General features: G+C 39.8%; 1 protein-coding gene across 1 annotated transcript; it reads left to right on the top strand.

Annotated features, from left to right (window-relative positions):
• Window positions 1-19,687: 19,687 nt before the first annotated feature.
• LOC120790329 (desmoglein-2-like) lies at window positions 19,688-50,428 on the top strand. The gene is made up of 15 exons (XM_040127723.1): window positions 19,688-19,776; window positions 23,333-23,458; window positions 24,329-24,487; window positions 24,716-24,857; window positions 26,231-26,388; window positions 31,069-31,203; window positions 31,421-31,606; window positions 43,491-43,674; window positions 43,735-43,951; window positions 44,065-44,207; window positions 45,044-45,265; window positions 46,631-46,873; window positions 48,192-48,322; window positions 48,512-48,811; window positions 49,419-50,428. Exons 1-15 carry the CDS (start codon window positions 19,732-19,734, stop codon window positions 50,331-50,333), a joined length of 3,306 nt encoding a protein of 1,101 aa, XP_039983657.1. The 5' UTR covers window positions 19,688-19,731; the 3' UTR covers window positions 50,334-50,428.
• The last annotated feature ends 21,661 nt before the right edge of the window (window positions 50,429-72,089 follow it).

The following is a 72,089-nucleotide window of genomic DNA, read 5'->3' on the forward strand; positions in this document are numbered from 1 at the left end:
CTTTGAGAATCTGAGGATAAACCTCTGGTTATATCCCTCAAACCTAGAAATTGTAACATCTGTTTAGAGATGCTAGGAACAAGCTGCTCACTAACAGAATAGGTCTACTTGGCATTGAAGGAACGGGCACTTCATGGGTTGTAGTTTGAGTCCATATTCTTGGAGACATTGAAACATTTGTTTCAGATGCTGTTGGTGGGTATTTAAGTCTGCTGAATATTAGCTCATCAAAATAAATGAGCAAATACTAATTTACCTTGTTATTCAGGTCCCGTATTGACAGGGCATTGACAGTGTAGAGGCTTCACAGGGCTCCACGAGAAAAGGCAGAAACAATATCCTTTCCTAACCACTTTTCCTTGACCCCTACAGAAAATGTCATGAGGTTAAGGAAAGATGTGAAGGAAAATTCATGAGGACTTAAGAAAAGACAAGCACGGTACTAAGAGAATCAGACTGCCCTAAGCTATGTAATTATGTGACAGCGGATATTATTGACATGGGTCTGCCATGGTGAAACTACAATGTTCTGAAGATGGACTACAAAACGCCTCATCGATACTTTGCCCTGTATGTGCTAACCTTGTTGTTCAGGCTATATGAACATGGACAACCCAGTGAAAAATATTACTTTGTTACCAAGGTTGGAATTGTAATAGAAAAGGAATATAGGCTACCAGTCACAAAGGAGAATTGAAATGGTTATCACATTGAGAATGGTTGCTCATGCCCAACCTCCTGTCCACTCATATTTCTTGTCATGAATCCCATTTAGTATGACTGTATGAAAATAGGTGTTAAATTTATGAAAATTAGTTATGAGAACAATAAGAACAAATAGTACTGGCTGTATGGTTGATGCTTTAACAGTGTAATAAAACCTTTTATATTTTAATAATTGGACATGATTGTTCATAGGCATTATAAATTTTGTTGTAATAAAATCATAACTAAATTTAAACACTGATAATTCTGTGGTTGAATTAAAATGCCAAAATTTTAAACAAGTACAGTCTATGCTGGCTGCAACTGTCATGAGAGTCAATATGAGTTATAGTTGCCGGGCCTGCCTTAGGGGTAAGGAGATTGGGTGAATGTTATAATTACATACCCTAAAAGGAACCTTACTACCTTGAACATGGGTCAGTGTCTAGGCAGTGTGCCCGTCAGTGTCCTCAATGCTAGACTCGACAGAAGGGTTCTCCAAAAGGACAGAACAGGTCACGGTTTGTAATGATGGACACACAAGCCCTCACAATTATTTATGATGTAGTAGGTACCTACGCAGGACTTTGACAGGGAAGCTTTATGGTGTCCTGGGGTGGATCTTCAGGATGTTGTTGCAAAAGCTTCTGCAGACTGAAAAAGCTTTAGCCCATGTTTTCTTAGTGGCTCTATGCCAGACAGAAATTATGGATGCAACTCCTTGGTGACTCCTACTGGAAAAAGAGCCCAGCTGTGGCTCATACAGTCATCTTTATCTATCAACCACCCCTTCCCAGTTACTTCAATACTTCCAGTCTGACAATCCAGGACTACAGTACCCTACACATGAGAATTTAAGTTTACTGGCTGCTTTAATCATGAGCCAAAAAGGTCTTGGTTCTGTCTCGCATCTGGGTATCTTTGAAACATTGTTGAAAGAGAGAGTGGATAAGAAGTTATTTGTGAACCTGTTTCCAAAATAAATGGGACTTCAACCATCATTTTCAGATGGGTGGAACAAAGAAGGGCTTGTGAGGGACATCCCACACAGCACTGGTCACTCACCCTGCAGTGGCAGTGGACATCAGAAACCCATCGTGTTGGTATGCTGTCATGGACAATAGTGCAGAATATGTCCACCCTCGGCATAGTCCAGACAAATGAGCGCCTTTGCCCATTTCATTTATACAGCTTTGCATAAAGGCTCAGCAGGTGTTTACAGCTGTAAAAAGACTGGTAAATTGGTACAAATTACCTATACAATTGTCTTACCTGGTAGAGCAACCTCGTCTCTAACCTCGTCTTAGCTGTCCCAAGAGTCTCTTCATGTTGTTGCCAGTCATGGAGAGTGGTCATCTCTGAAGTAGGTTGAAAAGCAAGATGTGCCACATAGGACCTACAGATCTGTGATTTCTTGCAGTTTAACTCATATCATACGGGCTTAGCCTCTGAACATACAGCATCAAAGGAGGACCCTGATGCGACGCAAGCAGTGCTCTAGCTCCAAGCCTTTAGAGAACTGTGCTTTCAGAACTTCACCCTAGGGACCTGCATTTCCAGTTTGTTTTCATTCCCAGTTGGTCAAATACTGACATTTAGTCAAATCCGCTGGTGTATCAAACATACGCGCAAAGGTATGCTTTTGCATCTGTAAACTGATGCACAGTGGTTTCTATTAACTCTAATCTTAACCCCCTCGAAGCAATATTAGATGCCCAGAGCAACTGCCATCTATTCACGCCAATTTAAACCTACCCGTGGCAATACTTGATACTTTGACCTTTGACATTCCCAGTGGGAAAGTATGACGGAGATTATCTGCCCAAACAAGATATTCAGTGGGAGGACGCACCATCAGGAAGTATTTTGTCCCCACTGTAAATTCAGTGTTCAGTGTTTTTTCTTTTAATATCCCCAATATTCCTCAACAGAAAAATACGGGAGCCAATATTCTTCAACAGAAAAATACGGGAGCCTTTTTGATAATTTAACTATACAATAGGCTTATGCAATGGCCATCACTTTTAATTATTTCAACTTCATTTCTGAGAAAACTGTGTTTTTCCATCAGCTCTGCATAGCAGAGGCTCTGTATGTTACAATACGTGATGTCACCAGCATTACAACGGCAATGAAGTCAAAGACCACTTTTTCAAATAGATTTTAAGTTAATATTCACACCTGTGCCTATTGAGCTTGGATATGTAATTAGTGAATTTACATTCAAATAACACTGAAAAATATAGTTACTGCGATTGTATCTGTGTACAGTGCATTTGCCATCTACACAGCTGGACCAGAGCACAGAAGCATCGCCACGATTTTCAAAGTTAACAGGGAATGTGCCTTTTGCTTCAGGAGGTGCACCAAGTCTGCCTGGAGACACTTAATTAAGTTAGACTTTTTTGTGTTTGTTTACTTCTACATTAACATGACGAATGTTGTTTCTTTGCCAGTTTGCTTGCCTAACAGTCAAAGTCAGCCTGCATTATGGCTAATGTGTGGCTTTATTAAGCCATACATATTTGGACAGTGACATTTTTAATCACTTTTGCTCTATCATCCAGCACACTGGACTTGCCTGAGATTAAAGTGCTGACTCTAGAAAGAGGTTTGATAACCAGGATATCAAGTGACAGCAGATGTCTATATGTCACAGACTTCACCCAGTCAAGGATTTTACATTAAATATTAAACACCATGACTGTATTAAAGTTAATTTTAATTTGTCACATTAATTTTTGTCTTCTAAAATTGCAGGACTATTTCTGAATAGGGCTATGATTCCTATACTGTAGTGATCAAATGGAAATACTCAAATAAATATGAAAGTCAGCACTTAAACACGATTGTTATTATTTCATTACAAAGTTAATGTCCTAAATTATACAACCAATGCAAGATTTAAAAAAGTGTCACTGTTAAAACCCATAACAACAGAATAAAAAGAGCTTTCAGAATTGACGTTTTTTTTTCACACAACAGTTTTAGTAGGATCCATTAAAGTTCCGCTACTTAACCTTTGATGGTGTAAAGACAGTATTACATATATGGCCTTACTTGAGTAAACAATGTGTTGGGGTTTTTTCAAAGACTTTTGCCTATGTTTTCCGGGTCTGCTTGTTTGCACCACCACATAACAGCCCCTCTACGCCTTGTTCACCCCTCTCAGTTGGTGACATATAACATCATTCAGGCCTTACATGCCCTAGAGATACATATGTGAAGGACTGAAACCATGGGAATTGGAATGGGCTGTTGGCCTCACTGGCCATGTACACATTTCCTAACTAACTTTATATAACAGAAATGGAGATGAAGTCTTTACACTCCATGTTGTCATTGAAAAATTAATATTATGTTTTGTGGAATTGTTTTAAAGGATTTCTATTTGCCAGTTGTAGCATAAATACTCTCCAGCTGATCCAGAATGCTGCAGCGTGAATACTGACAGGAACTAGGGAAAGAGACTACATTTCTCCTGTGTCAGCTTCACCGCATTCGCTCCCTGTAAAATTCAGAATAGAATTTAAAATCCTCTTCCTCACCTACAAAGCGTTTAATGGTAAGGCACCATCCTATCTGAAAGAGCTCATAGTACCCTACTACCCCAGTAGAACACTGCGCTCCCAGAATGCAGACTTGCTTGTGGTTCCTAGAGTCTACAAAAGTAGAATGGGAGACAGAGCCTTCAGTTACCAGGTGAGGTCAAATGCTGACCATATAAGCAACTGAACACTGTGGTACTGATATGGTCTTGAAAACACCACAGCCTGATCAGTGTGATGTGAATCAAAGAGGTTGGGCAGTTACAGTGATCCTCCATTCACTGAACAGATGCAACCAGCTCAGCTGTGGTTTTCAACACAAGGTCAATGGGGTTTGGACTGACAGGGCGATTAAAATGTTTAAAGATGTTTCCATTGGGCCAGTGGAGAGGGAGCAGAGGGATGGGGCTGAGGATCTCGGGGGAACAACAGAGGGACTGAACAGGGGCGGAGCAGGGCTAAACGAAGCTAACTGCCTAGGAAGCTGGCTAGAGGCTAGCAGGCCAATGGCTAGCCAACTGGGAAGCTGGCTGGGAAACAGGCTGGGGGCTAGCAAGCCAGGACAGGTGATTGAGGAGACAGGCTCAGGAAACACAGGACATAGAGCAGGGCTGAAGCGCAATTTCCACTTGAAAAAGGCTGTCTGCTTGGTGAACTTTTTGTTTCAAAAGGACACTCAGTAACTTCGGGAAGACAGGTTCTAGACTCAGAAGAGTGTCTTTAGAAATGTCAAAGTCCTCCCAGGTAAATGGCAGGCAGTGAAGCACATGAAACGGATAAGAGATAAAGCCAAGCGCATCATACACATGTCTAGGAGAAGGGAACAAACACACAGAGGGAGAGACAGACAAAGAGGAAGGCTGTGACTCCTGGAGGATAAAGATCGAGATCCAAAACATCTGGAATGAGGGACCAACAACCAGGAGAGAGAGCAGGGTCCCGGGACAGCTAATGGTCCAACACAGAGAGCCTGAGTGAAAAGAGAAGTCAGGGGGGAGAAAATTGGGAGAGAGAGAGGGAGCGAGATAGGCACACAGCCTGGATGCTCATGTGCTTGAAGGACTAAACAGAGAGTTGGTGAGATGCCGTGGTTTTCAGAAAGTTCACAGTAATCTCATTGACTCTACTGTAGATACTATATTTAATAGATTCATTGAGAAAGAGACTGACTTGCCAGTCGGGGAATGGTAACAGATACCGTGGCTGAAGTAATCACAGAATAAGCCACATACAGAAAGTTAAAGAATAAGTATGGATTTAAATGCATCAATTGAGTCAGAAGAGTATGATGTCAGCAGGGAGGTTGTTCCATGGGAAGGGGGCACAATAGGAAAAGGCTCTACAACCTGCTGACTTCTTTTTAATTCTCAGGACAGACAAGAGCCCTGTATTCTGACAGGTAGGAGCAGAAGATGGAATATAAGGTGTAAGGAGATCAGACAGGTACAACGGGCCTGCCCATTTAAGATTTTGTCATGTCATTAGAGGAACCTTAATGTCTGATCTGACATGGAAAGGGGGCCAGTGAAGGGAAGCTAAAATTGGTGTAATTTTCCGGACTTAGCAAAAATTCTAGCTGCAGTATTCTGAACCATCTGAAGACTTTTAGTACTACCACGTGGCAGGTCTGAAAAAAGAATGTTACAGTAATTAAGTCTGGATGACAGAAAGGTGAATATGGGTCTCAGCATCTGCCATGGGCAGAAAGATTGGATTTTTGCTATGTAAATTAGGTAAAAAAAAAAAAAAAAAAAAAAAGGCGGTCTTGGTGATGTCTTTAACATGCTGATCAAATAAGAAGGTAACACCAAATGTAAAACTAAGATTCTTGGCTGTCAGATTTTGAGAAATCATACAGCTGTGAAGGGTCACTGTTCATTGATGAAACTTGTGCCTATGTCAGGCCAGGCCAGTGACTAGCATATCAGTTTTATCTGAATTTAGGAGCAGGAAATTTTATGACATCCAGCTTTTTACACCAGACAAGTAGGCCTCCAATTTGACAATTTGAGAAGCATCATCAGCTTTTACAGGAAGATACAGCTGAGTATCATCAGCGTAGCACTGAAATTAATTCCATGACTGCATATAATTTGGCCAAGAGATGGAAAGACAAAAAAAAGAGGGCCAAGAATAGAGCTCTGAGATACACAATATTTCAAATAGGCTGAATATTGATGTGGTATTATCATTGTCGGAAACACTATGTTTTCTATCAGGTAAGTAAGACTTTAACGTGAGAATCGGGCCAGAAACGAAGAAAGGGTTTTCCAGTTGGGCTAGGAGTATGCGATGATCTATGGTATCAACAGCTGCACTGAGATGACTTAAGAGAAGCACAGAGGTGGAATCAACTTCGACAATGATTCCAGAGGTATAGTCTCAAAATGTGTTAAAATAGGGACTACCTGGGATTCAACATAATGCTCAACTCGTTTTGTAGAAAACATTGGAGATGAGGAACTAATTTTCTTATCTAATCTCATCCATTATACTGAGGAAAAAGTCTAAAAAAGGGGGAGCAGCTAAGAGATGGCTGCTTTGGGTACGTTTGGCTACAGTGTGAAATAGAAATCAAGGATACTGTTTATTCTTACTGATAAAGTGAGAGAAGTATGCTGCTCTAGCAGTGGTCAGAGCAACCTTGTAATTCAGTAAACACTTGTGCAACTGGACGTAGAAGACTTCCAGTTTAGATTTTCGCCATTTATGCTCCAGTCTCTTGCAGGCCTGCTTAAGGACATGTGTTTCCTCATTAAACCAGGGTGTAGACTTCTTTGATAGTCTAGTATAGACAGTAGGAGGTACAACTGAAACAAGGAGAGTAGACAGAGCTGTGTTTAAGGCACTGGTACAGTTTTCAACAGGGCCTGAAATGAGCCAATATATCAGCCCTAACCTTCCAAGGACAGGCTTGTATCACTTTAAATTTAATGAGGTTTTGATCTGATACAACACATCTGATCAGATCACAAACCACTATAACGCAGGATAGAATAAGGTCAAGGGTGTTACCACTGTAGTGAGTGGGTTCACGAAAAAACTGGGTGAAATTAAAAGTATCAGTAAGTGCCAGAGAGGCTTTACTTAGAGGATCTCATCAGACTGAGTAACAAGGCCTAAGATTATTTATCGAAATTTCTCAAAATTCTTCTAAAAATTGTGAATAAAGGCCAGGTGATCAATAGAGTAGCAAAAGGTGGAGTGGAGTATGTTGTCCCAGACAAAAAAATATATAACTGATGGAGATTTTAATACAAGGGCCTCATAAGAGTTAAAAGTAGAATCAAGTTTGGAGGTTAAATTGAAAATAGACTTGTAGATTAATCCAACGTCCCACCTTCATTAGTAGCCTAAGCAACATATGTAATCAGGTCAGTAAGAGATGACAAAACGGGTAAGAAAAGGTAAGAAAAGATTTGGTTCAAGTCATGTTTCACATAAACCAATTACCAGATTATGCTGTAGAAACAATTCATTTATTAGTAAGGCTTTAGCAGATATTGCTCTGATATTCATAAAACCAAATTTGAGGGTCTTGTTTGGGCTGGAATTGTCAGTAATTGACCAATCTGTAAAACTTCTGGTAGATATATTAATTGGAATGAGACATTTTGTATTTGTTGTAGAAAATTTTGGTGGCTTTCACACGAGCCAGTGTTGAGATACAATTGTGATTACCTTAGGATTTAATACCTTACCTTAGAAAATAGTTTTGAGTGATTTTCGAGTGTGTTTTTGGTACACTTCACCACCACCAGTGGTTCTTTGTGGAACCTGTAATGTGGTGAGGGATGTTATAGATGTAATAATGTTATAGACCTGGCTATCAGTCTGATAGTGTGCACTTATTGACTAACATATTAACTAATTTACTGGATTCCAAAACCACACTAGATGTAAACCTAGAAGGTTGATTAGAGACAACAGTTGATTAGAGATAATCAACTGTGAGCTGTGTAGCGTTAAAATTAGCCCGACTATCATTAAGTTTGACACTCAGAAGTTATGGATGAAGCAGAGCTTGCCCTTTTTGCCCCTTCATCATTGGAATACAAGTCTAAAATAATGGAAACTAAATGTCCAACTATTCTTCAACTTGCTTAATGTTATTCTTCAAATATTTACAGTTTTTTGATGCAACTCTCACGTTTCTAGGTCTCAGGACAGCTGAAATGTGTGTTGCAAGAACATACCCAATTTCCACCATGTAACCATACTGCCACCTAATGACTATGTCTAACTAAGCATCTTCCATGTAACTGAGGTTTCAGACAATGTTTTCTCATTTTATTGTGTGATTATTATAATTAATCTACTCATTTATTGATAATGCTGGAAATTGTTAATACTTTGTGTTTAGTCAGTTAGCTACTTGGATTGTATAACAGGTTTGTGAACAATGTACTGAAGTGGAAATTATATGGTTCCCTTCCCATCACCAATAACACCGTTAGTTTGTATATCATTTACTTAATATGTGCATGGGCCATGATGGTAGACGGATGTGCTACTTTTGCACCTAAACTCCAAATTAAACAATTTGAAAATATTAAAAAAATCGTTCTCTTCAGTTGAAACAAAGAAAGAATAGCCCAATGAATGGACGAATGGCACCATGCCCACGATAGGTCTCGCATCCCCGTGGAGAGATAAAAAAAAGCCGGTACCTCGTCTTCAGTAGTTTTTGGCAGTTATGTGTTAGTTCTGTTTAGAGTTTTTGTTTTAGTTTGTTCGTTGTCTTGTACGTCTCGTTTTGCAGTGCAGTTCTTTTGGCATTTTTGTCCTTGTGTACTTTGTTCTTAAGTTAGCCATTTGTTTTTCAAATTAAGTTTTTATCAATAAGCACAACTTGTGCTCCTCTATTTAGTAGGCAAAGTCAACAGTAGTAAAAATCAGGGAAGCGAAAGTTTTTCTAATATTTTTCCACGTTGAAGATTTCGAGGTTTTTTGGCCAACACCAATTCCTTATGAGTCATCCAGTGAAAGTTAGGTACAGTAATTAGAAGCATTAATTTTTCTGCATCAACTTGCAAGAACCATGGGCAGACAACCGGTCTGCCTGACTACCTACAGAGAAATCATCAGCGGTGCCAAGGAAGAGTCTGCTGGCAGACTTCCAAACGTTGAAAACTTTGGCAGAGCCTGTTGCCAAGGCAACCCATAACGCCTAGGGAGGAACCTCCTGGAGTCCACCTAATAGGTTACCAACTGCAGAACCTTAACTAAAGTAGGCAAAGCCATCTATTATTATGCTTATGACTGGGTTGATGTTGAAATACTGGTAATTTCCAATCCTCAAATCTTCATTTATAGACGCCCTAGGATCTGTATAGTGATATAGCAATATCACCCATAGTCTAAACATATTCTCTCCCAAAATTGCCCAATCATATCACATTACCCACTTAATAGCTATTGGTTACTACTGTTCCTTTGTTCCACCTTGCATCGTAATAATTAGTAATTGCATTTATTCGGTGTTAGTGAACAATAGTTGATAACTTTTCTCGATTTTTAGCCCAGTCATTGCTGTGTGTTCCTTTGAATTAGAGATCAGAGATTCATTGAATTGGGAGGTCACAGCTTCTGATATAAGACTGATGAACTTAACAAGTTAATAAATTTGAGTAATCAATTTCCTTCAAAAAGCAGGTGGTGCCCAATGAGTGCTTATTTAATAATTCTGATCGAAATGCTGAACCTGCACAATGCTAAGTCCCTAATGTCAAACCTGACTTAAATCACTGTCTAAATTCCTAGATAAAACAGCAGTGCGTATTTCAGTAGGATAAAGGCTGTCTGCTAGCAGTAGGTCGGGGTGGCCTCAGAGGAAAGATAGTTATGTACAGCTCATCTTTACCTTGCACATGTGAAGGACCAGAGACAATTAATCCCAATTAATCAATACTCCATGCATTCCAGGAAAGAGGTGTTCTTAGTGTAATAACACAGAATTTGTGGTTACACTTAACATGACAATTCACATTCTTCAACTACATGAATCCCAACAGGCATATGAGCAAAGTGATCAAAGGTATATAGTAGTAACAGAGTGAATAAACTATAAACCTGAGGATTCATGCTAGTATACTTCCATATTTCCCCTTTTATTGTTTATCAATATTATCCACAATAACTCAGCTACCTTCATACTTACGGCTAGAGATCTTCAATATGGTTACAGAAATGGGTAAGAGATTTGTAGTGGCCAAGTACATCCCACGTACAGCCCAAGAAGTGAAAAACATTGAGATAACAATATGAGGGAAAAAACCAAAATGCACATAATGATCATTTAATTCATACAAGGACGCATCACTTCAAAATGAGTAAAAATGAGATAATAGCAAATAGTAAAAACAAAACAAAAACAAAAACAAAACATACTATCAAGCAAAAATAAAAGATGAATAAACATAAATGCAAAATGAAATAAAACCTCACCAATTCAATGTAATAAAAGGTGTATAGGCATCACACTTAACATTAATCAGTGTATAACCCTTAATCTTTACAGAATAACTAACAAATACACGCAAAAACATTTTAATGATTGGTTTCATCTCATGTCCTCATTACCTTAGGTAAGCTTTATTATGGTTTATCTCATGGCTGGGTGCTTCTTCCTCAATTGCATGCAAGTCAAAAGTACTTAGCATCTTGACATTGCTTACATACTTGCAAAATTGTCATCCAGATAGAGTTGCAATTGTTGGAGGTAGTTTTCATCATCAGTGTCCTCACATTTACCATCCGATAGAGTATTAAGTAAAGGAACTTTCAAGTCAGGCTGGATCGCCACAGCAGTCAGTGAGGTAGTAACAAACCTATGGATCATATATTTGACACAATTTTAAAACAACTTAAGAAATCCATAAACAGCAGTATTTCCCCAATGACAGGCAAAACTGACTATAATATACCTGCATCCTACGATCTGAAATTATTAGTCAACTAGCTCTGATAGGGATCAGTAGAACAGGACCTAAGATGCAGTGCAGATTTGAAATGCAGAAATCAAAGTAGAAATGACGTCTTTCAAATGATCTGTCGCATCTGAGATTTAAATCATACTTGAGCCACTGGTCAAATTTGCACAAAGTTGCACATAAACCACTTCCAAAAAATGCAAAGCTTGCTAGTGCTTCAACAAGGTCAATCTGTGAGACTTTAAGTATCTTTAATGAGCTAAAAATCTTTCATGGTTGCATTTGTAATTGCATAGTATAAGATAAACTATCTAAATGAAAAGCTAAAGTAGTAACTCCTATTTGTGGATAGAAAGTTAATCACTGTCTTATTACAGGGGATTTGATGATCAAAAGATGCTGCAGCTATGAAATCTGTAGAAAGAGACCTAGGCTTCTTAGCATGAGTATCATTCAAGAGTTAAAGAAGTGTTTTCCAAATGATCTGTCATTCTGATTAAATTTACTGGGAGTTATAAGTAAGCATAATAACAGCATCCTGACCAATACCTAGGAAAATATTAATAGTAATTTGAACCCCCACGAATAAAAACAAGATCTATCAAAGCACTTGTGGCGTGATATCCTATAGGAACGATGTCCCATGTTGTCACAGTCATCCCATTTCCATGAAATAAAAGAGTGGAGGCGGGGGTTAAGTGAGCCATTTTGGCCTGTAGGAAAATAGCTGCTACAGCATGCGGAACCAAAACAGTCAGACGTCTGTAAACTACCAAATAAAAGCTGTCACTGTTGCTGAAGCCGGAGCCCCTGCTTTGGAATAAAGAGGAAGACCTCTGGCAACAGGCGAAAGTCTCTGAGAATAGTAGTCAACTGGTTTAAGTTTGTCACCATGCTGAAGCAAAACATCACTATAGAACCCATTGTTTTCATCTGCAGCAAGAGTGAAATCTTTAGACATCTGGAATTCCTAGTGTATTTGGTGCTCTGGTTGTGGAGAAGGGAGACGCATGGACAACATGATTGGTTCTTCAATGGCTAGTGATGATGATGCCAGAAAACTACTTCCAGTTCCATTTCCTCTGATAATAGGACAGACCAGTATTTTCAGAATTTTTTTATTATACTCTGTCCTCGGAATTCACTGGTTCAATTTCCTGCCTTTAACTTCATTTCTGCTGTTGTTACATAGGTGATGTTAGTAACAATTTTTAAAAGCAGAATTTCAAAAATATTAAACCTTAATTCAGCGATGGGTCAACTCTACCACAGTCACCACTTTTAGAGGTGAAAGTATTTCACAATTTGAAATCAAAAGGATCTTCAATAGAATACAGCCTGGCCAACCAAAAGTGCGAAATGTGACTCCTGTAAAAGATGTGTACTGCTATAACCACTTTAGAAGTATGTTTTAGGCATACAAACTCTTCTGTGTGTACTGAAGATTTGATTTGAAGATTCCGAAGTAGTTACGTTAAGTAATTGACATGTCCTTGTATGGTTTCCATTTGATGGAGACTTCCAAAATGTCAGTGTAGTACAGCTCATGTACATTAGTATTGGTCATAACTACATTTATTGTAATTGAAAAATGTGTTTAATGTGCTTTTGCAATTTGTTATCATAGCTCTCTGTTATACAAAATATTAAATAAATCTACAATGATTTAACGGCACTGAGTGCATCCATTAGGTGCAGAACACTTGTCTGTTTTTTACAAATTTACCATATTTGTTGAATTAGTGTTTTCAGTGTCATTAAAATTACTACTGTTGATTTAGGCTAAAAGTAAGAGTCTACTTTTGCCCATCACATATGTAATGGAAAACATTATGCATTTGCTACTAACCATTTTTTCCTGTTAAAAAAACTCAGACATGCTGGCCAGTCAGAGGAATTGAGATTTGTACAAGATCTGCAAGCATTAAATACAGCAGTTCATGCTCAAGTACCAAATGTTAGTAATCCACAGTTTTTTCACATGTACATGTACCCCAAAACAGTCAGTGATTTTCAGTTGATTTGGCAAATGCTTTTTAAAGTATACCTGTGCACAAATATCCCATGTACTTCCAAGTACTGGTTTGCATTGTCCTTTAAAGGGAAAAATTATACATTCACTTGGTTGTGTCAAGGCTTCTGCGAGAGTCCAGCAATTTACAAAGCAGCTTTCAAGGAAAACCTGGTGCAGTTAACACTGCCAGGGGGGAGTGCACTCCTGCAACATGTTGATGACCTCATGATCGTTCTCCCAGAGAGGAAGCCTGCAAAAAAGACAAAATAGCACTGTTGCAACATTTGTCTAATAATGTTCTCAAAGCTAGTCTTAGCAAATTGCAATAAGTGCAGAAGCAAGTGACCTTTTTGGGGAATGTGATCACGAGAAGAAAATCCTTATCCCCAGAAAGCATAGAAGCCACCCAAAAGGTTCCTAAACTAATAACCAATAAACAGGTAATGTCTTTTTTGGGGTGGCATCCTACTGTAGACAGAGGATCCCCAACCTTGCTAAAAAAGAGACACTGATGAGTAGTATGATCCATGGTAAAGGCCTGACTGCTCACCAACGTGTGACTTGGACTAAAGACACTGAAAATGCTTTCAGTGACTTGAATACTGATCAACAATCCGCACCTACACTAGGACTACCTGACATGATAAAACCATTTGCGCAGACTGTAGATGAAAATAATGGTTACATAACTTCTGTTGTACTACAGGAACACGTGGGTAAGATGAGACCAGTTAATTATTTCTCCTCTAAGTTGGATGCAGTAGCTGCAGACCTTCAAACCTTTCTCAGGCCTGTAGCAGTCACTGAGAAAGTTGTGTTGCCCACACATGTTGGTTCCTCATACTGTCTCAGTGATATTGCTTGAACAAAAAACTGCACATTTGTCTGCAGAACATTGGTTAAGATACAGTACAATTCTGCTTGAAATGCCTAACATCACAATGAAACGTTGTACTGTTTTTAATCTTGCAACTCTTCCTCCCACACCAGATGATGGAGAACCTCATGACTGTGTAGCAGTCATTTGTCGCTACTGGTGCAAGCAGAGTAACAAAACAAAGGGGAAGGACCCAAATGTGGACGCCCAGGCAGAGCTTGTTCAGTTCAGTGATTTGTTGAAAAAAAAAAATAATGAAAAGCCTTATGGGGTGGTCAGGCAAGCAAGAGTCAAGAACCAGGTAGTGTGTCAGGGGGAACTGTTGACAGGAGTTCTGGGACTCGTGTTAGCTGGCCCTCCGACAGAATATTTGGGGCTGGTGCCAGTCTGCCAGCTGACTCAGGAACAGGATGTCCGAGCATCAGTGGGGATGGCCAACTCCAAGTCTGGGTAGGGGCCGGGCTGGGTGTGAATCATGAAACTGAGCAGCAGAGGCTCAGGGTCGCCAGGCAACTCAAGGGATCAACATCTCCGTGACCCATTTTTCTTTCTTGGGGCTCTGATGCCTAGGTGTCTCGGGACATAGCCAGACGAGTCCCAAAGGAAGGCGACTGCTCCAGGTTTTGGGGTCATGATCTGGTCGTATCTAGTATCTGGTTGACTTAGGAGCAAGAACCTGCAGGTGGCTAGCTGGCTCAGGAGCAGGACCAGGCAAGATGCTAGCAGACTTGGGTGCAGACAGGAGGCTAGCCAACTAGGAGGTTGGTTGGAGACTAGCAGGCAGGGGGATATCCAATTGAGAGGCTGGCAGGAGACTAACATGCTGGTGGCTAGCATGCTGGAGGCTAGCAAGCTAGGGTGCAGGCTGAAGGCTAGCATGCTCGTCGTTAGCATACTGGAGGCTAGCAGGGCCGAGGCTAGCCGTCTGAGAGGACGGAGACTAAAGGAGGCTGTGGCTGATGGAGCTGATGGCAGGCGGGTGATCCCCAGACTCACTGTCTGGGCTGTAGGCCAGGAGTTAGCCAGCTGACAGACTCAGAGCTAGCAGACTTGAATGCAGGTTTGAGGCTGGCAAGTTGGGAGCTCACCAACTTGGAAGCAGGCTTGGAAACAGGATGGAGGCTTGTGGGCCTGGAACTTGTCAACTGGAATGCAGGCTGAAGTCTAGCTGACTGGAGTACTGGTTGGAGGTTAGCTGACTCAGGAGCATGCTGGTGGCGAGTTAGCTGGGAGACAGACTGGTTGCTAGTAGACTGGAGGCTGGCATGCTGAAGGTTAGCTAACTGGGAGATTGGCTGGGAATCAGGGGTGTTAATAAAGGCGTTAAGCCCCTCAGGCAACAAACTTTTAAGCCATGGCTATTTGGATACTTCCTTAAACAAAGTGCCTGCTGGGTCCATGGTGGCCGGAACGTACTATCATAACTGGCACAAGCACAGTAACAAACACGAGGAAGGACCTAAATGCAGTTGCCCATGCTTATTCAGTTCAATGATTAATTGAAAGCGAAATAAAAGAACAAAGGCTTACGGAGTGGTCAGGCATACGAGAGTCAAAAACCAGGAAGGGCAGTCCAAAAAGGAAACAAATCCAATATCCAGTTGCAAAAATCCAAAATCCTAGGAAGCAGGCCACAGGGGGCCAACATACATGCAATACACTTAAACACGAGGAAGTAGGCGAAAAAGCATGCAGTAACTAAACAACATCCTGGCAAGCGAAGAGGTGAAACACAAAGCTATAAATACACTGGGAAGTAATTAAGTAAAGAAAAATGGAGGGAAAAAACAACAAGACAAGAAGTAAAACCACAACAGATATAAAAGGAAAGAAATTTCAAAATAAAAACAGGAAACAGTAACAGTAACCGGCTAAGAAGTTCACAGGGAGGGCCAGATCTTGACACCATTAACCATTTTTGCAGCCCCAGACCAGATTTCAGAGACACACTGTTGCCTAATGCTGACCTTGTGCCATTTGTGGACGGCTCCTGCTCCAAGGATCCAGCCAGGTTAGCATAAAGTAAGCTATGCTGTTGTTACACAGCATGAAACTTAAACTCTGCAACCCCCCCATTACATTTTTCTGCTCAAGCTGCAGAACTGATGGCCTTAACTGAGGCCTGTAAATTGGCAGAGGGTAAAACCACAACAATTTACACTGATAGTCGCTATTCCTTTTGGATAGTCCATGATTTTGGCCCACTGTGGAAACACAGAATTTTTATGACATATACATAAGCAAAGCAATTACCCATCACAGATTAGTGGTGGAATTCCTGGAGGCAGTGCAGCTTCCCAAGCAGCTGGCTGTCTATAAGTGTGAAGCTTATTCTGACATCAAAGACTGTTTCAATGGGAAATACCAGGGTTTATGCAGCTACTGAGAGCACAGCAAAACTAGCCCCAACTCTCTCTAAATAGCTATTATTAGACTTTACACAGCACACTACTCTTACAGCGTAGGTAAACAAAGGAATGCATAAAGCAGGAGCTTTGAGTTTCCTCTCAGTGCACCAATTCCTGTAGGATAAAGGTGCCAGGTTAAAAGAGAGGTTAGTTGGTTACATGTAAAACCAAAATCAAACCTAACCAAATCAATACAAATACATTTACAAAAGTTAAACAGTCCTGTGCTTACCATACTATGCTATGCTATGCTAGGCCCAGTTGATGTTACCAAGTCCATTGAGGCAGAGAGGCCTTCTGGCGTGCTGCTTTAGTAAGTCCAGCGAGCTGCAGGCTTGTGCGATATTGTTCTGGCTGTGCAGCTCCTGTCGCTGAAGAAATCACTGGTCAATCCTTTGTTGTCCTTACAGAGTTAGCCTGCTTGACACTAACTCTACTTCGTGGCTCCTGTTGCTTGTAAAATCAGACCGGCAGACATTGTGTTGTAGCCGCTGGCACTAAATTAAACTTGTTCACTATGGGTTAATCTAAGGCAGGCTCTTGAATTGCTGCCATTGAGGAAAGGGTTCAGTACAGCGGTCAGCTCTGAGAAGGCCACACAGAGGTCAGAGAGCGGCAGCTCATGCGGTAGAGAAGAGATGGAGAGCCTGCTGTGCCTGCAGCAGTGGTGAAGAGAAGAGAGAGAGAGAGACAATGGAGCACTAGAGTTTTGTTGACCTGAGATGTCATGGGTCATAGGCCACACAGACACCAATGGTAGCTGGTTGTTGGGTCCATAGGCGTAGTTCAGGTATATGTCTGAGAGTTGAGGGATTCTGGGAAATTGAGTTCGGTTTAGATCACATGATAAACAAATTAATCTTTGGACTCCCAGGTAGCCCTACAGCTGTAAAATATAGTTTTACACAAACAAATCATTTTCAATAATGTAACTATTACGTCATCTGAATGCATTTGTGTTATAGCCAGATCAGGGAGGAACTTGAACACAAATAAAGGTGAGTAGACAATCAGGAATTGCACAGGAATGTGAATGTGTGGTGAAAATAAGGTAGAACTAGCAAGTGTGCACCCCTGGGAACCTACCAAAATGTTAGAGGAATGACACAATGAATTATGATTGGGTTTTTTTCCCCATGCTACCATTGTGGCTCAAGAGAGCAATGTCTGTACATCAGTTGGTCAGTCAACCAACGTGGTTCAGATTAAATTATCTTGACATAATTAAATGGATTGCCAAGCCACTTAGTTTAGACATTCATGATCATGGCAATCCTTTGACTTTTCTTCTAGCACCATCATCCTGTCAAAGCTTTTTTTCGCCACATATTTTTGGATGAATTGGCATAAAATTTGTCACAGGCACTAATGGTTCAGACAGTATAGCTTGATAACTTTGGTGATCCTTTGACTTTCTCTCTAATGCACCTAACTACTATTCGATGGAATGTGATGACATTCATGTTGTATCAACTTTGCTGATCCTATGACTTTCATCAAGTGTGATAATCAGGTCAACATATTAATTTTTCATATTGACTAAACCTCATGACATTCCAGCCTTAGCTCTACCTTATGTTTACCTCAAATTAGCTAATGTTAACATGCTAACAAGCCTGCTAAACATTAGCATGTAAGCATTTAGCTCAACGCACTAGGGTGTATAAGCACAGCCTCACAGAGCTGCTGGAGGTGCACTAGACTGTTCGTGTTGTTGGATTTTTCTTGTGCCATGTTGTGAAATTACTTAATTTTCAAAATCAGGTGGAGGTTGATGTCAACAGCTGTTTATCATCCTTTGTGGTACATTGTGTACTTAAGTTAGCAAACAGCAGCCACATTCAGGCAATCCAACAATAGAAGTAACATAGAATGTAACTACTGGGAGTGGTAAGTACTTGGAATTAACATTAAACTGAGATACAGGGACTTCAGCAAAGGGGCCACAACAGTCAGTTTGGGTTAACTGCCATTACTAACTATTTATTAGGAACATAAACTAAAATTCTTAAAGAAAGAAAAAGGTGAGGACAGACAGTCATCCCATGGCCAGGAAAACAACCACCCTTGTTGGAGCACTGAGAGTATTCTACCTGTGAAAAAGGTAATGCAAACCAAAATCCAAACCTCAGACAAAAACATCCTACCAATAAAATGTACCAACACAAATTATATCACTATCAAAAGTGAGTGGACTCCCAGCACACACACCAAAGCTCTGACTGGAAACCACCACTAGCATCAGTACTAGAAAAAAAAAAAAAATTAAAATCCTATTCTATTTAAAATCAAATCTAAAATGAACAACAGTAAAAACAATAATAAGATAAATAAAACCAAATTAAGTCTAAAATGACCAGCACTAAAACAAACCCTAAAATATTATCAGTCACCAATCTTTAGTGCACAGTAAACATGTATTACTAAATTAATACCTTTCAAACCTTCCACCAGCTCACAGTCTCTTTGTTTTCAGCTTTTCAGCCTATGATAAAAGGCAAAGCTAAGCCACTTTTTAAAAGGATTAAAAAGAACAATAGCTCAGATTGTTTGCACTGTTATGTCATGTTATGTTACCCAAACAATAAAATACTGAAATTGACATAAAACATAATGATATAGCTTACCAGCAATTGTGGAACTCACTCATATCTACCTTTTCTAGTTTCACAATGATGGGAACAATTTTCACAGAGTCTCCAGGGGTGTAGAGGAGGCTTGAGGAGTTGTGAGCGTGACAAGATGTGAAATGTTCGAATCTGCCAAATCCTCAGGTGAACTGGTAGCTATTCTAACAAATCCAGAACTTGATTTACATTTACATACTGTATCCTGTATCCTGTATACAGTATATCTTAACATCTAACTGGGTATAAGACAAGAAAAAGGAAACTATAAAGCATTTTATCTGGTACAGACTGATTTATGTGGTTTTCTTTTCTGTCCTCCTTTCTTATAACACATTTCCTCAGTACCAACTTAGTCTACTGTACAGTTCAAATATTTTAGTGTAGCGATAGGCCATCACTCTCTCTCTTTCTCTCTCTCTCTCTCTCTCTCTGTGTGTGTGTGTGTGTGTGTGTGTGTGTGTGTGTGTGTGTGTGTGTGTGTGTGTGTGTGTGTGTGTGTTGGTTGGGTGGGGCATTCCTCCTCTTTCATAAGCCTCCTCCTCGCCTCTATCAGCTCACAATCAGCCAGGCACTCTTATCATTTCACTTGATACAGACAGCAGGACTTTTCTCCAGTCATGATTCAGGTTACTTCACCTGTGTTTGTGCTTCTACTGTTTGTGGTGAGTACTGGAGGAGTTTCCTGTCATTTTACCTGCTGAGCTTACCACTATTAGAGTCTGAACTGCATTTTTAGAACCTTTCTAATTTAGTTAATGTTGTCTGGTAGTCTGTGAGGTTTCTGTGGAGGTGTGAGATATAAGCATGTAAATGTCATTCTTTATTTTAAAAGTGTTAATGTTTCTAAATGGACAAATTAGCTCAGAAATTAACTACTTAGATGAATTTTTATCCAGGTTACCTGTACGCATATAGGCTTTTTCAAGCCTTTATTAGCCAAGAATCAATTACTTTTCTGAAATTCTTTACAAATTCTCACTTGTTTCTACTACACCAGTTATTAAATCATAATTTCTGATGTAGTAATGTAAAAAAGATTAAAAACCTCTCCATGTAATACTATCCTGATAAAACACTATGTTTGGGTGTGTCACCATAGGTTAATTATTTGTTCATGTTGACCCTCAAAAATACATGCCTGCCATGGCAACACCGTTGTGGGTTTTGGTGTCCAACAGAGACATGGCATCATGTCTCATCTCGCAATTTTCTAATGTGAGCGTATCTACATATAGAGTTGGAGTAATTTGTTAAATCATAAGTTTAAACTCAAGGTCTATAAGTCTGCTGTGAAAATGATTTTTTTTTAATAAAGATATTTGAATATCCACAACAATATCATATATTTTCAGTCTTATATTGTAAACTATGCTACTTTATTTTACTTAATTATTTTACTTCATTTTCAATTAGTCATTATTGAATAATTATTGAAGTGATAAAAGGAAGAAAAGAGAGCAATGACTTTTTTTTTGAGATCTTTTTCTCAGAAGAAGAGTAAAGACAACAATTAATAATAATTAATTAATAAATTAATTAATAATTCCTGTCATCAGTGTTTATTCAGTACATTCTCTGAACCAAGAAGAAACTCAGAAAATAGAAAGTCAGTATAAGTCACTGTCAAATGTATGAAAAAATACATGTGACAGTGAGTCATACTGAGTTTTTATTTTTCAATAAAAGATGGCCACTCCCTTCTCTTCTTCTTTTCATACCTCCTCTGTTATCCTGACATGCCCATGTATTGACTGACTAGTTAAATTTCCTAGGAGTGGTAGGGTGTGTCCGGCTCTGCTCTTAACACAACCAGCTACACAGTATCTGACAGATGGAGGCTTTTACATACAGGCGCTCACAGTATTCATGCTATATAAGAGAATTCCAATCGAAAAAGCATTCACATTAGTCTCCTGGCTGTAATTACAAGTTAAAATAAGTTTTTTGACAGCTATGATATCTCCCCACTTGGCAGAGCAATGACAACAACTAGAATGGGACTTAGTAGAGAGCATACCTCTGCCAAGGCCAAACAATCCTAGACATGTCTGTCTAGCTCTTATAATAGAAAAAAAAAGAAAAGCAGGCTGATAACATAAATTATTTATTTGTTACAAAACATAGTAAGTACAACGCTGTATGTAAAGCTGATTCAGCATTTTCTTCCACCAGGGCCATATTGTTATTTGGATCTGCACCAAATTGTACAAACTCATAGATCTCAACACCTATTTATGTTTTTCAGCATACATATATCAGATTTTTACATTAAAATCCATAGAGTATTTTGTGAGAAATTGACAAAAATGTTGAAAAATGAGCATTGCACAATCTTGCCATGTTAAGGAAAGTGATGGTAATAGTAATGGATCCATAGAAATTGTAGAAATATATAATTGGATTAATCTGAAACTAAGAGAAAAGTTGCTTTGTACCTAATTAAGCTACTAGCTAATTTCCATTTATATACAGTGCGTTCAGAATGTATTCCGCACCCTTCACTTCTTTCACATTTTGTGCATTTTTGTGCATTTATGTTAGAGTCTAAAACTGGTTAAATTCAATATTCCCTCATCAATCTACACTCCCCATAGTGATAAAGCCAAGACGGAATTTTAGAATTTTTTTTACATTTTTATTAAAAAGGAAAAAGGAAAATATAACATTGACATACGTATTCAGACCCTTCACTAAGCACCTAGTTGAAGCACCTTTGGCAGCAATTATAGCCTCAAGACATTCTGGGGTATAATGCTGGACTGTCAGTGGACAGCCATTTTCAGGTCTCTCCAGTGATGTTTGATTAGGTTCAAGTCAGGGATCGGGCTGAGCCAATCACTGACATTCACACAGTTGTCTCTAAGCTATTCCTTAGAGTTTTGGTTTCATCAGACCAGAGAATCTTGTTTCTCACAGTCTGAGAGTCCTTTTGGTGCTTTTTTGAAAACTCAAAGTGGATTTTCGTGTGTCTTTCACTGAGGCGATGCTTCCATCTGGCCACTGCAATAGAGCCCAGATGGGTAGAATGCTGCAGTGATGGTTGTCCTTCTGGAAGTTTCTCCCATTTCCACACAGGAACTCTTGAGTTCAGGCAAAGTGACCAACGGGTTCTTTGTCACTTCCCTTAACAAGGCTATTCTCCCCCAGTTGCTCAGTTTGGCCCGGGCAGCCAGCTCTAGGAAGAGTCCTTGTTGTTTCAAACTTCTTCCATATAAGAATTATGGAGGCCACTGTGCTTTTGGGAACTTTGAATGAAGCAGAAAGTTTTTGTAGCCTTACCCAGATCTGTGCCTCGACACAATCTTGTCTCTGACCTCTGCAGGCAGTTCTTTCGACTTCATGGTTTGTTTTTTTTGCACTAATATGCATTGTCGTCTGTGAGACTTTAAAAAGACAGGTGTATGTCTTTCCATACCAAGTCCACTTATGTCAATGTGATATTTCAGTTTTTCCTTTTTAATAAATTTGCCAAAATTTCTAAAATTGTGTTTTCTCTTTGTCATTATGGGGTATTGAGTGTAGATTGATTGAGACTGCAATGTAAAAATGTAAAAAAAGTAAAGGGAATATTTTCTGAATGCACTTTACATATACATACATACATATATATATATATATATATATATATAGAGAGAGAGAGAGAGAATTGTTATTTGTTTTCTATTCTGTGATTTTATTCTTGATACATGGTATTAAGGTTCCTTTGTGAACATGCAGGTGTCATCACTGTTTAAACAGAACTAATATTTACAACTGTTACATCCTCTCCCTCCTGTTAGCAAGAAATGAAGGACTAAGACAACAACATACTCATCAGTAGCAAATGGTCGTATGATATGGGCTTATGTGCAAACGTGGAGTAATTTGGCTACCAAACCCGCTCACCCGGAATAGTCTGCTTTAGAGGTTTTGTGGCAGACCTGAATAGGCAAAAACACTAGATTTCCTAGCAAGGCAAAGTGTGGCAGTACTTTAGTCTGAGTCTATGTAATACTGATTCAGTAGGAAGGCTGACCTTGAATATGTAAAGACAATGTACAATATTCAAGGTTTTTCTCAAGATTTTGTACTCTCTTTTTTGATACAATTGTATCCTGTGCTGGGATTTATTGATATGCCAACCTTTAATGATAAGAAGCTGACTTTTCAAGTGGGTAGCATAGATTAATCTGTCATGTGAAGATTTATTGTGAAGTAATTACATCTGTTGTATTCCAGTTCCAGGCTGTTGTGGTGAGGGCCAACTCTGGAGACAATCTGGTAAGAAACAGAAGAGAATGGATTCCCCCGCCAAAACCACTGGAGGAAAATGTAGACTACACACAACAGTCATCTATTGCCAGGGTGAGTCACTGAGCTTTGATTTCAGCTCTCTCTAAGGCTACCTGCTAACTTTGATTCATTGCAGATTAAGCAGCCAGAGACCTTTAGCTGCTGACCATAAGAAAAACATTAGTACATTAGACCAAAATATATGGCTGAAGAAGCCCTTCACCCTTCAGGTGCCTCCAGTATAATAAATGCTCCAGTGTCATTGCTTTTAAAACATGCAATCAGAGAAATTGTATCCACTTTAACACCACCTTTGGGTTAAATCTTTTTTTTTTTGCGCATGTATCTGTTTTCAGGTAGGACACACAAAAAGATGCTTACAGGATAAACTTAATTTATTGTTGCATTTACATGCTTAAGAATAGATGAAATGCTTGCATGAGCATGCACTGACCAAAATCAGTTTAATCCAGCTATTATCATATCAGTTTTAGCAAGTGGTCAGCACAATGGTTCCTCTGTACACACAGCACATAGTGTACGTTAGTAACATTTGCATGACCAAAGCTGCAATTAATAACCATTATCAGCCACCAAATGTGGCACCTGGAGCATTTTCAGCTTCTGCAACAAAGATGGGACTATTGTACCGCAGACAAGCAAGGGTGGAGACCTTCAAAAGGGAGCACAAGTAGCCAGACAAGTATGACTGATAGTAAAATGCTTGAGGGGCACCGCTGAAATGTATTATGATTATGTTCAATAATGAATGATGGTTTAGAGTTTGTCTTTGGTTTTTCTCCACTCAAGGAATTAATAGTTTTCAAACTTTAGTTGTTCTTGTTTTTCTAGTGCAAATGTTTTTTTGTTGTTTCCTTCTGGTGCACTGAAATTAATATGAATTAGACTGTGTAGATGAATCAGCTCTTCTCTGTGTTTCAGATTCATTCAGATTTTGACGATGGCAAAGGGAATATTCAATACTCGCTAGAAGGCATTGGTGCAAACCAATATCCCTTCCATGTGTTTGTGGTCGACCCTAAAAGTGGACACATTCGTGTGACCAAAGTGCTTGACAGGGAGTTCATTGATACGTACTATGTGAGTGATCCATGGCAAATTTTATTCTTTTTTGCTGTACTTTATGACTTTGATGTCACATTTCCTGTCATAGGATTCAGTAATTACTAATTTTCATATTTAAAATTGAGATATTTGGCAACCATGTACTTACAAAGCAATGTCACAGGCTATTTATGTTGTGTATATACCTGCAAAGACAGAGGATAAAGATGACAAGAGTTGAGTGTTTATCTTCTGACGTTTTAGCTGTCAGGTGTTGCTACATACAGTGACGGCAGGCTGGCAGAGAAAAAAATTGACATACGATTCAAGGTTGTAGATGAGAATGACAATGCTCCAGTTTTTGGAGCCATCAAGCATGGGGAGGTGGATGAGCTCAGTCCTGCAGGTAAGTGTTTCTGCTTTTCTGGACAATTCTCACAATTGTGATGGCAAAGTAATCTGTTTCACCCTACATGGCTTCTTTATGAATACAGCAAAACATTTTGAATTGTATCTGGAAATGTTTCTGTTATGTTTCATCTCTCTACTAATCAGGTTAAAGATGCCCTATAGAGTTTTGTTGTACACTATCAAAGGTTATGTTTACATTCAGTGTTACTCACAACACTATGTGTATTCTCAAGGTCTAACGAATTTCTCAAGTGTATTTCCTTTCTCATAAAACATTTACAAAGCTGATTTTGATAGTATTTTAAATCTTGCATTATTTAAATCAATGTTTACTTGCCTGCAGTTTTCTTCTTTCCTGCCTTTTGTTAGTGCATTGCTGTGTTTCTTCGTGTATCACCGCCATCTGTGGAATTTGGAATACAAAAATGTTATTGCGTCACTTACAAGCGTGTTTGTCGTCATGCACATGCATGGGATAAACAAAATGGGGACTCACCCATAAAATAACTCCTCCACATGAGGCCCTGCAAGTTTGGCCGCAGCAGTAGTAGCACACACACAGGGATGCACATATATACAGGCAGCGTAATTCACTGCCATTGGTTTCACACTATTCCACTGACTGACAGTTGTTGGTGGTAATGTGCCAATAATCATATTTCAGTCAGAGACACATCAGGAAATTGACCATTTATAGTAAATGGTTCCACAGTTAGATTTGGTGAAAAAGGCTTTGCTGTTTGGGGGAGCTCTCAAAGAAAACACATAGATTCTCCTGAGAGAGCTAATCGCCTTTAATAAACACAGAGATAAAAAAATATTGGTTATATCAACAATACCAGGAATATAGCACATAAGGAGGAGGTTGGAGTGTTGGAGGACCTGCAGCAGCAAACAGTGATGGCATGAGCATATCATCATAATAATAGTGAGAAATGTAAGGTTATTAGATCTGCACTTTACACCTGCATGAATATGACTGGATGTCAATAACTAAACAACTGTGAATGAGCCAGTGATTGTGAGTCATTAATGAAACAGCTGATACCATCATCCAGCGCACCTTTGGTTCTCTGCTTGACTTAATGCTATGGTTCCTCAATGATCGAACAAAGGCAGTGAAGAAGACTGCTAGTAAGTAAAGATGGATGTAAACAATGCACAGTTCTAAAATATTTTGAAAATCAGTTTTGCAAGTGTTTTAACAGATAAGAAATGCACTAAACACCTTTGTCAGGCATCTAAGACACATATTGTGTGTTTTGGTGAGAAACACTTGGTGTAAAAAAAAAAATTGTTTGTGTACAACAAAACTACGAGGAGCATCTTTAAGTTTGTTGACTGTTTCATTTAATTCTGTTTTTACAGGGACTTCAGTTATGAAAATCAGTGCAACTGATGCTGATGAACCGGGGCATGTGAACTCTCAGATCGCGTATACCATCATAGATCAGAATCCACCCGATGACATGTTCTACATTACCACTGAAGGGACCATCTACGTCAAAAAGCTTTTGGACAGAGAGGTACAGTAACAACTACAGCAACAGTGTTTTGTTTTATTTTGAACATGGTCAGATGAGATGTTGTGTGACTCTGATTTACATATAAAAACTTTTCCATTGGATAACAGAATGATGGATGTGTCAGCTGAAAAGTGATTAATACTTGGTAATTTAATGCAGTCTATGTCGACAGAGAATGAAGTTGTACACTCCATCAACGGATCAATGTCAGCTAATCCAATCACCAATCACATTCAATCAATAAGGCAGTGGAATCCCCCCATACCAATTTACCTCTTTCCATTCCTGCCCTCCTGACTTTTTTTTACTGCTAATTCTGCCAAGACAACATGGTGCCCTCTACCTACTAAATGCAGCTCAAAGCAAGATTTTTACCTAACAGTAGATCAAATGACCATGTATACAGTGAAAGGAGCTGCTCGAAGTGATGAAATATTACCCAACTCAGGAGCCCCCTTCAGCTCTACAGAGCTTCTTAGTTTCTTTCAGCTCATTGTTTTGGTTTTGCACTCTGCAATCTGCTCTTATTGACCTTGTTTCCACTAGCAGCAAGCAGATGGAAATAGCAGTGTCAGCTATTTTTGGCTGGACCACAACAGCAGGGTCAGCCCTATAAATGTGAATGTCCATGACGGACTGAATGACCTACTGAATGACACTGCGTGGTAAAGTTACACCGCTGGTCAGCCAAATGCCGTGTGACTGAGTAATGAGCTGCCCCATTGGCCGGTGCGCTTTCAAAACAAAGTAGTGCAAACAGTTTATAATGCGTCATCGGGGGGGGGGTTAAGGCAGTGTTGCCATTTTAGCACCTTTGTTGCTAGATTTACTGATTTTTTACTCCCTTAGTGAGTTTTCTTTACAAAAGCACCTAGAAACAAATCTAGTGATTTCTTGAAAAAAAAATAGCACCTTTCTTTAGAAGAGAGTTGCCAGTATTGCCCCGTGAGTGCAAGGGGGCTTTCCTGCCCCAGGCACACCTCTCTATGCATCTCATTTAATTGACTGCACGGAAGCTGACACAGACATGACTGAGCTTCAAACTTTTTCTTTCAGTGATCATTTTACAAGTAAAGAAATCACAGCACAGCTGAAATCACAGCACAGCTGTCGTCTTTAACTGATATGTGCAATGATTTTTTTCAGATGACGTCCCGGTTATAAATCAGGATTTTAGAAGTGCAAGCAGCAGCTTGGAAATGATTGGGAAGTGACTGCTGGTTAACATGTAGTCTTTATGGGCCGTGTTTCAGTCACTATTTCATACTTTTCCATTGTTCCAACAGCTTTATTGGGAAATCGGCTTTATTAAAATAAAATATGTGACCAAAGAGAGTAGTAGAGAAGAAAACAGATAAAGGGCACTCCAGCCACATACTGGTATAGGTTTGGACCTAGTTTTGTTAGATTTAGTCTTAGTCCTGAAATAAAAAGTCTATGTTCGGGGTTAGTCATCATTTAATTTTTAGACAGTTTTTAGTCGACTAAAACTCATTTTAGTCTTGTCTTAGTCACAGAAAACCATAAACATTTTAGTATAGTCTTAGTCAAGACCAAGAATAAGCAGTTTAGTCAGACTTCAGAGAACTGCTTTCAGATAAGATTTCAACCAAGTCATTTTAGGCTTTAGAAAATTAAAACAGAAATTAGCCACAAAATGAAAGATTGTATGATTAAGAATGTAGCTTTGCAGAAAGAGAGACTGGTCTGATGTTATTAATTTAAGCAATACATGCAGACAGGACAGAAGATAAAACAATGAAGTCTGGAAAGATGGAACAACATTACTAATTCTAAAGCAATGTAACTCTTGCAATATATCAGTCATTGCTAAGATCTCAACTATCTGTTTGATAACAGAAACCCAGGGTATCAAGAAAAAAGAAAAGCCTACACATTTGATATGAACCCTGTACAACGACCCTTGTAATGTAAAGTTTTGTCAGGACTGTGCCAGAAAGGTGTTGATGTTATTCTGTAATTTTGTTGGCTGTAGTGTTAGTGTTGTACTAGACTGTGTTAACTCATACTGAAAGTTTTTTGAGGTTTTGTTGTTAGAGGTTGTATGCTACCATTTAAATACATTTGTAAAGAAAATGTTTGGAACCTCTTTAAATTCAATACAAGCTAAGTACAAGACAGCTGGCTACTGCCCAGCAGAGTTGGTTCACACCAAAAAATAATCTCCAATATAATATGCTGTGTATTTTAATAACCAGTTGCAAATAAACTACATTGAGCTGCATGGGCGCATTCAAAATAGAAAAGACCTGACTGTCAAATCTGTATGACAATTAAGTTGCTTGCTTTGTTTGCTTTGCTTTAGCATGGATAGCATGTTTAAAACTCAAAAATAAACAAACTTGTCTTAAGCAGGAGGTTAGCTAACTTAGCTGACTGTACTACTGAGTCTTCAGTGAGGCTAAACCCCCATCTGCAAGCAATATAGCAATGTCCTGTTGATGTTAGATGGTAATACACATAATTACCATCTATTACATACTGCCTTCAGTAGCTGGCGTAATGTCATCTCAAAAGGGATGTAACCTTATTTAACATCTTAACATTTGGTCACCTTAATTACTATGTTGCACTCCTTGAGCTGTCTCTTCAGGTTTTGGGTTTTCATCCCAGCAATTCTGTAGCCGCAGGGCTTCTCTCCATACAATACCACATGCTCACTTTTTCTTTCAGCCAGGGTTACCAGGTTGTTAACAAAACCAGCACAAAGGCTAATTAAAAACCAGCCCAATACCAGAACTCAAAATATAATATATATATAATAACAGCATTGCTATAGTTGCCAGTAATATCTACAGAGTAACACCATAAATGTATAGTCTGCCAGCAAAAAAACACGTTTTCCCCGGGCAACGGAAAGCATTATAGCATTTTGTGTGTGTGCATGTGTACATGTGGCATGTTGGCGTGTGTATACGTGCTGATCTGGTTTTAGTTTGGTAGGTTTTTGCTATAAATAACTGATTTCATTCAAAATATGGATTTTTATTTTTAGATATTTTTCATGTTATTTGCATGCAAAATAGGTCCACCTAACCAGCGGACTAAAAATTCAACCCATGGCAACACTTCCCAAGTAGTCCAATTCCATGGAAAAACTGCGGACACAGCAACCCTGCTCTCAGCTGCACTTCATACATTATTATTATACTGAAGTGGGTCTAACCTGTTCTTTCCAACTAAACCTTGCTCCTTTCGTCATGTTCTTTTCCTGTCACCATATGTTGTCCAAGCTCCTACAGCTGTAGCAGTAAAGTGCCTACAGTAGATAGGTCCAGGATTATATTGTTGGTGGTGTGTTCATTGGTCCACTGCTGGTGTGTAAAGTCACCAGGAAGATGATTTGGGTGTGCAGGCAGAGAAATTTGCAGTGCAGCCATCCAAAGAAAGGACATTTGGATTATGTCATTGTTTGCAAAACAAAATCTATGTCATTTCTTCTCCCCTTTTTTGTAAAATGAAATATAGAGATTTAGTTTTATATGTTTTTTTTTTAATCTCCATAATAGTCACCTTTTTTTTGTCACTGATATTGTATGGAGTTAGTAATAATTAGACATTGGTAATTAGTAATAGATAGTTATTGTTTAATAACATTATTTCTTCACAATTTTCGTTTACGAATTTAAACCTAGGAAATAGCAACGAAAAACTGTCAAAAAAATCAATGCAGTATTAAGGCAACATTAATTTAAGAGATAATTTTTGGGGGAACTACTGAAATTCCAGATAAAATGTTTGCCTCTTACTGCTGCACAAGGCTTACAATTTTTCCATTACAGTATAATTTGCTTTACTTGAAGTTCACTTTGAAATATCTTTAAAGAAACTGTTATCTACTTACTGTCGCTGTATATCTGGAAACGAAGTTTGATCCAAAGAGTCTTAAAAAATTGCAAAAAAAATACTGCTTTTTTCCCCAATTTCAAAAAAACAGCAGTTCATAATTTCCATCCCTTATTCGATTATCCTTTTGTGGTTAGGAATTGCAGCAAGCTTGCTGACTCAAATAGGTTTAAAAAAAATTACTGATGTAGATATTTATATTTGATATTCAGCAAACTCATTAAGATCGCACTTAGAATGATAATGGCTGCAGCATTTAACATAAATTGTAGCATTCTTGTTTCTGCATATATACACTACACGCACTTGTCTGATACATTCCCCACTAAACTGAGCAGTAAACAAAACATTGTTATGGGGATTTTTAAGAATACCCTAAAGGATGTAAAATTTTCATTTGCGGAGACTTCGTCAAATACAACACTATTTGTATATATGTAAATAAATTGACTTGAAAACCAATTGTTAAACTGATTGTTCCCTAAATACTTTAACATAAGTGTCTCCGAATGAAATATAATATTGCATGAGTTCAGACCAAGCACTTAGTTTGTGCATGGCCCACATACATTACACTACCTCACATAATACTTAAAGGTAATGTCAATTTTGTACATGGCCTCATCATCCTCTTGGAATTTGCAATTTCACCGAAACATAAAGTAAGGTCCTGTGTCCCGACTGTAGTTCAGAATGACACTGATAAATTCATTAGCTATGAATCCTATAATTTCTGGAGATTATTGCAATGAAGTGCAACCTGTGATACAACTCTGCCTCTGTAAGTAATTTATGACTGTCTTATTATTACAGAAAGAAGATCACTACACTCTGATGGTGAAAGGTCAAGACCTAAATGGCAAACCAGGGGGAAACATTGGAACCAGCACTGTTACCATTAAGGTCCGAGATGTGAATGACAACCTTCCCACTCTGGAAAAAGAAGAGGTAGTTTTCTTTCTCACACTCTTCTATATCAATGTGTTATTAGTTGGTGCAAGAAGAAATTGTTTCTTTGAGGGAGTTTTTTCTTTTGATGAGAAACAGAAAAGAAATGTGGATGTTCATATCACAGAGGACATATTAAAGTCAAAGAAACTCTATTAAGCAAATACTGCTAAAATAAACCCTGTTACTTTCATCTCCTGATGTGTTTTACTTGCAGTATGAGGGCAGCATTGAGGAGAACACACAGGGTGTGGAAGTGATGAGAATCAAAGCAGAGGACCTGGACCAGGTTGGCACAGACAACTGGGAAGCTGTGTTTGATATTGTCAAAGGCAACGAGGCTGGGTACTTCAGCATTAGAACAGACCCCAACACCAACGAGGGCATCCTAATGCTCGACAAGGTACTGTAATTTTGATTTATACAGAAATATATATTTCAGAATCCCAGTATTTTATGGGATATTTGTGGTCAATGCAATGATGATACTCCATACACAAAGAATCAAAGAAATTAACTTGAAAGAAGTAGGTTAAGTGGGTTTAATAAGGGCGGATTTAATAAGTCCCATTAGTTTGCAATATATTTAAGGTGAATTGCAATGCAAAATCATTACATTAACCAACTAACTGTCATAATCCAGCAGTATTTAAAAACAAATAATTGTCTGAAAGCCCAGGAGGTTCCCTCCTCCCCTCAATTAGTTGAATCATCCATCAATCCATTCTCTGCCTCCTATCCAGCTCCCGATCATGGTTAAAGCAGGCTAAGCAAGGTATCCCATACATATACACTGCAAAATCTTCCAGGTCCTACCGGTGGACTCCAAGGTATTCTCAGGGCAAATGGGATATGTAATCCCTCCAGAGTGTCTGCACCATGGTTTCCTCCCAGTCGTACTTTCCCAGAAAACTTCCACAGGGAGGCATCAGGGAGATATCCACATGAGATGCCCGAACATCCTAAAATGAGTCTTTTCAGCACCGAGGGGCAGTGGTTCTTTCTGGATGTCTGAGCTTCTCATCCTATTTCTATATTCTAGCTCAGCCACCTTTTGAAAGAAACTTGTTTGTGCTGCTTGTATCTGTGATCTAATTGATGTAGTCATTACTCAAAACCCATGACCATAGGTGAGGGTTGGAATGAGATAGAGCAGTAAATCAAGAGCTTTTCATTCAGGCTCAGATTTCTCTTCAACATGACAGCCCTCAGCTTCAACATTACTGTTGACAGTTGATTTCACACTTCATTGTATACTCGTGAAAAAGGCCCCAAGATACTTGAACTTGTTCACTTGAGGCAGTGATTCACACTCAATCAAAGGGAGCACTTTCACACTTGCACAGTACTGAGGCTCCTACTGAACACCTTGCTAACTTGACTGTGCCTCAAGATTCTGTCCTTGAAAAATGCAAACAGAATCTGTGATAAGAAAAAATCCTGGTTGAGACAGGTGCCAAAGAAAGCACTTGACTTCCTGCCAAGAATGTTGACAGGACTCTTACTGCGGTTATACAATACTGAATGGCTTTTTTTTAATGGCCTAGGTACCCCATACGCCTGATGTACCTCCCAGGAGATACCAGTGGGCAAACAGTCATAGCAAAGCAAGCTTTGTTTATATGGCGTATATCATCCCAGGAGAGATTTAACTTGGTTCACTTAAAATAAAACATGTATGTAAAGTATATATACATAAAGTACACTATAGAGTATATACTATACATATACACATGAATGGAAACCATAGAAGCAACAACTAGAGAAACCCTATCCCTGTCCCCAACCAGGCCATCATAAATGAAATTTCTAAGGCCAAAATGAACCATAAAAATAAACTGGAACAAGAATTCACAAATATGAACACCAAGCAAGTCTTTCAGTGAGTCAGGACTCTCACTGGCAACCAAGCAGATCACCTGTGTACCTGACGCCATCACCTTTGCAAATAAGCCCAATAATCGGCAGTGTGACAGCCTCTTGGATTCCTCGCCCTTTCGTGAGCTGGACTACGAGTCCCTCCTAACTGGGCAGGATGTCTATCTCCAACTTAACAGGTGTAAACCAAATAAGGCTCCTGGGCCAGATGGAATCCCAGATCGGGTCCTGAAAATCTCTGCCCTGGAACTAACACCCATCGCTCACTCTCGCCTCCTCAGATCATTCTGTACTTCAACAATCCTGGTTATATTGATGACATCAATTGTTTTCCCTGTTCCTAAAATCCATCCCCATCAGAACTAAACCATTATAGGTCTGTAGCTCTTACGGCTGTAATAATGAAATGCTTTGAGAGACTGGTCTAAATCCTCATCCTTCCATACTTTTTACCATTCTTGGATCCCCACCAACTTGGATTTAAGCAAAGAAGAGGCACAGATGATGCAGTGACCTGTCTCCTGCACTGTCTGTTACAACACCTGGACACCCCCAGAAACTATGTCAGACTTCTCTTTATTGATTTTAGCTCCGCATTTTAACACAACCTGCACCATCAGGTAATCAAGAAACTACAGCACCTACAAGTTCTACCTCCACTAATCCACTGGATTCATAACTTCCTTTACAACAAACTACAAGGAGTGAGGGTTGACAATTCACTGTCCACCATTATTCTCGATGCACCCAAAAGGGGTACTCAGTCCATTTCTTTACACACTCTACACAAAGGACTGTAAAAGTCCATCCACCTTTACCCTCTATTTCAGATATGCACATGACATTGCCATCCTCGCACTGCTCAATAATAACAACAATGACTCTCTCTCTGCCTATCAACATTCCATATCCTATTTTAGAACATAATGTGATGATAACTTTCTCTTTTAGATGTCTCTTGACATCTAAAAAAACTAAAGAACTGCTTTTTGGCCCCTCAAAACACCCACTCAATCCGGTCTCACCATCAAAGGAGAGAAGGTAGAAGTGATGGTGTCTTGCAGATACCTTGGTATTAAACTGGACAAAAACCTCAGCTTCAATCACCATACCATGGACATTTACAAGTGTTGTCATTGTCAGAGACTTACAGCCATCCATAAACTAAAGCACCTGTCTGTCCAACCCCATCTTCTTCTTCCCCCATGCCGTAGCATAATTGAGCAAGTTCTTCTGTATGTAGTGGACATTAGCCAAAGACATCATTAAGTAGGTCAACATACGGACACTCAAAGTTTATGGACTAAACAGGGCTTCTCCTTACTGCCCTCAAAATACCCTTTGGACAGGAAGCATAAACAAAGGAGCAGTATCCAAAAACAGACCAGCTTTTAGCATGTCAGAAAGGTCTATGAACAGTTCTTCGGTCAAAAGGACACAAGGCAAATAGGATTAAACAAGCGAAACCTCCACGGAGTGGAACGGAGTTCGTCCCTCCAAAATAGAACTCATCTTTGATTGATATTTGACTGATATATTGACATGAAGAAAAAAAATTATAATTATCATTAAGGTGTGAGCCCTTCTTCCTTTTCAGCATATCTGAAATAATATGGAAATAATTGGCCAACTGTTCTGTAACCCAAGTAATATTACTCAGTAAACATTTTGTGCAATTTAGTTAAATCCCCAGATTTTTATCTTATAACATGGTCAAAATGTGTAACGTAAAGTTCAACACAATAACAACTATGTGACCATACTGCCAGCATCCTCCTTACAAGGTAACAGGCTTTAAACACTCACAATGGTGTCTTAATTTTTAGTGTTAGGAACCATTTTGTTATGTTATCCAGTCATTTAACCACAGTACTTGCAGTATGACCACTTGCAGTATAATTAAGTTTTGATTAATGTACTCATGTGAAATACATGTTTGTATTAATAACACCGTTAGATTTGTATATAATTTCATGTTAATGTTTTAATGAGTCAAGGTGGAAGGCGGATGTGTGATTATTATGAGTAAAATTTAGATTAAAAATTCAAAGTTTCCATAGAAAATTACTCGCTTCTCCTGTTAAAACAAAGTGAGAAGATGAGTACCACCCCTAAGACGCGTGCCCAGGCCTCAAGAATAAAAACAGCTGGATTTCTTTGCGATTTGCTTTTTACAATTTGCGTTTTCGCATTTTTGTGTTTTTGCAATTTGCGGGTGCGACCATGGCTCCGGAGATATAGCGGGTCTTCCACTAACCAGAAGGTCGGTGGTTTGATCGCTCCAATCTGCATGTTGTAGTGTCTTTTGGCAAATTACAGAATCCCAAAATTCCCCAAATGTATCATCGGGGTGTGTGAATGTGTGTTTGTGTGTGTGTGTGTGTGTGTGTGTGTGTGTGTGTGTGTGTGTGTAGAAAGCGCTGGATGTATAGAAAAAAAAAGCAGCGTATGAATGTGTGTGTGAATGAGTGAATTTGGCACGTATTGTTGAGCGCTTTGAGTGGTTGATAAGACTAGAAAAGCGCTTTGTAAGTGCATTCACCATTCACCATTGTGCCGCTCTTGGTTTCTTGCCATTTTTGCCATATTGCACTTTATTTCCTTTATGTGATGCTCCTGTGTTGTTCTGTTGTTGTGTCTCATGTTCTTTCTTTGCCACGTGTTTCTTAAGGTGATTTTAATCAATGTGCACAATCTGTAGCTCCTCTATTTCTTGAGCCAACTCAACAACAAATTAAATGAGAAGAGCAGAAAGTGCCTTAGAATATTTTTATAACTTTTCAATTATTCGCTTTGAACATTTTTAAAGGTTTGTGTTGTTTGGCCAGCGCCAATCCCCTCTAAAGTTATCTGGCTAAAATGAAAAACAATTATTAGAATCATCACTTTTATTCCACCATCAACCTGTCAGGGACATACGCTGGCTGCCCACCTGACCAATAGCCTACTGAGAAATCAACAGCAGTGCCAAAGGAGAGAAGTCTAGTGGTCTAATAAACACTGAAAGAGTGGAGAACATTGGCAGATCCTGTCATCTACCCACAACGCCATAGGGAGAATCAAACCAGAGTCCAGGAAAAGTTAAAGTGAAAAGTTACACCCGCAGCTATCAACTGCTATGGTTCCAGCCAAAAGCCTCCAGATCACCAACTAAACCAGGCAAAGACATCTATTATTTTGCTTATGACTGAGTTGATGTCGAAATATTGGTAACATCTTCCGATCCTTAAAACTTAATTTATAGATGTCCTAGGATCCTTATAGTGTTATAGCCATACCAGCCATAACCTAAACACATTATCTCCCAATTTATCACATTACCCACTCATCATGTCTGGTTAATATTTCTTTTTTCCTCCACTTTGTGTCTTAATTATCAGTCATTGCATTTATCCTGTGTTAGTAGACCATAGTTAATAAATTTTCATTATTTTAAGCCCAGTCATGGCTCTGAGTTCTTTTGAAGAGATTGGAGAGCCATTGAAATGGGAAGTCATGGCTTCTGATATTAGACTGATTAATTTAATTAATTTCATTATTTAATTAGATGTGTGGCCTACGAGTCCTTATATTTCATAATTCTCTATTAAATGAGTTCAGAGTACATGTATGATGCCATCTGTTTTTTTTTTTTTTCAATTTTCGTAAATTCACCAATAAGAACAAACTCTTAAAGATAACTTCACCTCATCCCTGATCTACAAAGCACTCACAATCACACATGACACAGACCACCCACTCTACCAGCGCTTTAACCCCCCTACCTTCTGACCATAGGTATAGACTACCCATGTTTGGAAAGGCCCATATTAGCATGAGTTTTGTCCTTAACGCCATACCAGCTTTAAATTACTAACCCCCTCCTAAGTTACGAGAAATCCAGCCTGCTGTGTGTAGAGTGTCAATTTATGTTAAGTGTTCCTGTTAACCCTGTATTTTGTATAACTCTGTATAAGTCTGTTGTAGTGAAACAAAAGGCCACACTTTAGATATAAATTTAAATCTGCACTTCTTGTAGGGCACCACCTTATAATTTTTTAAAAGGAAAATGGACAAAACCAAATAATTAGTTTTATAATCAGAACTAAATAAGCTCTCAGTGTAGCGATCTCATGTTTTTGCCTTAAAACAACAAATAAGGTTATTTTTTGTAACATCTATAAGTAACTGAATAAATGCAGCATTAGTAATGAACATAGAGCAATGGAATGAGAATCAAACAGATGAATAAAATGGATCTTTGAGGGATAAAATTAACTGATCCCTTAGTTTTGCAATAGTGAAATAAAGTGTGTGAATTGGAATTCTCAGAGATAACGCTAGGGGAATGAATAATTTCTAGGGAATAAAAATTAATAATTTAGAGCACTATCCAACACCAACTCTAGGTAGCAGAAGTAAAGTTTAGATTACTCTGTGACGTCGGATCAAAGCTGGCCCCTTTTATTTGGATCTAAAGTGGTTGACTGCTGACTCCACTCGCAGCTTCCCAGCCATTTGGTGCTGTCTGAGACGCAGTGGTTGTCAGGCAACAAGTGTGTGGAAGCGGGGCTGCTCAGCATATGACCTTGTTCCAGCTAGTGGAACAGATGTTAAGGCTGAGGATGGCTCTTTGCCAAAGAGGCAGAAGTTCTGGAAGATGCCGTCTCTCTGGTGCTTCCGTGGTCCTTTGAAGTTGGTGTCAAATAAACTCTGATAGTTTCACTTTCCTTAACTAGACTTGTTAAATAGTCCTGACAGTAATTTCACTGGCTGGGCAACAAAACTTTAAAAATACTATCCGGCAAGATTGACTAAAGTACAAAAATAGACAATAAAACTAGTACTGCAAAATGTGCCCAGGAAATTTCTCCTGAGTTTAGGGTGCGGTTCTTTTTATCACATGGATATTTGTGCTGAGTTGTAACTTTCCTCCGATGACGATCTGCTTCTTTGGTTGTAGAGACCAGGGAAGGAGGAGCTGATTTTGAAATTACTTAATAAGGGAGATTTATTAAATTAAAGTTTAAAGTAAAGTAAATTAAAGTAAAGTAATTAAAGTTTTACGCACAGAGATCACACACTTCAGCTTTTACTATGGTGAATCAATAATGATAAACATAAATTGTATAGTGTATTACATAGAATATGAAGAAAAGCATATAATAACAATTACAGTGCAGTAGGGAGTGAGACTCTGGTAACCAAAATGCAAGAAGACTCAAACGCACGACTCAGGACATAGTTTAGGGTTCCACAAGAAGCAAAGTCTTTGCTTGGAAAAAAGGTCAGTATACAGGCAGGCAGAACAGGGCAAGTATACAAATCCACAAAGGCGAGGTAAACAACCATGCCAAGACTAGACAATGAACAAACAAAAACCAGGAACACTAACACTAGGAGAAAACTGGAAGGCTTGTCAGAAGGAACAAAGACGAACTGGCACAGAGGGAAGGGAGTACAGAGAACAAATACACTGGTAGAGGGGAGACAATAGGCCACAGACAACACAAATCAAGGGAGGGGCACACAATCACTATTGCGGGAAACACACAAGGGCAGGTAGTGGTGATTTTAAACAAGAGGAAGAGTTAGTGACACCAAAATAAAACAGGAAACACTACAAAAAATGACAAAACTAATGACAATAAGTCTTTAGGAAATCCATGCAGACGGAACAGATGGGACTGCATGATCGGCTGAGGGCAGTTAAGGCAGAGGATTAAATGCACCATCTCAGAAAATCGATCTACCACCATGAGAATGGTGGTGTTACCTTTTGAAGGTGGAAGTCCAGTGATAAAGTCAAATAATGTCAGACCAGGAGTGATAGGGAACAGCCAAAGGGCTTTCTCAGACCTCTTACTCCATGCATGGCCACCAGAAACGTTGCTTGATAACAAAGGTGGTTCGCCCTATACCAGGATGGCAGGAGAAGAGGGAGGAGTGGACAAACAACAGGTTTGGAGGGCAACCGTCTTCTGCAGGAGTGTTAGCATTGGTCTGCTTGAGTCTCTTCTCTATTCGCCATGTAACTGACTCCTCCACCACAGAGGAGGGGGGCAAAATGTAAGAGGGGAGCTTCCAGAAGGAGTAGGAGTCAAACTGGTGGGACAGAGCATCAGATTCAATGTTCTTGGAGCCTGGGCGGTAAAAAAGAGTAAAGCTAAATCTGCTGAAAAAGAGGGCCCACCTTGCTTGTCGTTTAGCTACCCGGATGTACTCCAGGTTCATGTGGTTAGTCCAAACTAAGAATGGTTGTTCTGCTCCCTCCAACCAGTGCCTCCACTCCTCCAGTGCCACTTTGACTGCCCACCGTCTCTTTTACCCACATCATAGTTCCTCTACGCGGGAGATAGCTTCCTGGACAGGAAGGTGCAGGGATGAAACTTGTTATCCTGTGGGGAACGTTGAGAAATAACAGCCCCGAAGCCTACATCCGAAGCATCCACCTCCACAATGAACTGGAGATGAGGGTCAGGGAGAGTGACAATGGGGGTGAAGGTAAAACTTGTCCTAAGTTTTTTTAAAGGCCTGATCTCCTTGGGAGGACCACTGAAACTGGACATGAGAGGAGGTTTGGGTTTGCAAGCTAGCAGTGACAGAACTGAACAGAATTTTCTTATGAAACATCTGAAAAGTTGGAAAAACCTAGGAAATGTTGGAGCTGCTTTCTGCTAGTGGGGGTTGGAGACAATGATGCCTAGGAAAAAAACTGATGAGATGTGAATCTCACACTCTTCAGCTTTGATGAAGAGCTCATGATCTAGCTGTTGCAGGACTTGTCCGACATGCTGTGTGTGGGCTTGCTCATCCAGAGAGAAGATGAGGATATCATCCAGGTAAAGAAGACAGACATCATTCACTGATGCCTGAAACACAGCTTTGGCATTAGTTACTCCAAACTGCATCACAAGATACTTGTAATGGCCACGGGGAGTGTTAAAAGCTGTCTTCCATTCATCCTCCTCCCTAATCCTCACAAAGTGATAGGCATTTCTAAGGTCTATCTTGGAGAAGATCTTAGTACCTTGTAACTGCACAAAAGCAGAGGAAATTAAAGGGAATGAGTACCTGTTTTTGATGGAGATGTAATTGAAGCCACGATAGCTGAGGCAGGGGCGGAGTAATTTCTCTTTTTTGTCTATGAAGAAAAATCCAGCTCCAGTGGGTGAGGAGGATGGACGGATAATCCCACTTTTCAGTGAGGCAGAAATGTATTTGTCCTTAGCCTCCCTTTATGGAGCGGACCAAAGAGTTGAGGCTTTTTTTGGGGTGGAGACGTACCAAGAAGTAGCTCAATGGCACAATTGTACTCATGGTGAGTAGGTAGGGAGGTGGTACGAGACTTGCTGAACACCTCTCTGAGATCATGATAACAAAAGAAAAGATTGAAACAAAAGGAAAGAGTTTATTGACACCAAAATAAAACAGGAAACACAACAACAAATGACAAAACTCAGAAAAACATGACCTTAGGAGCAGAGCGGGACATGATGGAGATTATTTAGAATGGTATAAGACAAGTTAGTTATCAAAATTATCTTCAGTGCTGTTAATAGAGGAACTAGGGTTGCATTAAGTTTTAAATTTCATAACTCAGTCATTTTACATCATAGAAACAACAATTGCTGAGTAATTAACTGATTTCCGAAAAGTTAAACAAGTCCTGTAAGTTTCAGACATGTTTTTTAAACAAAGTGTAAGTAGCAGCATATGTCCGTAAAGCATGCAGCTATAATTTACGACGAGAGAGAGGAAAAGACTGCTGAGCAGTTATGTGTTTGATTCTGATTTTCTTCTTTATGGAACAAAATATGGAATATTGAATGCAGACTTTTGTCCTTTGTTCCAAGGAAGACATTTGTATCTTGTCCTTTTTTGTTTTTTAGAGTTCCACAGCTGGCTGACCAGTAGTGTGTCAATGAAAGTTCACATCCTGCTGTTAATTTATTATCAGAGCAAAACGTCAGTTTCTCCAGGTTGAAGATGGTATTGCCAGGTCTATGTCAGGTCTGTATGTTATGTTTGATGCCTTTATTGTAGGGTGAGAAGTTCATCTGGAAAGTCCTGAGAATGTGAAGAGTTTACTATAAAAAGGTTACAAGGTCACATAGTGGGTCCAGAAAGTCTGCGGAACCTTAATTAAAACCCACCATTTGTCTCCTAGTGGTGTTTATGATGGAAGGGAGGGGTGTCCTAATGACATTGTATGTCCTAATTGTTTGTGTCGTGTATGCATCTATTGTGGAAAAGAATTTTCTCCTTGAGGAAAAATTATTTATCTATCTATCTATCTATCTATCTATCTATCTATCTATCTATCTATCTATCTATCTATCTATCTATCTATCTATCTATCCATACACACAAATTCAGAACAGGAAGCTTTTCAGTCTGACAGTCTGGAATCCAAAAATCAACAGTTGCTTCACCAACTTGATTTAACCCAGGGCCTGAGCCAGAAGACCTAAGAGTTCTGATAGAGTCATATTGAACAAGTAGGTAAGAGGAGTAGGTAAGGTACTGTCGAGCAAGGCCACTGGGACTTTATAGAAATGGAGTACATTATGCAGACATCTGAGAACAAGTATGATTGATTTACAGATTTTCATCTGCCTTCTCATAGTCCACAAAACACATGTAGACCAGATGGGCAAACTCTCATGACCCCTCCAGTAGCCTTGTAAGGGTAAACAGCTGCCCCACTGTTCCACAACCAGGATAGAATCCACATCACTCCTTCTGATTCTGCGGTTTAACAATACATAGGGCAGCATAGGATTTACCAGGACGTCTGACTATTGTGTTTCCCTGATATTTGGAGATCACCCTCAGAGCCCTCAGTACCCTGTGTTAAAGATAGGAACTTCTGCCCTGCTCTGCCACGGGCACTGTGCCTGATCTCCATGTGACTTTGAATAGACATGCCTCATAATATCCAGAGCCATCAACATCTCAGGGTGGATTTCATCCAGCCCTGGTGCCTTGCCAATGCAAAGCTTTAGGACTACCTCAGTGAACTCTGCCAGAGAAATGGATAAGGCTCCTCTCAAGCCTTCCAGCTCTGCCTCCCCTGTAGAGGATAGAGGGGTTCAAGGGTTCCTCCAAGTTTTACTTCCGACAGTATCCTCAGTATGTGTCAGTAGTCTCTTCCTTGCTGAAAACAGCCTAGACTGAGCCCTGCGTCCCCCTCGTGGGTTGTCTTGACAGTTTCCAAGAACCTCTCTGAGACCAACCTAAAGTCCTTCTTCATGGCCTCCCTAAACTCCTCCCACAAACAAGGTTTAGTTTCCACAACTACAGAAGCTGCAGTTCGTCTGTCCTCCTGATAATTCTTCTGGAGCTTGGCCTCAGCCTGATGCTCCCGGTTAACCCAGATGTGTCTGGCAACCTTACTACCAGTTGTTAATCAGTTGACATCTCTGCTCCTCTTCTTACCAGAGTGCTCAAGACATACATTGCAGGTATGATGAAACTATTACAAAGTCAATCATCAACCGTTTGTATAAGGTGTTCTGGTACCAGGTACAGTTATGGACCATCTATTGTTCGAATATTGCTTTTGTTATGGCCATTCCATGAAAAACACAAAGTCCATCAACAAGATACCAAGTTAACATCAGGCAGGCTAGCCCTCTCAATCAACCACCTCCAGGTTTCAACTATATCTACCTCCTATACTAGCTCGGGGTCCTTCACTACCAGAGAAGGGATGTTTCACAGCCCTAGAGCCAGGTTTCGTAGCCTAACAAGCAGCATAACAAGGCCACCCAATTGGGTATGTAACTGAGCCTTACATCCAGCCTTGCAAGTGGTGGGCCCAGAAGGCAGCAGCCTCATGTCATACCTTTGGAATGAGACTGACTAGAACCCATGGCTATAGGCCCAGTCACCAGAGGCTTGAGCCTGGTCTCTGTATTCCATGTGTGGTAGGTTTTTGGAAACACTTTTTGTCTGACCCCTCATCTGGGACTTTCCTTGAGTGACCCAAACAGGAGCTATTGCCCCTGAGAAACTAGCTCCGAGGATCATGAGTGGATGCAAACCCTTCCACCACACTAAGGTAGCCATTCTCTGTAGGCAATTTATTCATTTATTTATTTACAAAAATGTATGCCTGATCTTAAAATAGTTTAGCAGTCTACCCTCAACACTAACCACTAACCTCAAACACTAACTGTAACACTAACCTCAAATCAAGTTTTTATCTCATCTACTGATCAACTTTTATGTGCAGAACATGTGATTTGAATGTGAAATGACTCAGCCAGATACATTATCTTAATTATTGTATGTACACAAAACACAGCATCTGCATTTCACTCCTCATTTTACTCAGTTTAGTGAGCCTGTATTGACAAATGTTAATAACTGTTTTGTTATACTAATAAAGTATTTTCTTTGTGTATGTGTGTGCCATTTCCCAGGCTGTGAATTATGAGGATGTCAAAGACCTTGAACTAGGACTAACTGTGAGAAACAAGGCTCCACCATTTGATGGATCGGTGGTAAATGCTGGAGCTGGTATAGGTTTTGCAGGTGGAGCAGGTGGAGCAGGTGGAGAAGGTGGAGCAGGTGGAGCAGGGGGTACAGGGGGGGCAGGGGGAACAAGTGGAACAAGTGGAACAAGTGGAACAAGTGGATCAATTAGTGCAAGTGGTGCTGGTGCAGGAGTTGGATCTGGAGGATCATCATGGCAAAGTGGGACATATTTTAAAACCTATCCAATCAAAGTCAATGTGAAGAACCAGCCTGAAGGGCCACGTTTTGACCCCAAAGTCAAAGCCATTCCCATCTCAGAGGGTGGCCACTCCATCAACATTAAAGATGTTATTGCCCGCTACCCTGCAATAGATGGAGACACTGGGAAACCAGCTGAGAATGTCAGGTCAATGCATACACAAACACATACACATGAAAGCCTCTACAGTTAAAACTATAATGTAAGCTTCATTTTCTACACTCAATAATAATAACTGACACAGTACATTTCTTCTGTAGGTATGCCAAGGGCTCAGACCCTGACAACTGGCTAACCATCGACCCAAAGACAGCTGAGATCAAACTGAACAAGATGCCTGACAGAGAATCTCCATTCCTTGTTAATGGGACATATATTGCCAAAGTACTCTGCATTACAGAAGGTACACTCTTCCAATATATATCTGCTGCAGCTCCAGATGTTTTACATGTAAGACTAGTACTCTTAGTTAAACGTAGATGAGGAAAGGCACTACACACAAAGCTCTAAACTCTACCAGCAGCTTTTACAAGGTTAAAGTGTTTACCCCATACATACCACAACATGAAAGTCATAGATGAAACAAAAACTCTGAGAATTTTTGCTAATCACACAGCCTTGCCTATAGTGGAGCTGAAATGTAAAGTATGCTTTGAGGATGGCTCCAGAGAAAAGACCAAAGAGTCCTTAAAATCACAAATGATTATCCTTTCTGGAACATAGACAAATATTTCATTCAAATTTTTGGTGTTCACATTTTCATCCAGAAGTAAGATTAGGATACATCCTTTGGGGGCCATCAACATCCAGAGCAAATTAAATAGAAATTCAGGTGTCTGTTTTCAGTTTCTTGTGTAAAAAGTTGACAATTTGACCTGCGAGAGGTGAGGAAAAATGGACCATCTCCTGCAGGTCATGAATGTACTGGATATATAGTAAATAGGAAAATGCAAGCTGTAACATGAACACATATCCAGTAAGTTGCTAGCTAGCTACATTTAACGTCTGTACAGCCTGCACAAAAACTAAAGAAATCAAATTCACAAGAATCAAGCAGAGAAAAAAATCTGCATCTTCTTCAAACTGAACACATCATTAGCAGGGCAACCAATTGTGTACAGTTGTTGTCAAGCAGCATGGAGAGTGAAGCGTTTGTTTCTGAACTTGTCTCTGAGGCAAGGAAAGATAATTTAAGAAAATGTTGAATGATCGGTTCTTATTTGTGTTTTTCTAACAAAGACATGCCTGCAGAAACAGCCACCGGCACTGTGGCCATCCAGGTGGAAGATTTTAATGACCACTGCCCCACCCTGACCAGTAACATCCAGACTATGTGTGCTATGGATGATGCTGTTATTGTGAACGCTAAAGATGAGGATGCATTTCCTAACGGACCTCCTTTTGACTTTGTCATTGTCCCAGAAGGAACTGAGGGCAAGTGGCAAGTGGAGCATCTTAATGGTGAGGAGAATACTGCCATAATCCAGATGTGGGAGACATGCAAGCGTTAAGCAGCTTGAGATCATGAAAGTATAGATGAGTGACAAAAGTAGGTCTGTTTAAAAGGGACACAGCTGATTTGTTCAGTTGTACTGATAGTATTTAATGTGATTGCAAGGTATTGTAGTGTGTGTTATTTTTTTTATTAATTCAGTTTTCTACCTTGGCTTGAGACCATCCTTTACTTGTTTGTAACACATTGGGGGGGGGCAGACTGGGGCACACACTTAAAGAAGAGGGCACATTTAAAAAACAAGTATAAGTAAAGAAGTATTGCTTCAAGGCAATAATAAACTGTACATTATTAATAGTTAACATGTCTCCATTATTGCCTTCACTTATTCATTATTAACTGAAGTGACCACCACCATGTCTAAACATTAGTTTAGACATTTGGGTACATTTCTGGGTACCTATATTTGATTTGATGAACCAGAGGAAGTTGTATTTGGAGTCTGCTTAAATGAAAAATGTCCTGACAGCTCTGATGGACCACAGGTTCCTAAGGATGGATGCTGTATTATTCCAGATGATTTAAGAGGAACTATGAACTCAGAGTATGCAGTGCATTTGCTTCTTTTGTGGCAAACATGACAGTCTTTAAATTTGAAACAGTCTTTAAATTTGCATCAACAGTGATGAATATTCTGTCCGGATCTCCTGTTTGTTGATCACTGATGCCACTGTACAGCTCTCATAGGCACACTGCTACAGTAACAACAGTGGTGAACTCCCTCAGGAGATAGTATGGCCGACGCTTCATGATGGGGGGGGGCAGTAGATAAGAGTGGGGGGGGGGGCAGTACTCAACAAGTAGAGAAGAGTGTTCACAATCACAGAATTCGTGCACCTTTCTTTGTGGATATAAAATAATTAAAGTGTGATTAGGTAAAGTCAGACGTGCTCTGTTGCACCTGTCACTAAACCCAGCAGTGAAGTCATGGGGCCCTGAAGTACACCTGTACATCACTGCAGCAAGGTGAGAATTTGAACCACCGGAGGTCAACAAAGATGGCATTTTCAGGGGGTGTAAAGTTATTCTTTGAAACTTGCTCTAAGTTTTAAATTCTAATGTATAAACTGTGGAAAAGCAGGAATCATTTAGATTTTATTAGACAGTACAGTACCGAAAGAGACAAATGGGGAAAGAAGGGAATGACAGGAAACAAAAGTCCTGAACTTGAGCGGACTGTGGAATGTACTGAATGCATTTTAGACAGGTGGACTTCCAGAATGTACAGAACCTTTTGCTCTGTTACCCAGTACCTTTAGAGTAAACCATATTGATTTTCTACACATTTCTTATGTTTGACTTGTTGCCGGCAGACACTGCAGCTATCCTGAGGGCCCTGGTGTCCCCATGGCCTGGTTTCTATGAGGTGGAGTTTGTGGTGAGGGACGAGCAGGGAGATGCCTGTCCAGAACCACAGAAAATGAGAGTCCAAGTTTGTACCTGTGAGGATGGAGTAGTGTGTGGGAAAAAAGGCACCAATGGTCAGCCCAACAAAAGAGCAGAGTTAGGTCCTGCAGGCATTGGACTGTTATTCCTGGGCCTTCTACTGTTGGCGCGTAAGTTTGATGTGATGCTCATTCTGAGAAGAGTTGTGTGATAAAACACTGAACACTTTCACTGTGCTCAAGACAATGTGAAGACAGGCTGAGTTGCGTTTATGTCCAGTTTATGTCCAGTTTAGGCCATTGATTTATTAGCTCTTGTGTTACACTAGAGCTAATAATTAAAAACCAAGACCAAAATTACATCATAGACAGTGTACATGTCTTTTCAAATGTAACATAATACTTCCTTATTCTCTTTACAGAGATGACGGCTGGTACTTTTAAATACTAAATAACTTTAGTTCAATTGAGACTACTACATGCTATATACACTTTCTTAGTCAAAGTAATAATGACCAATTTCACCAAATGTTCTCCATCAGAACATTCAGCAGTTTTATTCGCTAACATCTCAACTTACTTGTGTTTTTAATTTGCACCATGAAATTCATTAGCTTGACCTACTTCTTCTTTAACAGCATGGCGGACTACCCAACGTAAAAGGTGATTGCCGCCACCTACTGTACCAGAGTGTGTAGCATCATGGCTTTCTAAAGAATACTATACAAATAACTAAAGCCATTTGAACATGTAATTGTTTGGCCCCTGTCTCAAACAGACAAGTTCACAAAATCTTGAGACGGAGGGCTAAAAATAATTTCAGAAAATAATAATAATTAATTAAATAAATACTATTATTAATTAGGGGCGCTGAGATTAAATTTAGGCTGCTTGAACATCCATAGAAATAGTCTAAAATCATCAGTGGTACTGCTGTAACATGAATTTCCCCTCTCAGGATCAATAATAACGTTTGGTCTTCTCTTACCTTATTTTATCTAGCACTGACACAATTATTTTTCAGATGTTAAATGTCCTGCTCAGTACATACACTGGTTACAATTTTTTAATGAGCAAATTTAAGGGACCCTCGTCATAAATGTTCATGTTATGTGTGCATGTTAAAAAATGAATATTGGACTAATTTCTATTATCTGCTTTTTTTTACTCCTAAATATTCATATCATTATTGGTGATATCAGTAAAGGTGTGTTTCAATTGCAGGACCTTTCCTTTTTGAGGAACTCAGTTCCCCTGCCTGCGTTTCCAACAGAGAAACCAGGGTTGAAAGATTCAGGAATTTGGGGTGGGGTTTGCAGCACTGATCATGAGTTGCCTATTACAAGAGAGGACATAACCTCATTATACTGTGCCAGGCAAACTGAAACTACACCTCCTTTTTTGTAGGACCACAGAGAATCACTGCAGTCCCCACAAAACACTTTGGCAGCCATTACGTTAAATTAAAAGTTTGTCTTTGTTTTTACAGTCATTCCTCTGTTGCTGCTCTTCTGCCAATGGGGGGGGGCTGCGGGTCTGTCAGGGGGCTTTACTGAAATACCTTTCGACACCAAATCACACCTCATTAACTACCGCACTGAGGGCCAAGGAGAGAACACGGTAAAACCAATATATTGACCTTTGAAACACTAAATCAATGACTGGTGAGGACAGGAATATTGGCATACACACGCTCATTTGCTATTGAGATCATGTCTGCTTGAAAGATGCATTAAGTGATTTTTGGCCACTAGGCAGCAAAATAACTGCTGGATCTGTTCTAACATTCGGATCCTTGGGCTATTATAGGAAGTGCCACTGCTGAACATGCCAGCACAAATGGATGGAGATATGGCAAATGTGGTTATCGGCATGGCTAGCAAAACTTCAGCAATGGCGCAGTCAGTCACTTCCATTGATGGGATAAACAGGGCCATCTATCAAGGAGGTTTTGGAAGTGACCATATGAAAGGAACATGGGGGATGATGAACCAGCAAATCGGCAGTGGCTTCTACTCTGAGTTTGAAGGCAGAGAATCGGGAGGAGGTGGCGGAATTTATGATGGCATGGCTCTGCCAGACCACTTCCTTGGACAATACTACACTCAGGTGAGGAATCAATTAAATATTTTTACCTTTTATTTTCTGTAAACCACAGTAGGCTTTTGTTGTCCTGTACATAATGATGTTGATGGTTTTCAAATGTTGGGAAAACATATCAAACTGCATAAAAGACGTACAGATGGAAAGACTCAACTGCAAATTTCTTTGCCTTAACATTTCACCAAAAAATAACTGTGTGCTTATCCTTGTCCTGTCACTTAACGCAAAGGTTTTTTTTAAAGTTCGACCTTAACTCGTAAGAACTTATTTTAAAGAGCTGTTTAAATCACTAACCCGCTGTGTTAATAGACATAGCAACAGTTTATGAACACAAACTTAAAAATCTTTGAAGAACATGTCCAAGAACAAGCGTGGTGACACGCTTGTTGTACTTTAGGATGTTAATATGTGAACATTTCTACTGATTAATTACATTTTTTTTATTAGAATTTTATTATTCTAATATGTGATTACTAAATATTACATTATATATTACTACATCTGTTAAAAGACAAATTATACCACAATTTGTATCACATTTGACAGAACATGATTGTGCTCACTCAACAAAAAAGTAACCTTGGTAATGACTTCTTTTTTCTCTGTTTAACAGAAGGTGACAAATGGAAACAAGAATCTTGGAGTGAAGGACAGTCTGTTGGTTTATGACTATGAAGGTCAGGGTTCTACTGCTGGTTCAGTGGGCGGCTACAGCCTCCTGGAGTCTGACAACGACCTACAGTTCCTCAATGACCTCGGACCAAAGTTTAAAACCCTGGCTGAGGTGTGTGGAGGCAAGACAATCCCAACTGAAGTCAAACAAGTGTGCACTCCTCTGCCCAGTGCCTCCACTCAGACCTCAGTATCAACTTTCAGGACTGCCCCACAGCTGCCCCCTCCACCCAAGCTGCAGCCAACAAGCCCCAAAACAGAGCAGGTTGTGCTCAGGGAGACATCTGAGCGTTCTCAGATGGTGAAGGAAAGCATGGCCACCGTGAGGGGAGGGATAGCAAATCAAGGCCAGATGGTCCTGCTACAGCAGCAGCAGCCTGTGTACTACACCACCACCCCTGTGCTGCAGCCGATGCACTACGTAGTCCAGCCACAGGTTCATAACACCATGCTGCTGGCTGAGGCACCGGCCACCAACCTGCAGGGCATGGTACTGGTTAACGGCACCCAGATTGGACCTGCCAAAGGAATGGTTATTCAGGGGCAGACAGTGGTGTCTAGCGAACAATACCAGGGCCCCAACATGGTGCTGGTAGAGAAGAGTGGGGACCAGGAGGGCAATTACAATCTGACCCACACTGAAAACTTCTCTGGCTCCCAGACCATGATGGTCGTGGAGGGCACGGTCCCTGTAGGGCCAATGAAAGTGCTGAAAGGGAGCCAGACCTGCCTCGCTCAGGGAGGTACCCTACAGGCAGGAGGGCCATCGGGATCTCAGAGTCCTGGTGGTCGGAGGGCCAACAAACAGTGGAGGGCAGCAGGTCCAGGAGACAGGAGGTCTGTCCAAGAAGAGTGATGTCTCTGGTTCTCAAAGAGTCCTCTACAGCAATGTACATTTACAGTGTACTAATAAAACTAAAGGTTTCTTTGCCATTCTTTTTTTTGGTAAAAACTACGCATCCAGAGACACCTTTTGGTCCCCCATTATTAGTTACTTGATATCTTAACAGAAAATTCTGAGTGTTTACATTTTGTTCCTATTATAGCCAACAGGCAGGCAAAAATTTCACAAGCCATTCATACCGAATGAGTTGTCCCTGCCCCTGCCTGGTGCCAGGTCCAACAGATGCAGCCTCAGCCTCAGCAGCCCTGTCTCCTCATCCCCATACCCCTACCAATGAACCAGCCCTACTCCCAACTAAAGAAGGAGTTGAGCCACATTATGTTAAATGACATGGCAGTTGGCATAAATGCAGAGGGTCCATTGGAATTGCTTTTTTTATTATAATTAAATCCTACAATTATAACATGTCAAACACAATCAGTTATTATTCGACAAAATGATCATTATATAAGACAAAAACAGCCTATAATCTTTTGGATGCTGGCTAGTTTGAAGCATTGAGTGACTGAGTCTGTATTAAATGAAAGCCAATGTTAAAATAATACCTTTAAGTCATGTTGTCAAGGTACTGTATCTATCCATGGCTTTGATGCAGACTGAAATATGGTCATTTACTGAAATGTAGTGGTGGTGATATGAAACTTCATGTTATTTCGGTCAACATTCTGCAGGATTCGGTGCTGTTTAATATTTCCCGTGTTGCATGCAGTTAATTTTGGTTATAATGTTATTACAAATGGTATTATACGATATATTTTCATATTACAGTGTTAAATTTTCAGGGTTGGCATGGCCTCTGGTGGTGGGGTCCAATGTGAGATCTTTTCATAGGTCTTAAAATCTCTGGTGGCACTCCTGGGTGGAGGGTGTGGTACAAGCAGTTTGACTAGGAATGCCGCTACATGTAACTGCATGTTCATACTACAGCTTCTGCTTGCCAAACATATGCACTTAAGCAACCTCTGTTAGAGCACTATTTCAAAGACAGGCAACAACCAACAACCAACCCATGCCTTTTGATTAAAAAAAAAAAAAAAGACACATCATTAAGATACATTTATATTCACAGTGTTCTGGAAAAAAATATTTTTGCAATCCAGATTTTTGATCCAAACACATAGTAGTCATAACTTTACAGTAAAGTATTTTATTCGTATATAATGACCAGGGGGTCAAAGTTTTAATTTATTCTGATAAATATAAAGCACAGCTGAATACAGCCTCAGCTGTGATTTATGTTTACTGCTAGGTAACTAAGCTACGTTAGCATTCCAACATGCTAAACTATGATGGTGACCAAGATAAACATACCACCATGTTAGTATTGTCATTGTGAGCATGTTAGCATGCGGATGTTAGCATTTAGCTCAAAACACTGCTACGTCTAAGTACAGCCTTACTATTAGCTGTCTGAAGGCACCTTTAGTCACGTTCTTAATCATTACCATAATTATCATAGTATTTATAATATGGAAAATAATCATCTTACCTATTTGAATGACAACTTACGTTCAACCTTGATTCATGTAAGTATTACAAGATTCCTGTCAACATGATGGGTTCTGGTTTTGTTGCTAGTATCAGAATTCTATTCCATCTGAATATTATGTGTGTTTGTAAAGGGCATGGGATGAGCCAGACAGGTGAAGGGGATGTTGCTTAGATTGGACTGCGGGTTTCGAGGGGTAATTATGTATGTTATTTCAGATACAGTATCTCTGTTGTATTATAATGTAAAGTCCTGTGCAGATTTCTTTCTTGCATGTGACTCCACCATTAAGCAATCTGTAACTTACAGAGATGTTTATCTTGTGTACAGAAATGGATGCATTTTATTGTATTTTTTTGTCCGTGTACCATCTGTATGATAAGGTAAGGTGTTTTCCAGACAGAAAACTTTCAAAGACTTTCCGTGGATGTTTTGGATGATCAAGAAATGTTCAAATGTGTCACTATACAGAAGGTTGATGAAATGTTTCTTACAGCTTTTTTCCATCCTTGGGATTAGTCAAACAGGTTGCAATCAGATTCTGTAACTGCTGTAGGGCAAAACAGACTTCTCCTCATTAACTGATTAAACCACAACTTTGCACAATTAACCTGACCAGCTCTTGAAGTGTTTCAGATGTGTAAATTTTAATGTGCATCTAATGGCCATGGAGAAAACATCCACTACATCATGGTGGAGAAAATTAGTGTGAAAATACAGTGGAACATATCCACTTACTACAGGACAACACCACCTAAACAAAAACAAAGAAAAGAGACCAAAACCAGATTACCAAGCACAATCAGGTGAACAACCCACTGCAGAGACTATTTTTTAATTCATAATTACAAAGAAAGTGGTGTTTGTAACCCTGTCAAGCTAAGCCTATTAGAAATAATTCTATTAAAGTAGAATATCTTATGTTCAATAAAATAAAAATAAAAACCTGTAAACATCAATTTCTGTTCATTTGCACTTTGGTTTCTAGTGACCCAGCTTGATCTAAAAATACTACATCTACTTTTCCTCTTATATTTATAAGATTTGAATCAACATTCAATGATAAAAAAGGGTTGGCACCGGTCAGTGTCAAGGTGTTATGACTTTTGTGTTTTGGTCAAAAACTTAAAATGGCAAATGATGCTATGTTTACACCAGTTCAAACTCCAACATTAAATCAGTTGTGCTATTTAACTCTTTTATGAACAGAAAACAGACAAAATGTTGCACTATTCTTTGGTTTACTTTTTTCTAGTGTGTGTACATTTTCATGATTATAAATGGTAAAACATGGGTTTGATTTATTACTGTGCAGATAGTTGCTTATGTGCTTGAATACATTTGACATAATGTCATAATGTTTGTCTCAGGGATGTCTAATGGAAAGCATTTATCTCATCCTTGTGTCCTTTAATAAACTATCTTGTATAAAACAACTTTTGACATGTTGATGAAGGACACAAGTCAAGTTTCCATCCAAATGTAGTGCAAATTTTTAGCCGAATTTCCAGAAAATGGTGAAAATTAAAATACGAGTGAAATCATGTTTCCATTCACTGTTGTGTGAATATGAGTTGACTGGTTTGGATTGGTAAACAGCTGATGGAGCTAATTCTGCTGTTGGTGCCATTAAACCATTGCAGAAGAGCTACACTGTTCATTTTTAATTTCTGCTTACTGCATAGTTTGAAAATACCCATAAGTAAACCTAAGCTCTTTATTAAACTGATTGAAAAGCCTTTAGCATATGGTCATCTGTGTGAGCACTGACCTAACACTAATTACTGGTTTGAAATCTGGATAAAATGACTGCTTCATTACTGAGTTGATTTTATTGTGAGTTATACACTCTGCACGTATAGTAAACAATTATTTATGAATGATTCATCTCTTTGCAGGCTGTATATTGCGAACTTAATCACTTAAATCACTTGAGGAAAAACCCGTCAGGATGCTTCCCATTCTTACAAGTTCCCTCAATCAATCAAGACAGGAAATTCTTCTCACGGTCCTTGCTGCCTTTAAGCGACCACATATAATACTCCAAGCCAATTAAAATAAAAGGATTTGGGAAAAATATATGGAGATATATCTTAAGCAAATACACATGGAAACCTCAGAAAATAAAACTAAATAATGTCCAAATTCAGGTTGGTCGTCCCATCTGACCCTCCAATGGACCTTTCCCTGACTAGCACCAATCTCCCTAAGCACTGAGAAAAAGAAAACAAATGAGGTCCCAGAGTATTTACCTACTGACAGAGAACAACGTTCTTAAAGCAATTAAAGTGAAAAGAACCCCAAGTAAAGCAAAATATAATTTTGGACTCACTAGCATATAAATGTCCTACTTCGAGTATTATCAACATCACAGATTACATCTAACACTGTAGAATGTATATATATAAGAGAAGACATAAGAAGGTATCACACTGCAGTTCCTCAGCAGCGTCGACTCTCGTTGGTGTTTTGAGTCCAGAAATTTTACTTCAACAGTGTCCTTGTTCAGGGCCCTTCGTCCATTTTCCACTGTCTTTGTTTTGAGTGTTTGAGAGCATCTGATGACAGACTCAAGCACTTCCCTGAAAGTGGAACAAATTACTCAACGACAGTTTTGTAGCCATCAAACAATGACCAGGAGAAGGAGTTTCAGTTTGTATTGCTTTTATTATCCTTCTCCTGGTCGGTGCCTGTGTCCTGTTTACAAGTTCAGTCAATGTTTTATTTGTGGCTGCCCCTGTCACAACCTTACTTGTAGAATTTCTCAAATTAACAGACGTATGAGTCGTCACTGTCATTGTTGTAGTATTTATCCCCTTCTGAGTCGTAACTAAAGTAACAACCGGAGTTTTCATATTAACACTCTTAGTCTTCTGGAGCTAAAGTAGTATGTATCATCTGTCCACTATATATCCCCAAAGTAGTTGCTGTGGTGAGTCACTCCTGAACTTTTCTAACAACTGTGGATAATTGAACAGGAATAAAACTTATCACAAGTGTCACTTTACAAGTTACATATCCCTCTATCCAATAGTTTCGAAATGATACAAATTTTAAGTGTGGTTCAAAATAAGTGCATGTATATTCCCATTGATCTTCCCAAGTAGCATTGTTCAAGACAAACGAACATCACCCACCATTTCATCCACTTCATACAACACACACTTCCTTCGATCACGAGGCACAATGTCAACATCAGGTCCTACTAACACAATGAGCCGCACTGCCTAATTTTACCTTAATCACAGAAATCAAAGAAGTTGTTGTCGATGAAGTCGTCCAATGTGCAACTGTTGTTAGAGCAATGCATTTGTACTTTCAGTAACCTTCAGGACTGGAAGGATTCGTTTCTGTTTCTTTTTTCCAGTTTCCGGCTGGAGAGTTGACGTTGTAGTTGTTAACTCTCTTACTTCTTTAACAACTTGGAGTTGTGTGATCTTACTTATATCTATTACTACTAAAGTCACTATTCTAGTTCTAAACCCTGTCTCTGACCCCTCACTCTGAACTTTTGGATCATAATAAAAACACCTATAATCACCTTGATCCTCTTGCTGAAGCCCACGTACATAAAGGCTACAGTCACCTTCAATCTTTATTCTCCTCTGGTCATTAATTAACGCATACTTCCCTAGTGGTGATGCTCCCAACAGATCAAGGACCTTTCCATGGTTATCTTCCCACTTAACTCTGAATTTCCCTTTGCCAGTATTCTCTCTCGTACACTGACATGGGAGTTGAACTGACTTTTCCAAGGGCACTTCAACCGTAGTCCTCATAACGTCTTGGTCTGACCACTTTCCGAACTGGCCTTGGACTCCATCGTCTGACTGAATCTCTGGATTCCCCTGAAGCGGGCTCACAGCCCTCTGGTGTCTTTGATGCATCATACCCCACACAAATGGGCTCTGCTGTTTCTGGGACATATTGGAAATCAATATCATCAAATTTTCTTTCCTGTCCATTGACTGCAAAGTCATCTTTGGCATTATCAGAAGTGTGCTCAAGGTCATCACCATTGTTCCCAACATGGACAATCTCTTCTACTTAGGCTCTTTAGCCTGGAGGTCTTCATGGACCTCTGCTCCTTCTGTATGTCATTCCAGCATTCCACATGCTTTGTGAGCGCTTGGTGCTTTGACACAATTTGATAACTGATACCACGTCGGAGATTTTATAACCTGGACCAGTTCCAGTACTGCAAACAACTTCAAATGGTCCTTCACAGCGTTAGTTAAACCACTTCCTTCTAAACACCTTCACAAACACCTTGTCTCCAGGTTGCACTGTGCTCCTCTTTTGCTCATCAAGCCTCTCTTGCACCTCTTCTTGTCTTTGCCTGTCAGAGACATACGCAGATATTCTTTTATGCAGAGTAGCCATTTATGTTACGTATGCTCGCATTTCATCTTCCAAAAGGGCCAGACTCGGACCCTTTCTGCTCGTTCGCAAACAAGGCGTTGGCATCTGCCTGCCCATGACCAACTCATGGTGTGTCATATGCAGATCACGCAACTCACTCAAGTGACACACCATTAACGCAAGCAGAAGCGCCGCTATCCAATTTAGACCCGCGTGTTGGCACATTTTAACAATTTCGGTTTTTCAAAACGTCATTCATTTTTTCGCAAATTCCTCGGCTTTGCGGGTGATAAACTGCTCCTAGACGTTGTTTACTTCCCAGTTTTTGTAAAATCAATCTCACCGTATTATCCACGAACTCTTTTCCATTGTCTGAAGATATCCGATCTGGAAGTCCCCATCTGCTTATGACCTCTCTACACAAAAACTTGACAACAGACTGAGCATCCCTCCGCTTGGTTGGACAAGCCTCAGGCCATCGCGAAAATCTGTCCACAACGACTAGCATATATCTCTTACCTCCAACGGGTTTTATCATGTCAACAAAGTCCACAACTAATTCACGCATGGGACCTCTCGGAGTTGAAATGTGGCCCCTGAATCCTCCTCTGAAGTTTCCTCTGGAGTTTCCTCTGATACCTCCTGGCCTGTTGTATTCATGATCAAAATGTCCAAACTGTCCACAATTATAACATACTTCTGGAGGCTGTTGAAAATTTAAATTAAAATTTCCTCCTCTTCCTCTTCCTAAGTTTCCTCGACCTCTTCCTCTCCAAAACTGTGGTTGACCATATACTGGTTGTGGACAGGAAGCAATGGGAACAACAGATGACAGCTGGGCCAGCTGAAACTGGGCCTGGTCCGGCTGCAGTTGTGGTGATGGTTGACTCTGAATAACCAAAACCTGCTTCTTTTCCTTCTTCTTATTATCTACCAGCTGTATTTGATTGAGTTTTCTGAGAGTCTCTTGGTCCTGTTCTTTCTGGTCATACTCCTTCTTCCTATATAGCTCCACTTGATGTGCTATATTATCCGTGTAGACACCTTTTGCCATGCTTCCAAGACCAACCACCTCTGCCAGTTTGCTCCTCACTGAGGAGCAAACTGGCAGAGGGCAACCCCTTCTGTATTTTCACTTGCAAAATTGATTGCTACATCAGATTCAAGTCCGGGTCATTTCCTGTGATGTTTCTCCACACTTGATGGGCCCTGACACATAAGCCCTTGGGTTCTCTTCTTGTCCCAGTAGTTCAATAAGAATATTATCAGGTTGTACATTTGTTGGAAATGTATCTCTCAGCGTTCTCCACATGCAACCTCTATTTGCAGCAAACAACTCTGGATCGTTCACAGAAGTTCCGACATATCGATTGAGTCCCACTTTCTGTAAAATCTCTTCCATAGCTGGGACCCCAAGAAGGTTAGCCAAAAGTCTCCTATGGCAGACTGTGTTCCCACCATAATCTCTTCCAACTTTGAAATCCAAGGATGTGCTCCATCTTGAAGAGTAGGTAAAGTATATCTGACATATCTTTTATTCGGCCAGGGCTTATACTCCAGATTCTGTCCTCGAATGACCACTGGACACATCTTATCTGGTGACTTTCCCCTTCTTTGGCGTAATGAATATTTCACAGTGTCCGACTTTTTAGAGTCTTTCTTCCGTAACTCTTTCTTCTCTATCTGCAATTCCTGTAATTGATTATCCAGTGCCTCCCGACTTTCTAGACTGGTAGAATTGTTTATGTCAAAAAGACATTGATCGATATTTTCCTCAACCTCTCTTAAAGTCTGCCATCTGTCTTCTCCATATCTGGTACTGGATGCCCTCGGGAAAAACCCTCTCGAAGATGATGAACACTTGCTCTCTGAGTCTCCATCGCTGTTTCCATTCTCACTTTCATTGGAGCTGTCATCTTCTCGCTCCTTTTTCATCCACATTTTGACTCCTTTCTCTCCGCTTTAACCAGTCTGACTGCTGGGTCGTATCCACCCATAATTTCATCCGAATCACTCTGATCGTCATCTCCAAATTCCATCCTCTTGATCCTTAGTCCAACCTTAGTTTCCAAGCGAGCCATTTTCTTTTTACTTTTGGTGCTTGGATACATCTTTATAGTTATTTCCGCTCTTCCCATTTCTATTATTTGCTCATTCTCATCTGCAATGTGATAGTTACCCTCATGACTAATCACTGGAAGTTGGGGATAAATCTCCTCAAACTTCACCTCCTTCTCATAAGGTGGGGGTTTCTTTATTGGGGCGGTATGTGAGAATGGTGTATTAATTTCTGGCTTTAATTTTTCTCTTTCCTTTGCATTCTTTTCTATTTCTTCTGTGCCTTTCTCCCTCTTATCTTTTGCAGCTTCCAATAATTTCTGTCCCTCATTTTCAAACAACTGGAGAATGCCAAACTCTGTTTGTCTTTTTTCTTTGCGTTTCTGTCCCTTTTTACCTTTCTTTTGATCCGCCTTATATGTGGGTATAAGCACCTGCATTGTTTTAATTACATCTGGGTTGAGTGTCCCTTCCACTGGCCAAGGCTGGTCAATTTCGGGCCAATGCTTATGCCACTTTTCCGACATTTTTTCTATACCTTTAATTGAAGTTTTGGCGTCCTTCTTCGACATTGTGGTGGTTCCCTTATAGTCCCTTATTATAAATCAAATCAAGTTTATGGAAGTTTATTTAGGTTATTCCTCTCTTTAGTTTCCTTTTTAAATTAATTATAAACCACTGTATTACCACAATCAGTAACAGAAAGTGAAATAAATTTGCCAACTTCAGAGAATCAAAAGTCTTATTTTAATTTATTTCATTCTAATAATATCTTAGTTCTCCAAGTCATTCTACTTTAAATTGACTCAAATGTCCTTAAAGACTGTCAATTAACTCTAAGCCCAAATTGTCTGTTTTTTTTTTCTCCAGTCTCTAACAAAGAGGGAAGGGAGGGGGTAGCGCTCTCTCACTCCCTCTCTCTCTCACACACACAGAGAGGCAAAGAGTAAAGAACAGAGAAAAACTGCACGCCTATCAATCAACCAATCGATCACACATCAAAACCAAAATGCGTGTTTTAATATTGGTAAACTTTATCAGAAGGTTATATTTCCCTTCCTATCTTATTTCGTACTCATTTTTGTGCACACAAAACATCCACGCTGCTTTCCCAACTTCTCTTTACAATAAAAATGTTTTTCTCAGGGTTAATATTTAGAAGATTCAATACGTCGTCACAGTGGAAGCTCATAGATATTATCAAACGTCCCTCAAGGGCTCATGTATATATATTTTTATATTTTTAAGTCCCCTTAAAGACTCATAGATCATTAGTTTCAAAGTTTTCTCAAAGAGGCTCATAATTTTTAAAATTAAAAAAGCAAACATATCTGTCTTTATGGTTCAAAAAATCACAATATCATCAATATTTTCAACCACAACCTATGTGTGGCTGTCACACATGAACCTTCCGTAGCCATTCACACCCAGCTGAAACACAGCTGACACACCACACAGCAGGCACACACACACACAGACCAATCATTGAACAAACAAAGGGACAGAGCAGATTACACAAAGCAAAAGCTCACAATAAACTCAATCATCATCCCAAATTTCTCGAAGTTAACTCATTCATACTTTTCCCTACTAAATGCGCATGTTTGCCGCTCACTTTTCTCTTTTTTCCTAAATTTAAGCTACCTTAATGAGATGCAGACATTTCAATGAGAGGCTGCTTCAGACATTGTTCGTCAACGAATGTTCGATTGGGAAGATTATTGAATTTTCTCATTCTGCACCTCCAGTTCTTAGAACTGACCTGAGAAATCCCCTAGTGACATTACAGGTTTTATGGCCCGTCTAACACTGCCTTCCTAAGGGCTTTATCCGAATCTGCAGCTTGACCTCTGTATTTTTGTATTACCTTTGTATTTTTTTTCGTTTACATTACCTTATTTACCATGTTACTTTTACTATATTTTATTTCTCCTAATTCCTCTGGATCCTTCCTGATCCCTCGGAAGCTCTGAGTTACATTTCTATTTTCCAGTCAAATTCCACTTTTCTTTAAAAGCCAACTTTCACACAACGGCTAATACGCATGTCTTACCGTTAAGAAAGATAAGGGTCCTGTCTTCATTAAAATTGCTTGGCGTTTATTTAGCACCCTTTACCGTTACTAATTAGGCTATTCTACAGTTTCCTACTTTAACTTCTTATTTTCTTTACATCTTTACTACACTACTCCCCCCTTTGCGGTGCCCAGCAACGCAACAAACCCAAATTTAGAACGGAGCACCGAATCAAACATCAATACATCATGACACGCACACACAAATGATTCTTTTGCGGTGTGTCCAACCAGCAAATACAACAGCCTCAACGAACAAACCAGCACCCAAAGAATGTGAGGAATGCTCACCTTAACTGCCAGTGTGGAGCGGGAGTCGGCGCGCTGATGCTGGTGAAGATGCTGCAGGGCACAACACGACCAAGTTCGTGACGCCAAATTCTTGTAGTTTATTAGGTGGTGATAATGATGGGAAGAGCACGAAGGAGACTCAGCTGACACTATCTTGATTGTATATAAAGATTTATTACAAAGAAGTACAGCGTCATTTGCAGATCTGCTTGTGAGAGGGTGTGAAGCCAATGAACCATCCTCCAAATCAGCCTTGACCACCGACTCTTAAATAAGGCAGTTGTTTTCCTGAAAAACGTCACTAACATATGGTTTTAATCACAAAGCGTTTACTCCCTTTTCAGACTGTGAGGCACCCTCTGAGGCCCCCCGATCTAGGGCCTCGATGATAACACATAGCCTCCGCTCTTCATATGTAACCAGACAACTCACTATGTCATCATATATTATACAACACACACATGCATTTTGAATATTTCAAAACTATCTTCCCAAGAAAAAGAAGAGCATCAATCCTTTCAGCAAATGCCCCAAATAAACATCTGTATCACATCCCAAGAAACTCAGGGTGATCAGGATGTGTCTGATGAAAATAAGTGATGAGGTCCGGGTCCAGGATGCTTCTGGCAGGGACTTGAGAGAAAATGCCAGAAAGGACACTTGGGAGATATAGAACTCACATTTCTCAGCTTTGACAAAGAGCTGAATCTCCTACAGTCTCCACAGAACCCGTCGGACATGGTCCGCATGCTCCTGGGGGGTTCCTGATATTCATAATGTCCACTTTGGGTGTTACAGGCATTCTTCCACTCATCCCCTCCCTTATACCCACCAAATGTTATGCATTTCTGAGGGTGAACACCTTTGTACCCTGTAACAATTTGAAAGCAGAAGAGATGAGTTTGAGGGGGTACCAAGTCGTTGAGGCCCCAGTAATCAATGCATGGCCGGAGTGATTTGTCCTTCTTGTCCACAGAGAAAACCCTTGACCCTGATCCCAGGATATCTGAACTTCATTTTATTTTTATTAGATGGTAATACATAGACACACATATCATAAACTCACTGCTGAGTCACTACAATGAAAGTGTGTTACAACATGATAAATTAAAACTGTGCATGATATGAAGTATTCAGTCACACGTGTGCTTACATCCATGTTATATGTGTTGTGTTTGAAGGATCACGTGTGTGTGAGTTTGTGAGTGTATGTTTGTGTGTTGATGAAAAAAGATAAGAGGCAAACTAATGCATATTGTTGTACATTATTGTAAAAATAAAGTCCTCATGATTAGAAAGAAATGACCTCAGGATAAAAGTTTAATCTTGGAGCCATGCAACAGCTGAACAAATGTATTTAAAGGAGAAATTATTTTTCAAACGTGAATAGTAACAAATACTCTTTGTGGGATTTTCATGTCTTTCTGGATGTAACACAGAGCCTCAACCAGCTGCCTGTTTCAGTGAAATTCTTTCATAAGCTTCATAATGGCCCCTCCAGTGATTCTTTCTAACCTCAGCAGTAACTTCCTTACTTAATATTCAGCTCAAATGTATTACTTCAACATGCCTTTAGCATTTACAAATAATTGATCCCACAGCGAGTTTTATAATCACACTGTTGTTGCATTTGAAGGTGCTGTATGTAACTTTTCTCTCCTGCCAAACGTGGTTTCTGTCAGGAGTGGGTGGTGGTGGTAGTGATAATCATTGCTTGCCAAGAGCTTCAGCCATCATTGCGCTTGGAAAAACAAGAAGTTAGAATACGGCCTCTGGGCAGCACTACTTCTTCATCCTCTCATGCTGAACTGAGGGCAGACTGGACGCTTAAGTTACTCACTATCACAAAATAGCATTACAGACTGGGGCTAACTGGTTACCATTCCAACTTCAGTAGAAGAAAAGAAGTGATAGATATAGAAGCAAAACAAGAGTGAAAAACTGGTTTTGTTTTCCACCACTGGAGAATGAAATTCGATGCTGAATTCATAACGTTTCTTCTAGCTGTTAACGCTGGCTATGTAACAACTTACATATATTAACTTTCAGGAGTTTTTCCTGTTTAGCAGCTGTGATTATCGTTATATTACTGATATTTAGCTTTCTGGGATACAGCTCGTAAAAGTCTCTCCTATAAACAGTGACTTCTTAAATATTATTAACCTAATCAATAGTCTATCCTGGTCTCAGTTTGGCCTGAGGGGTGATGCAAGTAAGGTTTATAGTACCTTACTGCACCTATAGTTCCACTTGCTGTACATTATAATAGTGAATTGACTTAACCATAGTAAACCATCTATAGTTAATTCAGTAGCTGTAATGTGAAACTGACTGAGTTAACAAAACTTCAGGTCTAATGAACTGAAGACAAAAGTGTAGTAGTACAGTGGTTGGTGTTTGTACACAGACACATTAGCTGACTGACCTGTCAGTTAGAGTTCCTGTCTGTGTGATGTATGTTTCTCAGGCTTAGTCTTAGTCTCAACTCAAGTAAGACACACATGCAAAAAAATTTTTTTTACAATCTTAAGGGTTTATGGTGAGTTACCAATAGTGCATGCTGGGGATTATAAAGCTTCACTAGTCAGTATTTTATATTTGACAAAGAATTATGACCCAACTCTCAAGCTTTTTAGCCTCTTGTAGCTTTTTTTGGTTTAACAGCCAGAAACTTTACTGTTTGCTTCACTCTCAAAGCTCTCAGCAGCCTGGTCTCCAACAGCAGCAGCAACAGTTTTTTTCGGAGGAAAGACCACAGTCCACTACTTGCTCAGCAGCAAAAAGTAGATAGACACAGTTAGAGGCTAACTGGTGAACACAGTGGACCATTTACTAGCTAAAGAGCCAGATATTTCTCTCAAGAGTGGGTTGAGACCAAAACAGAGTTAAAAGATAGGGAATAGGAGGAAGAGAGAGGAGCTTGGTGCATCATGGGGAGTCCCCTGGCAGTCTAGGCCTATAGCTGCATAACTGGGGGATGGTTCAAGCCAAGCCTGAGCCAGCCCTAACTATAAGCTTTATCAAAAAGTAAGGTTTTAAGCCTACTCTTAAACATATAGAGGTGTCTGCCTCCCTGACCCAAACTTGAAGATGGTTCCACAGTTACTAAAGGCTCGGCCTCCAATTCTACTTTTGAAGACTCTAGGAACCACAGGTAAGCCTGCGTTCTGGGAGCGCATTGTTCTACTGGGGTAATAGAGTACTATGAGCTCTTAAACTCAGTTCTGGATTTTAAAGGGAGCCAATGCATAGAAGCTAACACAGGAGAAATGTGATCTCTTTTCCTAGTACCTGTCAGTATTCTCCCAAAGCGTTTTGGATCAGCTGTAGAGTATTTAAAAATCAGTTGGGACAGCCTTATAATAAGGAGTTGCAATAATCCAGCATAGACGTAACAAAAGCAAGTACTAGTTTTTCTGCATCTTTTGAGATGTGCCCTTTACAATGTTACATAGAAAAAAGTTTTTAAAAAGGGTTCCTGAAGTTTGTTTTATGTGGGAGTTAAAGGAAATATTCTGATCAAAGAAAACTCCAAGATTCCTAACCGTGGTGCTGGAGAAAAAGGGAAGGTTAGATATGGGTCTATAGTACTGTTAATAAAGACATATTGATTGTATCTAATAAAGATGTGCTTACTAAGGGTAAAACTTCCTTAAGCAGCCTAGTTGGGATGGGGTCAAAGAGATTTAGATGGTTGGTGGTTTGGATGAAGACATTGCTGAAGTTAGTTGGCGAAGGTTGACGGGAGAAAAACTGTCTATATATAAACCCAGTTTACTGCTGTTTCTAAGGTTTTTGTGTTTGAAGATAAATTGGTGCCGGTCGAGGGCAGGAGGTGGTGAATTTTGTCTCTAATAGTTTTAGCTACAACACTATCAAATAGATATCTAGCTAAGACATTTTTGTCTAATGGTGTGTAGTTCAGCAATAGGAATTCAAAAGTTACCAAACAATGGTCTGATAAAAGAGGACTCTGTGGTATCTGACAATCCTGTGAGCTTCCTCGCTTGTAAAAGTAGATTTATTAAATTTTTTGGCGGCTTGTTTCACCAAACTCAAGCTCTCAGTGAGGCTGTGTGCGTGTATACACAATTCTTAATTACTGAACAAAACACTTAAATACAGTCACACTAGCTAAAAGCTTGAATGATCATGTCTATAATGTTCTCACACTGAGTCACTGTGAGAGTTCAGAAAGAGGAAAGATTATACTGACACCTGCATTACAGGTTTTGTTTTGTTGCAGAAGATGTAAGATATTCTGAAGAAGAGGATATGAGCTACTCTTTGATTACTTTATATTCATAAAGTAATCAAAGAGTAGCTCATATCCAGCCACCTCTTTTTTCATTGGATGAATGTTTTAGGCCAAACTCATAAATACACACACAGAGCCTAGAGACATAAGAAAGTTGGAAACAGTTTTACCATCATAATAACAGAGTGCCAAGAGGAATAAAAACAGTCGTGTTACTTTAGAGCTTGTTTTCAGGCTTGACTTCTCCAGCTTTAAATTTCAGGGTGCATTAAAATGTCTCCTTTGGCCGAATAAAATAAATGCATATTCCTGCCTCTCTGCCGTATTTGGATCTGTTCCCATCTAGCACTCAAGATGAGCTGCACTCTAGCATGAGGCTGAGGCACCCAGTAAATCTACTTGGACGATTCTGCACCTGTGATTTATGTCTGATGCCAAGATTCAGTGCAATTTGTCCTTTATGTAGTCAGAAAAGAGTATGGGTCTAGACGGTGGGTTAGTTGATAGGTGAATAGTGTGTCCGGCTGTAGTTGCCATGTGTATAATGTATAAAGAAAGACTTTTAAAAACTGACATTTAATTTTTTTTAAAGTTTTCATAGCATGTAACTTTTTTTTGTTTGTTCTTTAATTTTGTCAGAATTTCCACTATGAGTGGTCTTGTTTGTTGATAGGATTGTTGTTAATTTTCATACAAGGTACAAACATGTACCAAGGTCACCTACATGTACCTTTTGATAATTGCACAGTCAAGAGAAAAGAAGAAAATCAAAGTGATACCTTTTATTTCCTCCCCAATTGAAATAGCCATTTCCTCTGCATTGAGTCACTGGCAACACTCTTGCTACTTTTAAATTTTTTGTTTTGCTTTTATTAAATTTTTTAAAACAGTATTAGAACGTGAACCATCACAGTGTGACAGTGAGCCAACATGAACAATAGCAGGATTCTGAAACTCAGTTCACAAATCAATCCTTTTTTTATTCTCACCTTTCTTGCTTTCACATGTCAACATGTCTGCTGTGAAAAAGACCTGTTGTTTTGATTAAAAAGTGTGAGAAATTATGGTAAATTCATGTTCTAGCTCAAATTCGACACACTGTTGTCAGAGGGTCAAATTTAAAATGCTTTATTGTAACATGGATGTAAAGACAGTAGTAGAGGCTGAGGGTGCTTTTGCCTAACGTGGGTCCTCCCTTCCCTCACTCACGTCTCTTCCTCGCATCTTAGCTCCTCCCAGCGAGGATGGAGAGAGAGGGTGCTAATTTATGCTTCCTCTCGTCCTCACTTCTCTGTCCTCCAGCCTTGAAATAGAAACTGATCTCCCTCCTCCATCTTCGAGTATCTTCCAGTCCCTTCAATGTGCCTCATTGTTTCTTTGTTCCCTCACTTGTCGTCTCCTCATTCCATGTCCCCTTGTCTCCCCCTTCATCTCCTTACTGCCTTTCTCCTCGTCACCTCTCTCCTCGTTTTCATGTCTGCTTTTCTCCTCTCCAGCAGTCTTTTTGGGTGGCTTCCTCTGGGACACCACCTCTGACTATCCAGCAGGGAATAAGGATAGTCCCGCCAGATAGTAACATTACTGTAGAGGAGGTTCTGTTGGCTGTCAGTGAACAAGTAGGACATGATAACATTAAGAATGTACAAAGCAGTGGTTGTGTTCTTAAAAGATAAACCTCATGTTCATCACCTGATAGAGAGTGGCGTGTTGGCAGTCTCCACACTGTCAGCTCACTTCACGCAGATCACTGTGTCCGGTGTTCCGCCATCTAACGAATTGTTTCTTTCAAAAAAAGAATGATGTGTTTTGGCAAGAGATTCATAGTAATCCAACAGAAAAGATAGATCTGGGTTTATGGTGGTAGGGTTCATATGCCCTTAGCCCTGTCACTAACCTTAGTACAGGGATAGCTGTTCTGCTTAGAGCAAATGCAATGCAACTGTTTTATGTTCCACTGACATAGTGAATCACTGACTCTTGATTGTCAGGGCAGAAATAGAGAGCTCTGTGTTCTGTTTTGTTGACATATTTGCCCCAAATCAAGGAACAGAGTATGTGTTTTCTTCCTGCTACAAAAATGAGCTAAGGCATTACCATTAGGATCAATTGGTGGGGATTTCAACTGCACTGTGGACCTGTGAGGAACTACACCCACAGTCAGCTCAGAGCTTTAACAGTATCATCACACAACTGGATCATTTAGACACATGGAGGGTCAAACATCCACAAACCAGACAATACAAATGGTTGAGGGTCAGAAATAACAGGGTGAGTGCAGCCAGACTGGACAGGATCTACATTTCACAAGTATTAGCTGCAGACAAGTTTACAGTAACATAGGTCCAGTTGGATTCACCGACCACCACTTTGTCAGTATAGACTTGATTATTTTCGCCAGGTGAGAGGGTTAAGTCCTGGAGGCTTTTTAACAACAAACTCCTGCAAGACAGTACTTTCTGCCAGTGCTTTGAGCACTTTTAGTTCAGTGTAGGTGGGGTGGGAGATTATCAAGGCACAAGTTTGTGTTTTTTCCAGCAGTACACCTCCTATTGCACTGCTAAAATCAAAGTAGCGGCTCAGGAACCTAAAGCCAACATGAGGAGCATTGAAGGGGGGGGCACATGGAGGAACCCACTACAGGTCATCTGCTGCAGAGAAAAGGTTGGAGTTGAACTCCTTCCTGCAGGAAAGAGTGAACGTAGCTCTTGTCAGGTCTCGTTTCCCCCAACTAAATGATATGGATGCTCCAAGCTCTTTCTTCTTCAGTCTGGAGGGATTGTTGGACACTGGTGAAGCAGATGATATGCCTTAAGCTTCCAGGAGGCAGAGTGACCACCTTTCTGGGCGAGATGAGGAACCATGCAACAAACTTGTACGCTGATCTTTTTGGGTCATAAAAATGCAGCACGTAGTGCCACAGGGAGCTCCTGGAAAGGGCTTCCACAAAAAAGCCCAGAGAGAAAGCTACTCTGGACTGTGAGCCGACTTTGGAGGAGTTGACAGTTGCTGTTAACCAGATGGCATCAGGACAGCCACTAGGGATTGATGCTCTCGCCACTGACTTTTATAGGTGTTTCTGGACTATCATAGGACCTGATTTTCATGGTGTTTTGGTGAAGTGTTTCAGAACAAGATCTCTTTCTGTCTCCTCACAACCCTCCACATGGACAAGTTTCAGGCTGTAGGGAAAAAGCAGTCTGCAATACCTGTGTTAAGTCTCTGAAGGAGGGATAAAGGAGTCGGGTTGGACTGAGTTTTTTCATCCAGATGTTTCCCCGAAAGGGAACTGGCAGTCCCCTGTAAAGCGGACAGCACACTTTCAGTAGAGGGTTGTAAATGGTGCAATAGCTACAAAAAGGTATAGAGTGCACCTGGATCCAGAGCTGAGGGAGGAGTGTAGTTTTTCTGTTCTCTAAATGAAACCCTGGTACATTTATTTGTTCAGTGTCCTCAGCTGTCTGCACTGCTTCAGCTTTTAAAAGAGTGGTTTCAGGGTCTTGTGAATTTTTCATTTGGTTTCTTTATTTTTGGCCTGAAATACTGTGCTATGAAGAAGACTATACACACATTGGGGAATTTTTTATCTGGCTCTGCCAAGTTGGACTTGTGGATCATAGTTAATTGTAAATTTCTGATCAGAGAAACACCTTTTTGTGTTTGGTTGACTGGTTTTGTCATATTTTAGGAATGCATATCTCTTTTTGCTCTAAAGTGATGATATTGACAGTACTGTGGTTTCTCTTTGCAATAGTTTAATAAAGGGAATTTGAAAACCTTGCTCTTTGTCTCCTCTCTCTGCATCTCCTCCTAGATTTTTTTTAGCTTTAATTAAAGGGGGGCATTAACCATTTAGAATTTCAGAGGCTCCAAAGTAATTGGACAAGTGACAATTGCTCAGTCTCATGGCCAGGTGTGGTCTGTTCCATCGTTATTTCAAATTAAGCAGATAAAAGGTGTGGAGTTGATTCCAAGTGTTGAATTTGCATTTGGTAGCTGTTCATGGAGACCCCAATAGGCATTCCAAACACGTATCAATGCAAATGAAGGAGGCCATCATTAGGCTGAATAAACAAAACAAACCTATGGCAGTAACTTTAGGGGGTTGCCAAATCCACAATTTGATACAGGCTTCAATAATAGAAAGGAACTGGTGAGCTCAGCAACACCAAAAGGCCTGGAAGACCACAGAAGACAACTAAAGTGGATGATCGCACAATTCTTTCGTGGGTATTCTTCATCCCTTCACATCGTCAAGAACACCTTCAAGGAGGTAGGCTGTCATTACACTCAAGAAAACTGGTTACATTCAAGAAAAGAAAGGCCAGATTAGACTTTGCCAAAAAACATTTTTTTTAAAAAGCCTGCCCAGTTCTGGAACAGGATTTTTTGGACAAATGAAAACAAGATTCATTTATACCAGAATGATGGGAAAAGATGAGTCTGGAGAAGGAAAGGAATGGTTAATGATCCATAGCATACCACATCATCTGTCAAACATGCCATCTTAAATTAAAGATGGCATGGGAATGTATGGCTGTTAAAGGATTTGGGTCACTGGTTGATGATGACTGCTGATAGAATTAGCATAGATAAAAGTAGTAGATAGAAGTAGCAGCAATTTTGAAGTGTACAGGGCTATACTATCTGCTCAGATTCAGCCACTGCTGGAAAACTGATAGGACGGTGCTTCACAGTAAGGATGGATAATGACCCAAAACCTACTGCAAAAGCAACCAAAGAGCTTCTCTTTTCACTTACTGAAGACAAAACTGGAGGCAGAAAGATCCACACACAAGCAGCAACTGAAGGCCTGCAGTAAGGCCTGGCAAAGCATCTCAAGGGATGAAACTCAGCATTTGGTGATGTCCATGGATTCCAGATTTCAGGCAGTCACTGACAACAAAGGATTTTCATCTAAGTATTAAATATAATCCTTATATTTTGAAATGTGTTGTTTTGTCCAATTACTTTTGAGACTATAAAAATGAGGGGCTATGTATAAAAATGGCTGTAATTCCTAAACAGTTAATGCAATATTTTTGTGTAATATTTTAAATTTAAGATTGAAGTTGACACTTCAATCATATCTTGATGGCTTTGTTTAAAATCCATTGTGTGTACACCAGTACAGGGGCAAAATTACGAAAACTGTGTCTCTGTCCAAATAGTTAAGGACCTAACTGTATGTAAGTGACTAGAGCATCCTTGGTGATGGCGGTCCTAATCAGTTGCCGGATGAGGAGCCAGAAGATGGAGAAGGAGGGGAGGGAGCAGAATTTGCAGAATGGAAAGCAGCCTGGTTGTTTTTTGCAGATGAGCACTCGGGCCTCATTTACAAAACAGTGTGTTTGATCCATACTAAAAGTCTATGTGTGCACAAAAACATACACAAAAAAGTAGACAGACTCATAAAACTGTTGGCACCTCGCCTCCATGCAATTTCCCTTTATAAATCACAATCAATTTGAAACTGTGCGCACTTTGGCAAGTGTCATGATCAAACTCCCAGAATTAACCAGAAATGGTCAATGCATGAATATTTATATACATACTGTTCTTGTGAGGAATGGACTCAGTGTTACAAACAAAACTAAGTTTGAGGGCTGATGGCTGCAGAAGCTGTTAATGCAACAAACAGGGCAATTTCAACAAACAGGGCAAGATTAAACAAAGTGATAAGACATAGAAGTGTGGGTGCCTTGAAAGCTCTGTTGCATATAGAGTATGGACTGACCAAAGGAGGCACTGAAGCTCACCTCTTTTATTTGTTAAGCATCTATAGGCTATAGACACATACATAGTCACAGCTGATTATAAATTCAGGTGGTTGTTGGGTAAGGTGGAAATAGAAGGCAGAGTGTATGTGGCAGCCATCGCTTTGTCTCCAGTGCGCTCTGTGTGCCTGGACAGTCGTGTTCACTGGAGCGATTTTTCACACGAAAGTATGGAAGTATTTGCAGCACTAAGTCGGATGTTTGAATTGAAACAAAGAAATGGAACATAAGTCTCTGTCTCACGCTGCCTGAACAAATCTTACGCCATATCAGAGAAAAATTCAAAACCAGTCCTTCATGAAAAATACAGTTATATAGGTTAAACGGGCCTCCTCTGCACACAGGATACAGTCTGAACATCAGGCTTTTCTCCACATTTGAGCAACAATATTTGTCCATAAACATTACAGAGAGTGCAAAAGATAAAGTTTTGGATTTAGTTGAGAGGGGCGCGCACATTGGCTTCTCCAAAATCACAAAACACCTTTCATGTATATTGAGTTTCATGATTCACTTTGCTCTACAATGTCACGAATGTTACAAACTGAAATGTCCAGAAAAATACAACTTTTAATGCGATGAAGACAGAAAATGTGACCTGTTAGATAAGGCTCACCAATAATGTATCCCCGTGCAACTGAATGTAATCCAGGTTTTGCCAAAACGTATATTGGAGCTGAAGTTTTGTTTGTTTTTTACAGCTGTGTGTCTCTCCTCTGAGTTTATGAAATACACATTGCCGTCACACAGCAGCAGGATCGATATGTGTGTCTGAAAAGTGAGAGAGGAGCTTTGCGCTTTTAAACAGATGACAAGGCCGTAACTTCATTAATTATCTGTAATGATGAATGACCCCCGACACGGAGACAGGATAACTTCATTATCAGGCGGGCTGTCGCCCATAGATTCACAGTTTAAGCTGCTGTCAAATAACTTCACTGTCATTTCACAGCAGCCGTCCTCAGGTTGAATCCGAAGCTACAACCAAGCTGTTGGCACATTTTCTTTAAACTGTAAGGAAAAGTCTGTTTACTCTGGAAAGTCAAAAATATTTTTCTGTCATGTCAAGTTTATTATTAGAGTTATTTTATAGTTTTGCTACTTAAATTCAGTGTCTCACAGGACATGCAATGGCCATTATAGTGGATATGTTCTCATATACACAAGATCTCTCTAATAAGTACAATAGCCTATGTTGTGGGCATGAACTTTTTCCTCTCAAATACACTGCAGCATGTAGATCGGTCAGTGAAAGTGACACGATTACACATGTAACACGGCTAGGTCAAAACGTGGCTAGACAACACTTTATCTGTTTTCTTCTCTCCACTCTCTGTGCTCACATATACAGTAATTTAATACAGTTGAATTCCCAATAAAGCTGTTCATATTTACATGTGTT

This window comes from Xiphias gladius, chromosome 6 (genome assembly GCF_016859285.1).
Source record: "Xiphias gladius isolate SHS-SW01 ecotype Sanya breed wild chromosome 6, ASM1685928v1, whole genome shotgun sequence".
NCBI classification, from domain to species: Eukaryota; Metazoa; Chordata; class Actinopteri; order Istiophoriformes; family Xiphiidae; genus Xiphias; species Xiphias gladius.

Bases quoted from the DNA above. Each gene is read 5' to 3' on its own strand.
- LOC120790329 (XM_040127723.1), top strand. From the start codon at position 19,732: ATGATTCAGGTTACTTCACCTGTGTTTGTGCTTCTACTGTTTGTG. The intron at 23,459-24,328 runs GTGAGTCACTGA...TCTGTGTTTCAG, and splicing joins AACAGTCATCTATTGCCAGG to ATTCATTCAGATTTTGACGA. The intron at 43,675-43,734 runs GTGGAACAAGTG...GTGCTGGTGCAG, and splicing joins AGGGGGGGCAGGGGGAACAA to GAGTTGGATCTGGAGGATCA.